A 64,615-nucleotide genomic window follows, 5' to 3' on the forward strand; every position below is an offset into this window, starting at 1 on the left:
TGTTCTCCCTGTACACCATACTGCTGTTTCCAATATTGGTAACTGGTAAATGTTCTCCGCTGTTTCCTCCCTGTACACCATACTGCTGTTTCCAATATTGGTAACTGGTAAATGTTCTCCGCTGTGTTCTCCCTGTACACCATACTGCTGTTTCCAATATTGGTAACTGGTAAATGTTCTCCGCTGTGTTCTCCCTGTACACCATACTGCTGTTTCCAATATTGGTAACTGGTAAATTGTCTCCGTTGTGTTCTCCCTGTACACATAGCTACTGTTTTCGTATTGGTGAGTGTAAATTTTCTCCCTGTGTTTTCAGTACTGCTGATCGTCTTTTTCACGTTTAGTTGATGTAGCTAGTGTGGACCGCCGAACTACAGACCAGGAGATCGCAACAACGCAGAAAATCAACAAGCTTGTTCAAATATATAAAAACTCACTCATCTTTGACGAAATGCGACACGAAGTGTTAAAACTAATGAAACATTCACATAAAAATGAAAGATCCATGGCAGTGAACCGCCCTAGCAAACCGAGCGTGTTTCGGGTGATACTGGCACTGTTAAGGTAAGCCATGTCACACATAACCTAATGTCAGAGACGGTTGTCATGGTGATCATGATCGACCAAATCAATGTCATCACTATTGCAACTCCTTTTTGTAACGCATTTTGATCTAAAATATAAGCTAAGATATGAGAATAGGTAGGTCAGTTCGTGTTTTATTGTCCCTAGGTCAAGGGCACTGTCATAAACTTTTTTAGGAAGTAGGTAACCAATTAAGTTTCCTTGGTCATTTGTAAGAGAATATCTTTTTTTAAAGGGTCAATAATGAGAATATGTCATATGAGTTTGTATGTGATAATTCCAAATGCAAGGCCAACATTACGGATAACCTTGATAGGATATTTTTTTCGTAGTTCCAGCAAATTCAATCTTGTATGCATATTTTGATATTTAAACATCAATTATATACAAAAACCATAAAGGTCGATAAAAGTAGTTTGATAATATCAGAGCTAGTATTTCAGGATGCCAAGGTCAAAATCATCGTTACTATTTCTAGTCAAACGGAATTGAGTTTAAACAAATAACGGAAATTGGACATCCGGTGAATCTCAACACTTCATGAATTTCGATAGATGCTGAATCAAGATAGTTGGTTCGATTCACTGCAAAAATGCTATATTGCTGCCTTTTCAGTCGCAGTTACCGCCACACGGGGAGGGACAGGAGTATCTACGCTAGTCGGATGTTCCTGCTGTTCTGCTTCGTGCCCTTCATCTGTCTCTTCCTGCTGCAGATGGGAACAGACCAACGCAGTATACAGGACCGAATTGGGCTAATATACCAGGGTACCAGCGTTCCCTCCTACATGGGGCTGATGAACGGGTTCTACTTGTGTACGTATCCTACTCTACAACACGCGTTAGCTGTTTTACGTGTAATCAGTCAACACGTTTGATCTGCTTTCTTCTTTGTCATCTCAATTTTTTGCCATTTACCCACAATACATCATTAACGGTCTTACCACTTACAGTTCTCTGACAAAGGTTATTTACTGAGTAGTAACAAAGCCACCTTCCCTGTATGTGTATTTTATGCCATCGTGATCTGTTCCTCCAGTGTCTGCTCTTAATATACTGATTGACTGGATGCATAGGTCATCATAGAATTATATGTTCATTTACACTACCAGTTCCTTCTGTAAGCATTACTGTACCAGAAGAAATTACGTTCTTAGGATTATGGACGGATTTGATCAACGTTATTTTGAGTATTTCCTCCTTTCTCAAATTACGTGAAACAACCATTAAAACCGAACATGTTGGTGGCGTAAGGCTGTTCCAGGAATCTCGTTTGCACAGACTATACAGACACTTAAATATCGGAAATATTTAGATCATTAGTAACTAAAATTTAATATGTGAATTGAACGGCATTTTTCAATGTTCATGCCGATATGATCGCAAATCGGTTACATACATATTCCATGAAGCCCTTATCGTTATGAACATTGCAGAATGCCGTTCAATCCTTACATGAAGTACCGTTTCGTGATAAAAACATGTTTCCAGTGTCTTAGATAGTTAGTGAGCTACATAATGTCCCTAGTTTCCTTTGGCCTTAGCAACTCATCGATTCCTTATTGTTATCTCCTCCAATCCTTATTGTTATCTCCACGATTCCTTATTGTTATCTCCACGAATCATTAGTGTTATCTCCACGAATCATTAGTGTTATCTCCTCCAATCCTTATTGTTATCTCCACGATTCCTTATTGTTATCTCCCCGACTCCTTATTGTTATCTCCACGATTCCTTATTGTTATCTCCTCCATTCCTTATTGTTAAATTCTCAATTCCTTATTGTTATCTCCTCCATTCCTTATTGTTATCTTCCCGACTCCTTATTGTCACAAAAAACGTTAAAAAGTGTACTATCTCAATACTGTGTTGTTTTTACAGCTCCCGCATACAAACGCTTTGTAACACCTTTTTCTTCTGTTGTGTCCACAGTTCGGCCATCGAAAGATTTTATACGTTATGTGTTTAAAGCTTTTCATTGTGAGATCTTATGCTATTTCAATATTGCGTTAAGAGTTCCGCCGTTAAGAGACCTTTTATGATATCTAAATATTGTGTCAACAGTTCCTCCGTTTAGAGACCTTGTATTATATCTATATAGTGTGTTGTGCCCACAGTAACCCCGTTGAGAGACCTTGTATTATATCTATATAGTGTGTTGTGTCCACAGTACCTCCGTTTAGAGACCTTGTATTATATCTATATAGTGTGTTGTGTCCACAGTACCCCCGTTGAGAGACCTTGTATTATATCTATATAGTGTGTTGTGTCTACAGTTCCCCCGTTGAGAGACCTTGTATTATATCTTTATATTGTGTCCACAGTTCCCTTGTTGAGAGACCTTGTATTATATCTATATAGTGTGTTGTGTCCACAGTTCCCCCGTTGAGAGACCTTGTATTATATCTATTTATTGTCCACAGTTCCCCGTTGAGAGACCTTGTATTATATCTTCATTGTCCACAGTTCCCCCGTTGAGAGACCTTGTATTATATCTATTTTGTCCACAGTTCCCCCGTCGAGAGACCTTGTATTATATCTATATTGTCCACAGTTCCCCCGTTGAGAGACCTTGTATCATATCTATATTGTCCACAGTTCCCCCGTTGAAAGACCCTGTATTATATCTATATATTGTCCACAGTTCCCCCGTTGAGAGACCTTGTATTATATCTATATATTGTCCACAATTCTCTCGTTGAGAGACCTTGTATTATATCTATATATTGCCCACAGTTCCCCCGTTGAGAGACCTTGTATTATATCTATATTGTCCATAGTTCCCCCGTTGAGAGACTTATACTACCGGGAGTCGATGGATGGCCTGTACTCGTCCGTTACTTTTGTGATTGCCTACGCACTTTACGCCGTGCCTTTCCACGTGTTCAGCACCGTCTTATTCAGCATCGTCGTCTATTGGTCAGTATAGATGGTCAGCATCATCGTCTATTGGTCAGTATAGATGGTCAGCATCATCGTGTATTGATACCCGTGACTCTATTTGGAATTAAAATGATGACTGTTTCAAATAATCAAAATAATTTGGTTATTTTCCAAAATTCAGGACAAAATAATTTGGTTATTTTCCAAAATTCAGGAGAGATTTGTTTACATGTTCCTATCACCCTAGCGATACAAAGAAATCTTGTTTTCTCCGACAGGGCAACATCCATGTACAACGACTGGGTAAAGTACGCCATTTTTAACGCCGTCCTCACTCTGCTCCAGTTCGTGTACGAAATGCTGACCATCGGCGCTATGGGCTTTTTCCTTGACCCACGGCTCGCCATCAACGTGACCACCCTCATCATGACGTTCGGTTATCTCGTATCTTCAGGCCTCATCAGGTATGTACGGTGTACAAGAATCTTCTCTGAGTACACTATACTCAACAACCTTCTCACTTAAATAGTGTACATGGGTATATGTTGTCTACATCAGCTCTTTCATGTGTGCCTAGCAGTACCCCAACATCCGTCATTATGTTTCTGTCGCTCGACTCTATGTGATACATATAGACTTCCTCCGCTAGACTTCTCCCGTACACTTAAGTGTGATAATTAACATCGCACGAGTGACGTTGATCATTATGTATTAATCGCAAGGTTGGTCCAGCTATTGGGGTTGCATTTATTCTAGTTTTAAAACATACCATCATTTGCAGCTTAAAGTCATTTTCTGTTACTTTAAAGGAATTTATTGACACCATTTGTTGTATTTACATGTTGTGTTTTGTTTTTGTTCATTCTTTATTTCAACTAATGACTTGTAAATTGCGAAGTGGCCATATGGTACTGTAAATGTTAGTTTTGTTTGCCTTTCTACATCAAATTCCCTTTTTTCGTATGTCTACCCATGATTGCAATGCCACCATGCTGTATAATAATTATATTCATGTTACTGTTAATCTTCGACCATTTTTGAGATAATTTCGTCTAAGCACTGTCAGATAAAACATCAAAATAGACACCCGATATATGTAAAAATAGACACCCGGTATATGTAAAAAAAAAATAAGAGATTTCATTACTCAAGAAGGCTATTCCAATTTTTTCCATTCATTTTAAAAATTCTTAACAGAAGAACCTTCTTTCCTGTACGCAACATATTTTTGTACTGAATAGTGATCAATTATAGTATTAAGTAGTGCATTTACTGTATTTGTAATGCATCTTGTTTTGTAAAATATAATGCTTAATCATTAGTATGATTTCATTAGCAGGTCTATTGGCCATATGTTCTCCCATTTGTCATCATTAATATCAAAAAAGTTTTCCCCCCTTTTTTTTTTTGTAAGAACTGTTTAAAAATCTTTGGTCCCCTTCTTTTGTCTGTAAACAAATCTCTAAATTTAAAAGTAAAATAGGGTAAAAATGTCAATGTTTTATTGCGATTAATATTGTTTTGTGTAATGTATCTTCTTATTGCTGATAACATACCATAATACTGTAAGAAGTCTGTGCCTATGTCATATTTATCCTTAAATTCGTTCTGTGTATGAAAAATTTGTGTCACGTGGTAACCTGTTTCCAGACGCCTGGACAACATGCTGGACGTGATACAATAGTTAAGTTACGCCGGAGTACACAAGTACGCCTCACAAATACTGGTCGTCAATGAATTCGAAGACCTGGTGTTCGAATGTACCAACTCGTGTGAGTAAACAGATGTTAATGACAAAGCACCTATTACTATTTAGGTTAATGTGTAAACATGAATTGTAACAATGTCAATGGGTTCACATGAGACTAAACTCATTCTTGTTACCATATCATCATAGCGCTACTCCTCCCGCACTTTTCTGATTGAGCAAATGTTAGGTTGTGTTTATCTATAAATATAAAAACAGAAAAAAAATATAATGAAAATCCGTTTGCTTCGCACTCGTAAAAAGAAACGTTACCCTTCCATAATTGTGACAGAAATATAAGGTATTCAATATGAACAGTTTACTTTTTATGTCTTGGTTTGGTGACTTTATGATAAATCGTTACTTTTATAACTCGCTTTGGTGACGTTATGATAAATCGTTACTTTTATAACTCGCTTTGCTGACGCTATGATAAATTGTTACTTTATGTCTTGGTTTGGTAACGTTATGATAAATCGTTACTTTTATATCTCGTTTTGCTGACGCTATGATAAATTGTTACTTTATGACTTGGTTTGGTGACGTTATAATAAATTGTTACTTTTATAACTCGGTTTGGTAACGTTATGATGAAGGAAATCTTTATATTTGTAGCTATTTATCCCTGTCAATTTCGAAACGGAACTGACTTCATAGACGCCTACTTTCCCGGAGGACAGGACACGGTGACTCGAGACGCAGGGATTCTCGTGGGGTTCTTCGGGTTTTTTCTCCTTTTACCGATACTTACGTATACTTACAGAGGTGGAAGGAACCTCCATTAGTTTTAACGAGTTGAGAAGGTAAGGTGTTTTGGAGCTCTAATGAAGAAACGACATCTAGTGCCAAGCCGTGTGTTAGAGACAAAATCTCATGTGCAAAAAACAACACTACCTGACCTGTGACAAAGGCGTGTGTGGAATATGAGAGTGAACTTTGACGAGCAGAATGCTTTGTTTATGAAAGGGAATTCCTGATTGATCTCCAAATTTTTAAATCAATAAATTAAGGTTACGCTCTGTCCCTCTCTCTCTCTATCTCAACGGTAGTTTAGATAATAGGGGTTTCCAATGTTTGGCCCCTAGCTTCACCGTTGAGTCCTACAATGACGGAACAGCTGTATGCTGTAGTGTAATTCATTTTTGGCCTACTGTATGTTATGCAAAATGTTAATGTGCAGTCACATGTGTGAGTGCAACGGTCATCTGTCTTGACACGTGACAAAGCCAAGAAACATAAATAGCCATGCGAATGATCGAATTGTACGTTAAATGTTTCCAGACCGTTCCGTTGTTAAGTATGTCGAAGTATTGGGCCAGTGCAATACGACAGGCTCAAAAGGAGTCTGTCCCCTTTGATATAAGACATAATATGTAGTCCTATATGAGAAACCTGAATAAGGGTTTAATATATGACCACGTATAATGCTATAAATTGTAACCCTAAACAGGGTTTGCTATAAGATGATTTATACGAAGTGTACTTTCTGTATCACAAATGCACAAATGCAGCATGCATCGAGACAATAGAAACAAAAGAGCAGGGTCGTACGTCCCAAACTAAACACTGTTAAATTCCGTAAATCATTATTCAATTTCGGCAGTGGTCCATATGACATATACATGTATAACGCGCACTTTCATGGAGTTTTACAAATCTTCTTCGCCGTAAATGTTATGAAACAAGTTTTAAAAAGTCCATCTCACTATCATCCCTGCATTTGGTTCTAACCTTAAAAATACCTGTTGAACCCATCATTGTCCAATGATGGCGACTTATTATGTTTACTTGACTTTTGTTCAGAAGGTTATTTAAGAGCATTATCAAATGATAGTGAAAATCGGCAATTATTTTTATCAGATGGGCCTCTAATTGTTGTGACAAGTTAAAATGTAAAGTGCGAGTGTGCCGGTAGATTCCACTGGAGTATTTGTGCCATTGATGCTGACATTGTTTTCACTAATTCATTCACTCACTGTACATACGTCCATGTCGATATTTATTGTTAACAAACGCCATGTCTATTATTTGTTTGTTGAAATAGTTGGCTGATGTTTGACGTTTTACGCATTAAAATGTAAGCCCCTCCACAAATGTGTTTGTTTTGGAAGTAGTATCATATCTTGTCATATCAAAGGTATATGTTTACGACTGAGAATAGGGAAATATATTGTGATAAATGTTTAAGTAGTTTCTATCCACTGAAATCACCATCAAAGTATAAACAGAATACCACAGTAGCACAACAGCTAGTAACATAAGAGGGTAGTAACACAACATGGTAGTAGCATAAGAGGGAAGTGAAACAGCAGGGTTATAACATAATAGGGTAGTAACACAACAGGTAAATAACATAAGAGGGTATTAAGACAAAAGGCAAATAATCTAAGAGGGAAGTAAAACAACAGGCTTATAACATAGGATGTTAGTAACACAACAGGCAAATAACATAAGAGGGTAGTAACATAAAAGGCAAATAACATAAGAGGGAAGTAAAACAGTAGGCTAATAAAATATGAGGGAAGTTTCACAACAGGCTAGTAACATAAGAGGGAAGTAACACAACAGGCAAATAACAAAAGAGGGTGGTAAAACAAAAGGCAAATAATCTAAGAGGGAAGTAAACCAACAGGCTAATATTATAAGAGGGGAGTATCACAACAGGTTAGTAACATAAGAGGGCAGTCACACAAAGGCAAATAATCTAAGAGGGAAGTAACACAACATGCTATTAACATAAGAAGGAAGTAACACAAAAGGCAAATAATCTAAGAGGGAAGTAACACAACAGGCTAATAACATAAGAAGGTAGTAACACAAAAGGCAAATAATCTAAGAGGGAAGTAAAACAATAGGCTAATATCATAAGAGGTTAGTAACACAACAGGCTAATAACATAAGAGGGTAGTAACACAACAGGCTTATAACATAGGAGGGTAGTAACAGAAAAGGCAAATAACATAAGAGGGAAGTAAAACAACAGGCTAATAACATAAGAGGGAAGTAAAACAACAGGCAAGCAAATAACAAAAGAGGGAGGTAACACAACAGGCAAATAATATAAGAGGGTAGTAAAACAAAAGGCAAATAATCTAAGAGGGAAGTAAACCAACAGGCTAATAACATAAGAGGTTAGTAACATAACAGGCTAATAACGTAAGAGGGAAGTAAAACAACAGGCTAATAGCATAGGAAGTTAGTAACACAATAAGCAAATTACATAAGAGGGTAGTAACATAAAAGGCAAATAACATAAGAGGGTAGTAAAACAACAAGCAAATAACATGAGAGGGAAGTAAAACAACAGGCAAATAACATAAGAAGGAAGTATCACAACAGGTTAGTAACATAAGAGGGTAATAACACAACAGGCATATAACATAAGAGGGTAGTAAAACAAAAGGCAAATAATCTAAGAGGGAAGTAAAACAACAGGCTAATAGCATAGGAAGTTAGTAACACAATAAGCAAATTACATAAGAGGGTAGTAACATAAAAGGCAAATAACATAAGAGGGTAGTAAAACAACAAGCAAATAACATGAGAGGGAAGTAAAACAACGGGCTAATAACAGAGGAGGGTAGCAACACAACAGGCTAATAACATAAGAGGGTAGTAACACAACAGGCTAGTAGTGTAAATACACAAACCATCTGTCAAACCTAACATTTTTTTGCTTTCGTTTTTTAATTCAGTAAAACGTTTCCCACGTTTTCATCATCACAAAAATACATATTGATTAAATGTACGTCTTACCTCTTGCTTATTTACAAATTATATGTCAAACAAGCATGTTCTTTTGTCGTTTCCGGTAGTTCAAGGGACATTATAAACTTTATATATAAGTATAGTAAAACATACGTTATAATTCAGTTGATACAAGGACTCAAGTCTGTTTAGTACGTGCGCACCAAGTCACGTGTCAGAAAAGTCACAAACCCACATGTGATTCCTCGTGCTCATTATACAAGGTAGATACACACAGGTAAGATAATGACTTATTCATTGAACAGCGATATTAGTCGATACGAGACACTCGCACGTTCCTCATCACCCTTCACACCTGTATGTGAGATACATGTCGTACACACGCTAGTATGATATATGTGTTTATCCTTCTCTCATAACCTACAATGTCATGGCTAGCATATTATTAAGGATTTTATGCAAGTTGTGCCCTGACCACAGGATTTTTGATAGTGTCAATGTACACCATTTTTGAAACCAAGTTGCAAATAGAACCACACCAGATTACTGCCCAGTCGTCATACATCGCATTCGTTAGTGATTCGGGAAACGTCGTACCTTTCTGCAGTAGACGACGAGGTGGGGCCCATACATTGTTACTATATGTTCCTTCAAATAATAGATTTGGCGATCCATGAATCATGATGGGTATGTCATCTTGCAAATCATCAAATGCATCTTTTTCCGATAGAGAAACATTCCGCCTCAAATATTTTAGAAAGGAATTTTTTTTATCATAAATTAAACGTGCAATTGAATTATATAGTATGTATCTTTGTTGATATGCGTTTTTGCTCAATCTTATTATTATTATACATAAAGGATATTTAATGGTCACCAGATGACAATAGGCTTAACATAAAACTACTTTATCAATCACCTACACCATTGCTCTATTTATCTACGTCACTGTTTACTGATACTGCACAACCGTTTAACTTTGACTAAGTACTGGTCTTGTCACGGTACGCTAAACTCCCACTCATATAACGTCACTGTTAACTGATACTGCACAACCGTTTAACTTTGACAGCCGTACTGGTCTTGTCACGGTACACTAAACTCTCACTCATATAACGNGAACTCTCACTCATAAAACGTCACTGTTTACTGATACTGCACAACTGTTTAACATTGTCTACCGTACTGGTCTTGTCACGGTACGCTGAACTCTCACTCATATAACGTCACTGTTTACCTGAAACTACACCTCTGTTATACTTACTATCCCTTTTTTGCTTGAATTCAAATTCTGTTATTCCAAACTGCACTCACATATTAATTTACTTATACTACTCTATTGTCATACGTACATTAAACTACTATTTACTAACCAAGGTTTATCTAAACTACAATGTCGGTTTAAATAGATAGGCAATTGGAAATAGATTGTAAGTTAATGGTAATATTCAGCCAATTAGGCCGGGGTTTTCCTTAAAATATAAAAAATATGGTTCAGCACAATTCTTACACTCCATATATATACCCCATCCTTATTATCGCCAACAGCCTCTTGACTGTGGTTTACCAACCCTGCCTGAATGATATCGGAAAAGTCTCAACTATACCATCCTGTTATTGTCGGTCCTGTATCTCTGGAGAATGACCATGTTACGTACAAAACTTAAACTCAATGACATGCAAGTATGAAAGTCAAACATCAGAGTAAAAATCAAAGTAAATTTTTTTATTAGTCCGCAATGCCTATTGGGTGGCTATAGCAACTTCTAATGAACAGTCGCTCCAACATTTAACAAGTCCATCGTATAAATATATATCAAAGACGTTTGCAAAAAGAAAGCTCTTTAACCTAATCCTTGTAGTCCATTGTTGTCTTCATATAACATTTTACGACCTCATAATTAACGCAACACTGGCGCCTAAATCCTGACATGGTGTTTTGTGGGGGAAAACCAAAACAGGCTAAAAAATAAAAAAATAAATACTTTCCTATATCTCCAGCAATGCTGAACTCTTAAGGAACCACAATGTGAAATATGAGCACCCTATTACAAATATTTCATTCAATATTAATCAATTTTAAAACTTGCACCAAAGCATGAACCTGTCAATTCTTGCAAAAAGCTAAAGTAAAAAACAGGTGACAATTGTGAAGATTAGATACTACTTGTTTTACTACCCTACAAGAAAGTTGAACCTGTAGGTAACGTCCAGGCTTAATACCAGCCTTCTGTTACAAACATTCCATGTAATCTTCATGAAATTCAACAATTGCATCTAAACCCTTACCTCTAAGTTTGGGCAAAAAAGGTTAAGTCTAAAACAGATGAGCACAATAGCCCCGTGATCGAGCTGTAACATTTCAAGGTAAGAGTTATCTTTCTTTATGTAGTACTAAGATCTCACTTGTCAAGAATCAAACAGATCACAGACTTTTGATTTAGACCTGTATCTTCAATACAAATAAATGTATGAAATACAAAATGTTTCATACATTCATTTATATATTTGTATTGAAGATCATATTCAAAATATTTTGATTAATTTTATGTGTGACCACTATTGATGCAACCTCAGTATACAGGTACAGTTACTATGACAACATGTACACGTCCGGCGTGTATACCAGCTAGTATGTATTCGCATCGTCATACTAATGATGACGTCAAACATTGGGCCATGGCATTCATAACTGATATGAATGCCTTATGAATATAGTAGGGTTATATGGTGGCAAAGTCGTATGGTGGTATGCATATTTATATAAAGTTATAGCTTGTCAAATATGTACTAAGCATGATTGTTATTTTAGTTTTATATTAACTATAGTAGGTATAACGTTAGCAAAACTGTTAAATAAACTAACTTAAAATCCTATGTTAATCATTTTGACGTTTTTTCAGTTGATGTTTCTTGTATTTCTATTTAGATATAGCGCCCTATCTAGCTAGAATAAAGCCACTCTCAAGCGCTGTACAGCACGTAGATATACAATTTATACAATCAATACAATCGTGATGAATTCACAGGAGCTGCTTTATCAGGCGCTAACTACTAGTCATATGTCACCTGGAATAAACACACGTGGGCATATTTTACTCAATGTAAACCTTTATTGATCCATGCAACTGTTTCATGTGAGGTTTCCTATATAGACACACGTGTTACAGTGAAATTAAAACAATGGTTCGAAACTATAGTTCTTTTATTATGAACGATCAATTCGCGCAGTTTAGTCTTATACAACATTACCAGAAATATATCCTGGTCATTTCTCACAATTTTTGTGTCGTCATTATTCGTCCAATCAGAAGTGAGCATTGCTTTAAAGAATAACCAGTCAGTGTTGGTTTGGGTTTTATCATATAAAACACAACACCTGAACAATACTAATAAAGAAAAAATGCGTTTTCCGAGAATACCCTGTATGCCACAAAGCAGGTAAGTGATGCTACTACATTTGTAAATACCCTGTTTTCCTGTCGCGATTGTAGAACTAAAACGGTACGGTTATACACGCTGATCACTATTACTGAACTTAAAGCGAACTACATCTGTGAACTATCCAAGTGTAAAAATCCAAACAATCAGATTAGATGTCTGTGAAAAACCGCTTGAACTGTCAGGCAAAATGTTAATGATTACAAAATCGCAGACAATATGTCCTGCTGGATATACAAACGAATTCCTTATTTGTCTTCTCTCTGTAATAGTTTTAAAATCTGAAAAACAATGCATGTGTTTGCAGCATTTACAGGAAATGCTCTTATGAATGTCACCAGAGTTCCCTTGAAGAACACTGGTAACCCCTCGGCCTTAAAGCTTTGTATCGCACAGTCCGTGATACTTCTGTATTGACCCACCATATCACCTTGGTAACGGCTCTTGATCACGTCAAACGGCATACCCACGCCCCAGTTAATGCACCCGGCACACCCTCCGCTGACACTATCGGCCACCAATCCCCGAGAGTCCGTCAGGCCCCGGTCCTGGAGAAAACGTTTCACTTGATGAAAGTTGACCATAAAAAGGCCTCCTAGGGGAACCTCGCGACAGATCATCAGCGATGCCCCCTTGTAAAACCCAACAAGACCCTGTTTTCGTTGTACGTGCAGCCCAACATCCAAAGGACCACGAAAGTACTTAGTTTTGCCACCTGAAAATAAAAAGCTGTGAAACTAAATTCATGCTTTAGGACATAAAGAAGTTCAGATATACAAAGCTATGAAACTAAATGCATGCTTTAGGACATAAAGAAGTTCAGATATACAAAGCTGTGAAACTAAATTCATGCTTTAGGACATAAAGAGTTCAAATATACAAAGCTGTGAAACTAAATTCATGCTTTAGGACATAAAAACGTTCAGATATACAAAGCTGTGAAACTAAATTCATGCTTTAGGACATAAAGAAGTTCAAATCATAATACAAAGAAATGTAAAGTTTTATCAATAACGTTCATTGAAGGTAAATTAATATCATCGAGCAATAATTTGAGCTGGATAATGGGTTTTTTTCACTTGTAATTAAATATCCCTATTTTGATACTAACAGGCTATATTATTCTGCCAATGCGATGATGCAGCTTGTGATTGGAGAACCACTTTGACGTAATCCACTGGAATGACAAACGTCATTTCCGCCAGACTGCCAATACACCCGGCGACATAGCGGTACCGGCTGTCGACGTCTGCTGTGTGGTGTCCTTGAGTTAACAGTTTCAACGCTGCATTGTTTACTCCCCAGAACACGGAGTTGGTGAAGATGACAGTACACAGTGGCCAGGAAAGTCCCCTCAGTAAGCCGTCAGACTGGAACACATCAATAGTAAGCTATACTATTGACATTCATTTGTCCTACCACGGCTCCTATTGCAATATGCTCGGTGGGACGGTTACTACATCTGTTCAGAGGAACATTATTGTGACGACATCAGTTAGATTTTAACATCACGGATATTACAGCATTAAGATTCCACGAACTAACGTTAGAGGGATAAATACATTGTACTCTATTAAAACGTAAACAGTAGAAGATTTCTGTTAATAAACCCTGTAAGGGTTCTAAAACACGCATTGTTTAAATAACAAACACAAAACCTCATTTCTTTCTTGTTTCTATATTTTCTTTCATGCTGTGAATGTCTTCAAAAAGATCAACTGCAGGGTTACATTTTCGTGATATCAATCGGATTCGATTGGACGTCATATCTAGATCTAGGCTTTATCAAAACAATATTTAGAAAGAGACTTACAAGTTTACTTCTGTAGATTCCGGAGAGGATGGCAGGGAGTCTGACATCTGACCTTGTCTGCTGAATGACCTGATAATAGAGAGTAAAATAGAGAGTACTTCAAGGAAACTGTCGAATGTTGCATTGGTAGTTCAAGTAAACTATCGAATGTTGCATTGGTAGTTCATAGAAACTATCGAATGTTGCATTGGTAATTCATCGAAACTATTGAATGTTGCATTGGTAGTTCAAGGAAATCATCGAAAGGGAGTACTTCAAGGTCGGGAAGCAAAGGAGTGTTCCCATTGAATTATCGAAAGTTACGAGAGTATTTCTCGGAAAATATCGAAAGGGAGTACTTCAAGGTCGGGAAGCGAAGGAGTGCTCACATTGAATTATCGAAAGTTAAGGGAGTATTTCTCGAACAGATCGAAAGGGAGTACTTCAAGGTCGGGAAGCAAAGGAGTGCTCCCATTGAATTATCGAAAGTCACGGGAGTACTTCTCGGAAAAGATCGAAAGGGAGTACTTCAAGGTCGGGAAGCAAAGGAGAGCTCCCATTGAATTATCGAAAGTTACAGGAGTACTTCTCGGAAAAGATCGAAAGGGAGTACTTCAAGGTCGGGAAGCGAAGGAGTGCTCCCATTGAATTATCGAAAGTTACGGGATTACTTCTCGGAAAAGCTCGAAAGGAAGTACTTCAAGGTCGGGAAGCAAAGGAGTGCTCCCATTGAATTATCGAAAGTTACAGGAGTACTTCTCGGTAAAGATCGAAAGGGAGTACTTCAAGGTCGGGAAGCAGTACTCCCGTTAGGATATCGAAAGTTTACGGGAGTACTCCATAGAATCTACCGAATGTTAAAGGAGTATCAATGGAAAGTTGAGAGAGTAAAAGCTCGTTTTACCTTAACCGTGTCGAACGGATAACCAACTAACACCACGGCTATACCTGTAACACAAAGTCAATAAAACTGTCTATTCCAAAATCTTTATTTATTTACACGAAAGAACAATGTAGATTATGGTGCTGTTAATTTTGATATGTGAAGTAGGAAATAAAACTTTACCATACTGTTAACACAAGTTTGAATAAAGAACTGAAAGTCGGCAAGACATCAGAACAAATGTGATGAATATTTGTAGTCTACTGAGAAGTATAATAGCAAAATAAAACGCTTCAACAAAACATCGACAAAATATACCACTGAGTCAGTACATGTGGACAAATATAACCACAACGTAAACATTCAACAACAAAATATACCACTGCGTCAGTACACGAGGACAAATATAACCACAATGTAAACATCTAACGACAAAATATGCCACTGAGTCAGTACATGTGGACAAATATAATCAAAACGTAAACATTCAACAACAAAATATGCCACTGAGTCAGTACATGTGGACAAATATAATCAAAACGTAAACATTCAACGACAAAATATACCACTGAGTCAGTACATGTGGACAAATATAACGACAACGTAAACATTCAACGACAAAATATACCAATGAGTCAGTACATGAGGAAAAATAAATAATCGCAACTTAAACATTCAACGACAAAATATATCACTGAGTCAGTACATGAGGACAAATATTACCACAACGTAAACATTTAACGACAAAATATACCAATGAGTCAGTACATGTGGACAAATATAACCACAACGTAAACATTCAACGACAAAATATACCAATGAGTCAGTACATGTGGACAAATATAACCACAACGTAAACATTCAACGACAAAATATACCAATGAGTCAGTACATGTGGACAAATATAACCACAACGTAAACATTCAACGACAAAATATACCAATGAGTCAGTACATGTGGACAAATATAACCACAACGTAAACATTCAACGACAAAATATACCAATGAGTCAGTACATGTGGACAAATATAACCACAACGTAAACATTCAACGACAAAATATACCACTGAGTCAGTACATGTGGACAAATATAACCACAACGTAAACATTCAACGACAAAATATACCAATGAGTCAGTACATGTGGACAAATATAACCACAACGTAAACATTCAACGACAAAATATACCAATGAGTCAGTACATGTGGACAAATATAACCACAACGTAAACATTCAACGACAAAATATACCAATGAGTCAGTACATGTGGACAAATATAACCACAACGTAAACATTCAACGACAAAATATACCAATGAGTCAGTACATGTGGACAAATATAACCACAACGTAAACATTCAACGACAAAATATACCAATGAGTCAGTACATGTGGACAAATATAACCACAACGTAAACATTCAACGACAAAATATACCAATGAGTCAGTACATGTGGACAAATATAACCACAACGTAAACATTCAACGACAAAATATACCAATGAGTCAGTACATGTGGACAAATATAACCACAACGTAAACATTCAACGACAAAATATACCACTGAGTCAGTACATGTGGACAAATATAACCACAACGTAAACATTCAACGACAAAATATACCAATGAGTCAGTACATGTGGACAAATATAACCACAACGTAAACATTCAACGACAAAATATACCAATGAGTCAGTACATGTGGACAAATATAACCACAACGTAAACATTCAACGACAAAATATACCAATGAGTCAGTACATGTGGACAAATATAACCACAACGTAAACATTCAACGACAAAATATACCAATGAGTCAGTACATGTGGACAAATATAACCACAACGTAAACATTCAACGACAAAATATACCAATGAGTCAGTACATGTGGACAAATATAACCACAACGTAAACATTCAACGACAAAATATACCAATGAGTCAGTACATGTGGACAAATATAACCACAACGTAAACATTCAACGACAAAATATACCAATGAGTCAGTACATGTGGACAAATATAACCACAACGTAAACATTCAACGACAAAATATACCAATGAGTCAGTACATGTGGACAAATATAACCACAACGTAAACATTCAACGACAAAATATACCAATGAGTCAGTACATGTGGACAAATATAACCACAACGTAAACATTCAACGACAAAATATACCACTGAGTCAGTACATGAGGAAAAATAAATAATCGCAACTTAAACATATCACTGAGTCAGTACATGAGGACAAATATTACCACAACGTAAACATTTAACGACAAAATATACCAATGAGTCAGTACATGTGGACAAATATAACCACAACGTAAACATTCAACGACAAAATATACCAATGAGTCAGTACATGTGGACAAATATAACCACAACGTAAACATTCAACGACAAAATATACCAATGAGTCAGTACATGTGGACAAATATAACCACAACGTAAACATTCAACGACAAAATATACCAATGAGTCAGTACATGTGGACAAATATAACCACAACGTAAACATTCAACGACAAAATATACCAATGAGTCAGTACATGTGGACAAATATAACCACAACGTAAACATTCAACGACAAAATATACCAATGAGTCAGTACATGTGGACAAATATAACCACAACGTAAACATTCAACGACAAAATATACCAATGAGTCAGTACATGTGGACAAATATAACCACAACGTAAACATTCAACGACAAAATATACCAATGAGTCAGTACATGTGGACAAATATAACCACAACGTAAACATTCAACGACAAAATATACCAATGAGTCAGTACATGTGGACAAATATAACCACAACGTAAACATTCAACGACAAAATATACCAATGAGTCAGTACATGTGGACAAATATAACCACAACGTAAACATTCAACGACAAAATATACCAATGAGTCAGTACATGTGGACAAATATAACCACAACGTAAACATTCAACGACAAAATATACCACTGAGTCAGTACATGTGGACAAATATAACCACAACGTAAACATTCAACGACAAAATATACCACTGAGTCAGTACATGAGGACAAATATAACCACAACGTAAACATTCAACGACAAAATATACCACCCTGTCAGTACATGAGGACAAATATAACCACAACGTAAACATTCAACGACAAAATATTCCACTGTGTCAGTACATGCGGACAAATATAACCACAACGTAAACATTCAACGACAAAATATACCAATGAGTCAGTACATGTGGAAAAATATAACCACAGCGTAAACATTCAACGACAAAATATACCACTGTGTCAGTACATACGGACAAATATAACCACAACGTAAACATTCAACGACAAAATATTCCACTGAATCAGTACATGAGGAAAAATAAATAATCGCAACTTAAACATTCAACGACAAAATATATCACAGAGTCAGTACATGAGGACAAATATAACCAAAACGTAAACATTCAACAACAAAATATACCACTGAGTCAGTACATGAGGACAAATATAACCACAACGTTAACATTCAACGACAAAATCTGAACTTAAAGTCAACTTGTAAAAAGCAACAGCAGAAATAATCACGACAAGAGGAAAGACATATGTTCACGAAAGGAACGACATCGTGATCCCCAGATGATCACGAAAGGAACGAGTTTTACATGGACCACGTTCGGTATCTGCATGACCTTCTATTCATTTCTGGAAGACAGGAAGGTCAACAATGACCTTTAACACGGTTAATAAGTCATAAATCATCAAAGACATTTAAATTTCACGAGTGAAGTATTTTAAAGATTGTGCATTGAAAATAATGAATGCTTTAAATGTGCCTTTTTGATTTATAAGTTAATTTGTCTAGATGTATACAGTCAGGAAGACTAGTAGACTTGAAGTAAAACTGCCATTAAACGCAGATCAATGTTCTCCTTTTGTCGCTAGAGTTGTTCAAAGATATTAAGTGTATCTTTAAGGCTGTTTAGAATGTACAATGTATGTGAAACCCTTTTATTATATGAATTCTAAAAATAAAAGAACTCAAAAGATCATAATTATGAGATAACGTGCAGATTGCCTGCCCCATTAGAGTACCTGCGGATTTTCTCTTACTTAAAGCTATTATACTCAATGAATACCAGGTTCACTTTCAACGTCTAGTACACATTACCTGTACTTATCTGCCTGTGTAACAATGTAAGACATCAAATCTTTCAATTAAGATGTCATTGTGAATTTTTGTACTTTCCATATCCCCTGTATCATTATTGAATTATTAAATAATATTATTTTATAATCTGATGTACCATGTCGACTCCTAGTACTTCATTCAGTACTCAACATAGAACCTACCACCTAGTACTTCATTCAGTACTCAGTATAGAACCTACCACCTAGTACTTCACTCAGTACTCAACATCGAACTTACCACCTAGTACTTCATTCAGTACTCAACATAGAACCTACCACCCAGTACTTCATTCAGTACTCAACATAGAACCTACCTACCACCTAGTACTTCATTCAGTACTCAACATAGAACCTACCACCCAGTACTTCATTCAGTACTCAACATAGAACCTACCTACCACCTAGTACTTCATTCAGTACTCAACATAGAACCTACCACCCAGTACTTCATTCAGTACTCAACATAGAACCTACCACCCAGTACTTCATTCAGTACTCAACATAGAACCTACCACCCAGTACTTCATTCAGTACTCAACATAGAACCTACCACCCAGTACTTCATTCAGTACTCAACATAGAACCTACCACCCAGTACTTCATTCAGTACTCAACATAGAACCTACCACCCAGTACTTCATTCAGTACTCAACATAGAACCTACCACCCAGTACTTCATTCAGTACTCAACATAGAACCTACCACCCAGTACTTCATTCAGTACTCAACATAGAACCTACCACCCAGTACTTCATTCAGTACTCAACATAGAACCTACCACCCAGTACTTCATTCAGTACTCAACATAGAACCTACCACCCAGTACTTCATTCAGTACTCAACATAGAACCTACCACCCAGTACTTCATTCAGTACTCAACATAGAACCTACCACCCAGTACTTCATTCAGTACTCAACATAAAACCTACCACCGAGTACTTCATTCAGTACTCAACATAGAACCTACCACCCAGTACTTCACTCAGTACTCAACATAGAACCTACTACCCAGTACTTCATTCAGTACTCAACATAGAACCTACCACCCAGTCCTTCACTCAGTACTCAACATAGAACCTACTACCCAGTACTTCACTCAGTACTCAACATAGAACCTACCACCCAGTCCTTCACTCAGTACTCAACATAGAACCTACTACCCAGTACTTCACTCAGTACTCAACATAGAACCTACTACCCAGTACTTCATTCAGTACTCAACATAGAGCCTACCACCCAGTTCTTCATTCAGTACTCAACATAGAACCTACCACCTATTACTTCATTCAGTACTCAACATAGAACCTACCACCCAGTACTTCATTCAGTACTCAACATAGAACCTACCTACCACCTATTACTTCATTCAGTACTCAACATAGAACCTACCACCTATCACTTCATTCAATACTCAACATAGAACCTACCACCTATTACTTCATTCAGTACTCAACATAGAACCTACCTACCACCTATTACTTCATTCAGTACTCAACATAGAACCTACCACCCAGTACTTCATTCAGTACTCAACATAGCACCGACCACCTAGTTCTCCATTCAGTATTCAACATAGAACCTACCACCTAGTACTTCATTCAGTACTCAACATAAAACCTACCACCTAGTACTTCATTCAGTACTCAACATAAAACCTACCACCTAGTACTTCATTCAGTACTCAACATAAAACCTACCACCCAGTACTTCATTCAGTACTCAAAATAGAACCTACTACCCAGTACTTCATTCAGTACTCAACATAGAACCTACCTACCACCTATTACTTCATTCAGTACTCAACATAGAACCTACCACCTATCACTTCATTCAGTACTCAACATAGAACCTACCTACCACCTATTACTTCATTCAGTACTCAACATAGAACCTACCACCTAGTGCTTCATTCAGTACTCAACATAGAACCTACCACCCAGTACTTCATTCAGTACTCAACATAGAACCTACCACCTACCGTATTTTGACGCATGTGTTGTAATGCTGCTTTTTGACTAAAGTTGTCGGTCAATTTCAATTAGATCGTGGCGAATAAAAAATATCCTTTCTACATATTAGATTTAATAATGAAGCACTTATCTTGCAACCTTTGTTCTATAACAGCTTAACTAACCATGGGATTAAAACAATTATGCAGCGACATTATTCAAATTGTAGTGCGACATATACAAGAAAGAAAACTCAGCTTTTCCTTGATAAATAGTAAAATCTTCCTCTTTTCTTATCCAATATAATTAAATTTAGAAGTTATTGTATCTAATTTTAAACCTGAAAAAACTGACGGCTTCCATCCTTATACAAAAGAAATGCAACAACGTCATTACAAAATACAATCAAACATTTTAAAAACGATGTAAGGAATACACTTAAATGTCTTTTAGTAAGACGATGCAGAAAATGTAACACAGAAAACATAAAGTCTGTTTCGATCTAATTATTGGTACTAAAGATCAAAAGAAAATCAATAGCCTAAATGCTTCAATACAAATGTTTACATACAGCGAACAAGGAAAGAGTGTCTATAAAACCCTTGTTTAACGTTACTAATGTATAGCTTTGACTACAACAGGTAACATATCTCTATCTAGTGTTTTACAGTAGACCAAGCACCTTGTAGCGTCAAATATCAACTAAAATATGACAAAATATATCTCAAATTAGAAAACCAAATTGGACAACGACAGGACGCAGAAATGAAAATGAACTGTGATGTGTATTTCATTGACAGTGTGTGTAGGCATACCCTTTTAGGGGGGGGGGNGGGGGCTGACGTGTATACTAATGACTCAAATAATCTCTGTGTATTGTGCAAATATTTCTATGTATCAATCATGTGACTCGACAACACGCTCTCACCATGATCCTTCCCTGTCGAGATTGTATACTAATATTGTCATCAAAGTAAACAGCTCATTAAATTAACAACCCGAGCCCTACCACTGATCAGGTCAAATTGGCGATAACACGCCTTACTGTTCTCTTGCATCATAAAAAGCATTACTTTGTCCTAAAACAGCTCTAATGGTATTCATGATCTTGATGTTTTCCTCATGGAGAACGTACCGGTTCTTATTTCTAATGACGTTGTTTAACGTTAATGTTGATTGTACGTGTGGCTTCTAACCACTTAAACATTTTCCATCATCTGCGGGTGCTTCTTTAATAAGTGTCTGTTTATCAAAGGTTAAATTAAGTCACTACTATTTACCTCCAACAGCTCCTGCTAGAAAGCCATGAAAGGAATTGTCTGCCATCTCTCAAGGACAACGTGCTTCGGAATGTTAAATGTTCCTCGGTCGATGGATTCTTTGGTGTAGAGACATTGAATTATGTGCGATTCTAATGATAATGCCACATGTTAATTGTTTGTTTAAGTTTAATTGCAAAATAGATATCAGGCCTAGAGAAGACTGCATTTAAATCAGACCATCCAATCAGGTATACTTGCCAGTTTTGTTCTTTACTTTCGTACGTATTTTATACCGTTAATCACTTAATACACGATTCACAATTCACTCTCTTTTTAAACACAGTCGCATTAGATCATATATTTCAGTGAGAGGCTTATTGAAATACTTGTTGCTGTAGATATTAAACCACTACTTACCTATCGGGTATCCGTCGGGTGGTAGTGCAAGTTCCCAAGAACTTGGTATATATACCTAGTTATAAAAAAGTATTGCGTCAGACCATTTTTGTTTCAATTTTCCTTTCTTTGTTTGATGTGATTAATGTTACTTCCCTGTGATGACTCTGACCTGTACCAGGTGCACGTATACTTACACCCGGTTACGTACAGGACATTCAGTAGATACCGACTCAGCATGGTGCTAGACCTGCGCACATTCTCTAAGTTCCCTAATTAAATAGCATTGCCCTCAGGGTATTCATACGAGCTTATGTTTTAGACAACAAACGGAATCTATACACTGAAATGGGATGAGAAATACAGATGACTTTGGATCAATGCTATAACCAATATGTAGTTGTTAAATTGGATGTAAAAAAGAAGTTAAAGGTTTGCATATATTTGATAAAAGTGTTATTATTGTCAACGGGGGTCTTGGAATTATCAGAGGAATTTAATCGACCAGCTCAGTGGTCTGGAGGTGATGTAAGCGTCCACATTAGGTGTACAAAATGCGTCACGTCATGTTCCCTGATCCAATAAAACCAGAACACGGCAAAAATTTAATATTTCTGAACAACACTTTTTTCAATAGATCATCAATTTTGAACATCAAATATCATTTATTGAATTAAAAAAACACATTGAAATTCCAAACGGTCTTTTCGAGGCAATTTTGTGCATTGTGATTAAGAATCACCGAGCTACATTGTAATGCATTAAGAACTCCCGGGGAGTATACTACAAACGCAAGAATGTCACCAATCCCCGGCAAAGTGGGAAAACTCGCATTATATCTAGAAACATGGTTTGCCAGGTTGGTTAATATGAAAAATGGAATGGAATTCACGTTACAACACCAGACTGGGCAAAACGTGTTCAAATTTAATTTCAATACATTTGTCATTTTGAGCAGATATCGTAACCTGGTTTTAGCTGGGTATAGATATGTCTGACTGATCAATCTTCCTACGAATCGACACCGTACAAATAACTAAAAAGGTTTTATTATATCTTGTGATATGGTATTTCTTTGTCGGTATGAGATCGATGTGTTTGATTACGCTCATTAGTGTAGTTTTGTTTTCTCTAAAGGAGTTCTCGATCTAAGGGCGTGACATTACTTGGATTTATATAGCGGGTGTCATCGATGAAGTAGATGACGCTTACCCTTCCGGAACATCTGGTCTTTTTCTCCTTGTAATATTTCAATCATCATATTGTGCCGTAGTGTTATCGATTTTGAGATCGAATTATGCTTTTGTTGACGCTTCGGTATTCTCCTGGTGTTTTTTAGTTGTGTTACATGAACTTCGGTACTAAAACATGTGTCATGGACTTTTATTAATAATAAAGTCGATATTATATTTTCAATTCGTTTCAAGAAAAACACACATTGGAAACGCAGTACGTTTTAATGTATAAATTATATAAACAATTGCTATGCCTAGAATGTGTCATCTACTGTCAAGGTACTGGAGTATTTGTGAGTATACTACAAACGTCACAGCGTTCACTGGAAACGCTCGGACACAAGTCACGGCACAGCCCCTGTAGAACACTCGGAGTCCTTCTGCCTTGTAGCTCTTGACTGCACAATCCAACGGCCCATTGTACTGGCCAAGCAGATCTGCTTGGTAACGGCTCTTAACGACATCAATCGGCATTATTGAGAACCAAGTTATACTTCCGGCACAGCCACCAGCAATGAAGTCCGCTATGAACCCCTTGGAGTCAGTCCAGCCCTTACTTTTCAGACCTTCACTGAAGGACTCATAGACAAGCAGAAAGAGTCCGTAAGACGGCACTTCTCGCCAAAACATGGCGCCGCCACCTTTGTATAATCCTGATAATCCCTTGGTTCTGTACACGTGCTTAGCGCATTGTATTGGTCCCTTGAAATAAGGATCCTTGCCTGGTGTGTGAACTGTAATGGGAAAAAAACTACTGTTAATTATCGACCATTTTTCTTGTTTGCAACAGTGTTAATACTAACAGCATGTACAGTAACAGTCCTGCAGGTGGGAGATCGGGAAAAGAATACACCTGCTGTTACCCACTGCATGTTTCGTAGGAGGCGACTAATATGGAAACCCCCTGCTGAATTGGGGATTTGCTTTGGTGTCCTCTATTTGGGGACACAAAAGCGACCAAAATAAATCTGCTGCACCCATTGCAATATTTGGGATCTTTATCTTTCTTTTTAGTTCTAAATACCTTTTATTTCCTAGCGCCTTGCTTGGCAACACCTCACTTTTGCCCTTAGTGTTGAGCGTTTGCTCAGGTGAGGAAGGCAATGGGTTCCGTCCCCAGGCCGGGACATACCAAAGTCTTAAAAATGGTAGTTGTTATTACCTACTTAACGTTCAACATTTAGGGGAATGGCAACAACTGGTTCATCCGTTGTCAGTATAATGTGACCGGGCGGATTGCTATGCTTGGTGCCTTCGTCATTGTATGTCAGTGAGATAGCACTTTAAAGTCGGCATCAGATCCGACCTATCACAAGGAGACAAGCACACACACACGCAAGCACGCATAAACTACACACATGGAGGCACAACCTTAAATGACCTTAGCTGTTAAATAGGACGTTATCCAAAATTAAACCAAACCAAACCAAATCAAGGTATTTTGAATATCATTCTTGATATTGCAATCAAAATGTATTGATTTCATATGCGAGTTTGATTTTAAAAAGATCGTTTTTGCTCATTGATGGGAAAACAACTTCAAAGAACAACGTACAAAGAGTGAAAACAAAGTATGTGCATAGTAAATAAGAACACTGGAAGGACCGCTCAATGTCTCTGTGGTTATACCTTTTGTTCCGTGTGTATCCGGAACAATCTGGGACTGCAAAACTACTTTGACATAATCAGTAGGTATGACAGGAATTAGTTGCGCAGCGCCCCCTACACATCCTGCCAGGTAAATATTGAGGTAGGATGACTTCTTAGTGTCCTTGTCTTTGTCGAGGAACTTCAGTGTGTTACCGTAGACGCCGAACAGGACGGAGTTAACAACGCCGTACGACATGAGTGGCCAGGACAGCCCTCGGAAGAATCCAGCAGTCTAGTCGGCAAAAGAAAACAGATCCTGTCGTAGTTCCTAACAGGGTCTAATTTATTCATATACGAAAACGTAAAAGAAAACTGTTTGTCAATTTCAACGTAAGAGTATCAAACAGCAACAACTCATGAGCACATCAACAAGACTTGCAAAAACAATCAAAAGTGGTGCCATGATCAATACCAACAAAAATATCCGAAATCTTACATAGTTGTCACCAATGACATTTTACGTGAGAGGAGATTGATGATATAGGCAGATTTTATGACACTGAGTTTTTCACATTAGCTAAGGTTTGAATGGCAATACTATTTTCATCAGTGTTTTTCCTAAGAATGTACATTCAGTTACTGGTTATAACTATACGGTTGCTTAGTTTCCTATCAGAAGTCTGAACACACATAATAATATCAACATTGAGTCAATGGTTCCAGCCAATGCTGTATCAGTGCTCACCAAGCCCTGCTTGAAAATGTTCGAAGCCATCGCCACAGTTCCCTTGAGCTGACTCCCATGTTGCGTCTGTAGTTTTACCTGATGTGAGAGAAATGAAGCTTCTTCTGAGATTACGTAAATGAGCCAGTACATGTACTACAATCAGATCATTATTTTGTGACATATATCACAGGTACTAAGTGATGGCTATTTCTAAACTACATTACAAGTAACAAATTAAAATAAACATACATAACAAGTACTAAATCATTTTGATCTACATACCATTACTAAGTTATTTATGTACTACATAACAAGTACTATGAGGTGAATATTCTGACCTACATAACAAGTACTATGAGGTGAATATTCTGACCTACATAACAAGTACTACGAGGGGGACATTTCTGACCTACATAACAAGTACTATGAGGGGGACATTTCTGACCTACATAACAAGTACTATGAGGTGGATATTTCTGACCTACGAGGTGAATATTTCTGACCTACATAACAAGTGCTATAAGGTGAATATTTCTGACCTACATAACAAATACTATGAGGTGGATATTCTGACCTACATAACAAGTACTATGAGGTGAATATTCTGACCTACATAACAAGTACTATGAGGTGAATATTCTGACCTACATAACAAGTACTATGAGGGGGACATTTCTGACCTACATAACAAGTACTATGAGGGGGACATTTCTGACCTACATAACAAGTACTATGAGGGGGACATTTCTGACCTACATAACAAGTACTATGAGGGGGACATTTCTGACCTACATAACAAGTACTATGAGGGGGACATTTCTGACCTACATAACAAGTACTATGAGGGGGACATTTCTGACCTACATAACAAGTACTATGAGGGGGACATTTCTGACCTACATAACAAGTACTATGAGGTGAATATTTCTGACCTACGAGGTGAATATTTCTGACCTACATAACAAGTGCTATAAGGTGAATATTTCTGACCTACATAACAAATACTATGAGGTGGATATTCTGACCTACATAACAAGTACTATGAGGTGAATATTCTGACCTACATAACAAGTACTATGAGGTGAATATTCTGACCTACATAACAAGTACTATGAGGGGGACATTTCTGACCTACATAACAAGTACTATGAGGGGGACATTTCTGACCTACATAACAAGTACTATGAGGTGAATATTTCTGACCTACGAGGTGAATATTTCTGACCTACATAACAAGTGCTATAAGGTGAATATTTCTGACCTACATAACAAATACTATGAGGTGGATATTTCGGACCTACATTACAAGAGATATGAGGTGGATATTTCTGACCTACATAACAAGTACTAAGAGGGGGATATTTCAGGCCTACATAGCCAGTACTATGAGGTGGATATTTCTGACCTACATAACAAATACTATGAGGTGGATATTTCTGACCTGCATAACAAGTGATATGAGGTGAATATTCTGACCTACATAACAAGTACTATGAGGTGATTATTTCTGACCTACATAACAAGTACTACGAAGTACAGTAATGTACATATACCAAGAATGTACATCAACACTTAGATAACGTATCACAGTGTCTATTTTTCCTGAAATGAGTATATTAAACTATCTCTTCGTTAGAATACACCAAAATCAAGGGACTGACTTAAAATAAAATGTTGAAACAAGAAATATAACACAGAGAGGGACTGTCACTACACGCGCCTCACTCCGAAGTACGCAATCACAATAACCTCTTTTAATATATTCTCAAATTTCTGAGGAAGCCGAAAAGATATTGGTCACCACGATAACGCTTACATACATTCGTTTTAGTTAAGTTTCTTCACACAATATTCAGTTAACCTCAAATAGCTATTTCAATAGCAAACGAAAAATCAACCGTCCTTTTAAGCAATTTATCTTTGGGTTTTTTTAGGGGTTTTTTTTATATACAGTATCATAATGTACTAGAAATACAATATCATGTTATACTTTAAGTAATATATCATAATGCACTAGAAATACAATGTCATGTTATAACTCAAGTTATATATCATAATGTACTAGAAATACAATACCATGTTATAAGTCAAGTTACATGTATATACAGGATCATGATGTACTAGAAATACAATATCATGTTATAATTTATGTAACATATCATTTTGTACTAGAAATACAATTTCATGTTATCATTTAAGTTACATGTATACATCGTAATGTACTATAAATACAATATCAAGTCACAATATAAGTAATATATCATAATGTACCAGAAATACAACATCATGTTATAATTTAAGTAATATATCATAATGCACTAGAAATACAACATCATGTTATAATTTAAGTTACATGTATACATCACAATGTACCAGAAATACAACATCATGTTACAATATATAAGTAAAACATCATAATGTACTAGAAATACAATATCATGTTATAACTCAAGTTACATGTATATACAGTTTCATGATGTACTAGAAATACAATATCATGTTATAATATAAATAATATATCATTTTGTACTAGAAATACAATACCATGTTATAAGTCAAGTTACATGTATATACAGTATCATGATGTACTAGAAATACAATATCATGTTATAATATAAATAATATATCATTTTGTACTAGAAATACAATACCATGTTATAAGTCAAGTTACATGTATATACAGTATCATGATGTACTAGAAATACAATATCATGTTATAATTTAAGTGATATATCATTTTGTACTAGAAATACAATATCATGTTATAATTTAAGTAATATATCATAATGTACTAGAAATACAATATCATTTTTTGTTTGTTTTCATTACGTAGTAAACTCGTTATATTGTATAAAAACAGCGTTTTCATTTTGTAGTAAACAAGCAATATTGTATAATAACGTGTTTTTTTTTTAATCTTATTTTTATTAGGAACCATTAATCGCCATAATTTAAGCATATTATATATAGTGTATTGATTCACATTTAAAACGAAAAGGAAGTTAATAAAAGTAAATAATCAAAATAAAAGATTCAATCCGGAAACTAAAAGGTCCCGTGTTTACGTTAAGCAATTTATCTTATTATCTTTAGGGAAAGACAAAATCCGCAAACATATTTCACCTCACACTAAATATTAGGACCATGCAGACACTACAAAACCTAGAGTGCATGTAGTTTTCTAAAAGCTTTACAGCAGATGAACTCGTGCTCAAGTACAGTTTAAATACTGCGATCACAATGTGCACAGTAGGTACAGGTATACATTTCTATTAGGTTTCAGCTAGACAATCGATATAGTTTCCATGTCATACACTACAAACATGGTAGTATACCTCACAATGGCCGTTAACTGAATGGTCTATCGTACCTTTGCCGCAATGTCAAATGATGTATTTATTACCTTTGCCGTTATGTCATATGTTGTATTTATTTAGCTTACCTTTGTCGTATCAAAGGGATGTCCGACCAACAGACCTGCAGAACCTGCGAATTACAATTAAAGTGTTTATAATAACATAAATGATTCAATTTGCTGATGTGATATTTCCATGTATATTTCCTAATTCCGAAGCATTAACGAACATTCATTATATTCTTTATGGCCGCTCTTTACACATGATATAAAGGATTTTGCATTTTTTTTGTAATAAAGTTAACACTTATATGATGAATGATTATAATATATATTGATATACTGATATTGAACGATGCTTTACACCTCCGATAGCTCCCGCTATATAGTCGTTTATCAGGTGACTAGGCATGTCTCATATCCCAATAGTGTGCTGATTCTCAATATGTCTCCACTGCAAGTTTAAAACTGGGTCTGGACGGCTTTACTGGAAGTACTGGACAGACCACTGTATCTGCCTACCGGAAGTGCATGATATTGGTTTCCTCCATCTGTAGTGGCCGTATGACTTTCCTGTACAAGTATTGACGTTTGTTAATGATTTAATGATTCCAGTCATATATCAGGTGTGATTAATTATATGTTGCCTTTTAATTTCACCTAACAATGAGTCGATGACAATCAAAGAAGGATCATATACTGTGTTGTTACTACAAGGAACATGGGTGTTGTTAGAGGAATGGATTAGTAAAACCGCTCTGAGACAATTAAGAAATATTGCTCGGTATTGCCTATAAAAACAATTAGAAACATATCAAAATGTATAACGCTACATTTCACAACCTAACAGCAATTATTTGTATGCTGCTTTATAGAAACTGAATCATTGTTATGGCCATTTAGGAACATTAAGATATCTTAACAACCAGTTATATATATGTAGATAGTTTATGACTAATACTTGTACAGACAGCTTCACATTTCAGACCGACCGACCTAAAAACAGGACGTATTATACATGATAACTTCAGCAAGGGCAAAACACATCGTAAGACAACTACACGAGGACATTTATAAAGCTATTACAATCATTGCCATCAGCTTCAATGTCTCGTTCATTTGTCGCCTGTCCATTTATTATTTAAATATTATATTTTTATAATGGATGTAAATACACACATGTGATGCAAATGATTACATTTTATGAAAGTGTTTATTTTTCATTTTCGTCTTAGTAATCGCTAAAGAAATATTCTACAATATCAATTAACAACACTGTTACAGCTGGGACAGCTGGCATTTACATTATAACTGATGTCGGGTGAAATGATACCATTTATATATCGCCTTTGACGTAAAGGATACTTAAACCCGAGAGTATACAACCTGTCGCTAACAGCCTGATTGACACCGTGGCTTCGTAGATACAGGGCTTTGCTGCAAGTAAGTCTGAGACATAATTACTAGGCGTTCATGCTTTATTTTACCCATACCCACCAATGGGGAGAAATATGAGATGTACCGAAAGTCAGTCCGTCAAGTGATTAATCTATCTATTACTTCGTGATAAAGTTGTCTTAGGGAAGACAATAGGATTATAGACGGAACAGTATAATAGAAATTATCCAAAAAAAGCATTTTCCTTGAGGTCCAAGGACCATAGCTTGCATTGACATAAGGAGTGGGCGGCCTTTCTTCAATGTTCGTGCCGGCATAAACGCAAATCGGTTACATGCATACTCCACGACGCCCGCTAGGGCTTCTTGGTAAATTTGGTTGGAACCGATTTGCGTTCACATCGGCCTGACCACTGACAGATACTGTTCAATCCTTATAATTACATTTTAAATTGTATGGTTATTATTGATCTTAATTAAGATATTCCTTTATATTTTCGATATTAAAGTGTCTGCATCGTCAGTGCATACAAGACTCCTAGACGATTTTCTCTGATTGAGGTCGGAGGTCAATATGTAGATTGCAGTGGCCTATATTTGAGTCATGTCACATCACCCTCATAGATTGCCCATATATCGGTCTGATCAATGTTTATGCCGAAGAACGTAAATCGATGTATCCGTAGATTTTCTATACATTCAAAACCCGAAAAGAAGAAAATATATAATTGATAATAGATTGATTATAAAATTTACCTAAGTAATTTAATGCAATGTTCGTCGCCCTTTAATAAATAACCCCTTAGGTATAGTGAAGTAATGTGCACTCTGATTTACTATATATGTTCAGTGTAGATATGACCATCCACATACATGTATCTAACACGATTTTCTACGTTTTTGTGACCCATTTGTGCGAAAGCCTCGCTGACGATGAACTCTCGAGACAAGTCAACTTGACAAGAGAAGACTGACAGACCTTTCGTATGACCCCGCATCTCTTTGCAATTGGACATTTGTTTGTATACTGTGAGTGTTCATACACGGCGTCGTTGACTATAGTACAGTAGTAGTGTGTACACATAGTACATTGATGTACTTGTTTGTATGTGTTGATATGAGGCATTGGTTTCTATGCATTACTCGTACTTGCTTTAACATAACTACATACCTTTTGTCACCGTAGTTCCGCTGTCATCAGTATCATACCGTTAGCTGTTGTCCACACGGCTGACATGGCCTAGGTTAACATGGAACATAAACGAGGTCAAGCTTGTGTTTACTTAGCCGGGTATGATAGGTTAGCTCACTTCTTACCAAGGCCAGTAGGTAATCGCCTTCACTAGTATGGATACGACTGTACGTAGAGTCTTTGTTCAGTGATTGCTATATTTAGATTACCATTGGTTGGGTTGACTCGCTGTTATGGTGTACTTTGTGTAACTTCTGGTTATGATTCCCATAACGTATTACGGACTTACACTCCGTAGTATTGTTAGATGTAGTTGTGGTAAATTCCAGTAAAGGGGTGTGTGGATCCCAGTGCTTGCAATCGGGTAGACTAGCCCTAGTTCGATATGTTATGCTTGCGTTCAAGTTGTACTATAGTCGTACACAATTTAAGTGGTGTCCGTGTGTTATGCAGACGTTAAATTGGTGTTATACATGCGTTATATTGGTGTTATATTGTTGTTATACAGGCGTTATATTGGTGTTATACATGCGTTATATTGGTGTTATACATGCGTTATATTGGTGTTATATTGGTGTTATATTGGTGTTATACAGTCTGCTCATTGGTGTTATATTGTTGTTATACAGGCGTTATATTGGTGTTATACATGCGTTATATTGGTGTTATATTGGTGTTATATTGGTGTTATACAGGCGTTATATTGGTTTTATACATGCGTGATATTGGTGTTATATTGGTGTTATACAGGCGTTATATTGGTGTTATACAACCGTTATATTGATGTTATACAGGCGTTATATTCGTGTTATACATGCGTTATATTGGTGTTATACATGGCGTTATAGAAGTGTTATTACGGTGTGATAGCGATAATGATGCACTGTGGTGTTATTGATTATAACGGCGTTAGAAAGGTTTTATATAAATGATATATCACCGTTATAGTGACATTAGATTGGTGTTAACTGATGTCATACATTGTGTTAAAGTGCACTTAAAGTGGAGATCACTGCGCATATTTTGGTTGCATAAGAGACAAGGATTGGTTTGCGATAGCACGGACTGCGTGTCGTTTTTACTAAAGACGATGAAAGCTTATCCGAGTATTGCAGATGCAAATGTATCTGTGTTAGTTACATTTAGATAAACCCATGCACCATTTTTCAGTAATTCGTATCCTACAAACATACGCTTGTAATAATCCAGTGTGATATATCGGATTTTATCATTGGTATTACCTCTTTGACCCACATATATATCTTCATAGTTTGCTATCAATTGGCTTATACTGTCGGCAAGCACACTCTCCTCAGTTCTAAAGACTGTTAAGCTACAAGTTGTTGGAAGACACAAGTGCAGTTAACAGATTGGCATCATGTCTAGTTTGTTCATTTAGAAGACAGTGAAAGAAACAAAAAGGTCTTTGATTTCAATGACACCAAATTTTTACATAGTCTTTGGTCACTTGGAATTATCTCAAATTTGCGTTCACATAATCGAAATTTAAATTTTGTGTACAAATGCTTTACATTACCAATGGCAATATTTAGATATTTTTGGTACATACTCTGTCTTAAGTTCTTTGGACAAAAACAGTTTGTTACTGAAGAACCTTTTTTCATATTTCTGTGTAATGTTCTGCTTTAATTGAACACTAAGTTGTCAGAGTCATGTATAATGGTTTGGAGGTTATTATCACACATCATATGTCGCTGTACCATTGTAAAACTTGTCAGAGTCGTGTATAATGGTTTGGAGGTTATTCTCACACATCACATGTCGCTGTACCATTGTAAAACTTGTCCGAGTCGTGTATAATGGTTTGGAGGTTATTCTCACACATCACATGTCGCTGTACCATTGTAAAACTTGTCCGAGTCGTGTATAATGGTTTGGAGGTTATTCTCACACATCACATGTCGCTGTACCATTGTAAAACTTGTCCGAGTCGTGTATAATGGTTTGGAGGTTATTCTCACACATCACATGTCGCTGTACCATTGTAAAACTTGTCAGAGTCGTGTATAATGGTTTGGAGGTTATTCTCACACATCACATGTCGCTGTACCATTGTAAAACTTGTCAGAGTCGTGTATAATGGTTTGGAGGTTATTCTCACACATCACATGTCGCTGTACCATTGTAAAACTTGTCAGAGTCGTGTATAATGGTTTGGAGGTTATTCTCACACATCACATGTCGCTGTACCATTGTCCTAGCCACTATAACGCAGGGAATGGACACCACGAGCAGGACAATGGGTGAACGGATGACGCAGTGTAGAACGCCGAGTACTCGTGAAAGATATCTAGAAGTACGGTATTCCCGATGAGACGAGACATAAAGGTATACATCTAAAGTCGTCAAGCACGTTCGGGTTAGCTTTTGGCATTTACGCTGTAAGGTATTCATGCCGTCAATAAATCTTCTGCGTCAAAATCAGTCGCAGACGCTCTACAGTTGATTTGGTCGTCTGCTCTACAGTTGATTTAGTCGTCTGCTCTACAGTTGATTTGGTCGTCTGCTCTACAGGTGATTTGGTCGTATGCTCTACAGTTGATTTGGTCGTCTGTTCTACAGTTGATTTGGTCGTCTGCTCTACAGTTGATTTAGTCGTCTGCTCTACAGTTGATTTGGTCGTCTGCTCTACAGTTAATTTGGTCGTCTGCTCTACAGTTTATTTGGTCGTCTGCTCTACAATTGATTTGGTCGTCTGCGTGCCCCACCTCGATGATTTTCAATTTCTCGCTTTGAAGTGTGTTTAGTGAAAATCAATGTAATAAAGGTAAGTTGGATGAAACAACCGTGCTCAAATTGATCAGGAAGCTCTATTTCTAGAGTAACATAGTTCGTCAAGGTGAAGGCACATAACAGCTATGTTCGCAATAATGTTTGGAAAATATCTCCCCACAATGCTACGTACAACGGCTTGTTCAGACAATGAAAAATGTTTGCCGATGTCTTGGAGCCGAAAGGAAGTTTTCTGTAGTAAAACTAACTTTCACCATCTACAAAGTTCCCTATAAAATATGTAACCATCTTGCTATGTAGACTAATTGCTTCACGATACGTGGTCTTCCAATTTATTGTATAACCATCGTACTTAACGGAACAGGAGTGCCAACCGAGGTGAACCTTCACTTAATCTTTGGGATGGAAATTATCTGGCAAACCCACTTGTGTACTAAAGACATGAATGACTCCTTTCCAACCACAGTGTCATATTTTTAATACAACAACAAGTGAAGTTATATATGACGGTATTGTCATCTCAATATAATTCCTGTTATTAATTTCCTTCCGAGTTTGTCAGTGTATTTGTCATAAATATCCCTTTTGCGATTAGCCGATTGGAACTCTTATTGGCGATGAGTTAATCTAAGATAATGCCTTTGTCTTGTTCTACGCCAACGCTTTCTGCCGATATCCATTGCCGATCCGTCCTGGGATGTATTTCTCATTTAAACATTGATTTAAGACTTTACCTCTTTTGTGGACGTTATGCTATTTTATTTATGTGTTTCTAATTATTGAAAACAAGATCTCAAGAGAAAGAAACATTCTGTAGTATTCACCGCATCCGCCTGGTTACTCCATCTTCATTTGACGCTCGATTTGATAGCGAGGTAGTGTCCTCATCGTTTGTATTAACTCTTTCCATTGTTTAGTAGACTAGGGAAGTTCCTATTGACAGATTTTAGTAGATACGTCACCCGTATGTCGTCGATATCCGTTGCAGTGAAATGTTGAACACCTGATACCAGGTGAAACACCTCGAGCCTGCACCTATCTGTTCATCTATGATTATATCTGTGATATCATTTATATGGGTTAAGTATACATGTCGGTCACTTAAATTGTGTTCAGGACTGTTACATAATCAAGTGTCCTCTTATAGTTACTGGTCCTGCTGGTATAACAAACGTTCTTCATCATGAGAATGGGTAAAAGGCCAGATACAAATGAAATGTATATATACAGTATATTTGTTTGAATTAACCTCTTGACTTGAAGAAGCATTTGCATGCAAAAAACACACATGAAATATTTTAGAAGAATGCTACATTTTAAATATGTTAAGAATGTTATCAAAGCGAGAAGTCTGATGAGCAGTTGGATTCCATTGTGTGTATTTATCAATTATTGACATGTATTGGGCTGAGTATGTGATTACATAGTCCTGATAGAGATATTGACCGAGAAGTGGAGCGTGTGAAAATTGTCAGGAGAATAGGTATTACATTTGTCAGATCACTGTCGCATTACAACTAATGTGACGTCATACGATACCATTATATCTGTTGTTTCTAAAAATAGTAATTTTAAGTTAATATCTGACTTTTCTAAACTATGGAGTTATGTTTGCGGGGTGTCAAATGTCACGTTTACCTGGACCGATATTAAAAATTCGAGTTCTTTTCCGGCCACATTTTACTGTAAAAATGATGTTTTTTCTTTTGCTAGAGTAAAATACAGATTAGCTATCCACGATATCGATAATACCTATTAGATTTTGTAGGTCACGCTATTATATGCAACTGTCCATATCTATACAGTGACAACGTAATATTGCAAATCGTTCCTTTATCATGAATGTGAAACCACCAACCCGTATCGACATATAGTGTGATGTGCTGATACAGCTAAGACACTGATCACCTAATCAGATATCCGCGGCTTGCATTATTAACCTCAAAGAAACAAAATATCTGTACATACCTGTATCTTTTCGTGGTGTAGGATTGTTTGGTCTTGGAAAGTGGACATTAATGAGGATAACGAGATAAGAAAGGGACCTGTGAGCCATCTGTGTAAAGAAGAAGCGGAATATTGTATAGATCTTCACACCTTGGTGACGTGAAGAGTTTGAAGGAGACCGGAAGGGCTAAGAATGCGACAGGGAGACGGGTGATGTCCAAGAGATCCGTGGACCACTATGTGGCGGGGGCCATGGGAGGTAGGTGGGACCGGACCACTATGTGACGGGGGCAATGGGAGGTAGGTGGGACCGGATCACTATGTGGCGGGGGCAATGGGAGGTAGGTGGGACCGGACAACTATGTGGCGGGGGCAATGGGAGGTAGGTTGGACCGGACCACAATGTGGCGGGGGCAATGGGAGGTAGGTGGGACCGGACCTTGTGTAGGGTATCAGTTTGCGAGTTTGTACCATAAGTCGGTTACTTTTGTAAGTAGATGTGAACAAGTGTGTCAGGGTTTTGCCAGATGCTAACTAATTTTAATGTTAATGCTACTGTACTTGACACTCAAGATGCACCAATTGATCAATTTGATAAGAAAATACTGAAATATGACTAATATGGATAAAATTGCATCGGGGATATAATCACTCACAGACGGGGCGTACGCCTCTCCACAGCTATTAAACGTGAAATTAGGCTACGCAAGATATTGGTGCATAAATGAACTTTAGATAACATGTCATTTCGTAGCCATCATTTGTGCCGCAAAAGAGATTGATATGTTGTAAGTCAGGTGATCTATTTTTATGAAGGTATCGGCATAATTGACTTATCATTGACTATGTTAACCTAGCTATGTGTCATTTTAATAACTAATGAACAAGTTCATTATATTCAAATTACTTATAAAATGAACGAGTTTCGATTTTGTTAACGAAGTCGGTGATGTTTCTTCGGGTACTCCGGGTTTCCCCCACTACCAAAACATTGCACATTAAAACATTTAAACATTAAATGATCATTGGTGTTTATAAGGCGTAAAACTAAACTAAACCAAAATAATCTCGTACATCGCTTTTGACCTATATAAGTTATTTTTCCAAAGAAGAAATATTATGGCAGATGTCACAAATGTTTCAGGATACCTTTCTGGAGATTCGGGTTTTTCGCCTCCATCTTACTGTTAGGATGTCTTTATTTTGTTATGATGTATCGTAATATATAAAAGTAGTACTTTTGTATTGACTTCGATGTCGGATTACGGCCTTATGAAGTGACAAGGTGGTGATATTTGCTTCACTTTTACTGATCCTCCAGAATATAAAATCACAGACCCTGCTGATCCCCTTATGTTCCATATGTCGATATATATGCGCTTGGTGACGACTTCAATTATACAAGCGTTAATTACCTTTCTTAGTAACATCCCGTCCTCCCCTGTAAGTACGTCACTGTTGATACATCACACCGAGATCATAGTATAGCTATCTAGAATTTCTAATCAGATATTGTTAACAAATAAATTGAACCAACAAGCTATATTAAAGAAATTCTAAACTGGCAAAATCGACCTAATTTCTAGTTATAAAATGAATGCGGCACTTTTTAGACTCCTCAGTTTCTGCTGTCTTTCCTGATCGATTGTTACATTTTCCCTATTGAATCACACAGATGCCGCTATTAAGCTTTAATTATATCTTAATCTTATCTTTGTCGTATTAAGACTAGGACCTCAGAAGAAGAAAAAACGCCGGTTGCGCTTTATCATACATTCATGCCGTCATCGTTGTTTTTCTTTTAGATGGGTGAGAGTATATATGTTATATACATAAAATTGTGCGGTGATATTGTTACAATAGACAGAAGTCTGAAAGGTCCTACTGTTTTGTAGTGCTTTATGAAATGTACATGTACCACCGTGTTGCTTTCATTGGCAGGAACCGCCGGTTACTTTGTGGGATACCCCCTGGACACCATAAAGGTTTGGTATAAATGTTTATGATCTTTCCTAGTTAAAGGTCGAAATCATATCTGTGATAATGATCGAGAACAATTGAAACATTGTTTTTGTATCAGTCATGTAGATGTTGGATAGATTTTTGTTTTTGTTTGTGATATATTTAACTATTGATATCATAATAAGTGGTCATTTTGCGACATCATTCACCTTTATTCCTTTATCTGACTATTTCATTGAACTTTCTCTTGACATAGGTTACTAATGATTAAGACGGTCAGCAAACTTTTATATTTAAAAGTATGTTTAACCTCAAATAACAAAACAAATAAAAACCAATGATCTTTCAAGGCATGTGTATCGACAAAAAAATCATGAGCTATCTGATTTGCAAGGAGTGATGATCGCGAATGACCTCGCGACTATTTATCGAGACAATCGTAATAAACGATCACATATCAGTCGTTGTTTCCTTCCAGTTTCACCAAATTGAATCCTTCCAAATATGCTACTAAAAGAAAAATCGCAAAAATGAAGTGTTTAAAATAACATCTTAGAAAAGAAAACTAGCATTGCTACTTTGTATATCGCCCGCATAAAAACGTGAAATTATATATATTGTAATCAAGTTTGATTACTGTCGATATAGGTACAGCTACAAACACAGGGCGTGGGAAAGCGTGGGTTGTTGGCGGCCCTCTCTAATACTTGGAGCCAAGGGGTGGTAAGTAGGAAGGTTTTATTTCAATTACATAAAGACAGGGTTGAAATGTCGTGTTTTAGCGACTGATAATGGGTTCATCTACAAAACACAATATTTGCCATAAAAATATGTTGCATGTATATGCATCTACATTTTCGTTTATATAAGTTTTTTGTTTGTTTTTCCAACAAAATCATCTTCACATGAAGGTTATGGTAATAATGTTTTAACTTAGTTTATTCTGAAGGCAGGTATCTGCCTTTGTGTTTAGATCATAGTCCACATTTGTTAATCATTATATACATAACAGTATCTTTGATTTGACGTCACTCCAATGTTGCGGTGAATCTCATTTCATCACTTCCCCAAAGCTTATCAATGCGGATTTCAAAAGGTTGTTAGATTTGGTGCTTGAATCACGTTCTCAGGTAGGGAATTCCAGTTGCTAACAATTCGTTGAGTAAATGAGTATTTCCTCACTTCACGTCTACTCCTTGATTTACATAGGCTCGGTGAATGTCCTCGAGTCCTTTTTAGCTTGTTTTATTGACAAACGTCCATGTGATGCTGTTGTATCATAGCGAACCCTCAAGATCTTGATCACCTCTATCATGTCTCCCTTATCACATCTGTGGACCAATTATGTAAGATGACACAATACTTCCTCGTAAGAAACATCCTCCATTCTTGGCAGTAATTTAGTAGCTCTCCGTTGGACACTTTTTAGGAGGTCAATATCCCGTTGTTTGTATGGTTTCCATACACACACTCCATACTCTCGATGGGATCGAACTAAAGCTTGATACAGTAGGCAGAATGATGTATTATCCAAGTTTGTATATGTTCTTCTGACAGCTCAAAGTATTCGGTTTGCTTTGTTTACGGCGGCTTGTTTTTGTTTTTGATTCTAAAACTTAATCTATTTTCGACAATTATCCCAAGGTCTTTCCTCTTCTATCGTTTTTCCTCATTTAGTGTTACTGTTGGTCGCAGACCATCAATATCTTTGGATAACTGCAGATTATATTCGCTTTGCTTCGCAGAAAGAAATCGTGTTCACGTAAGGAGGAATTTGTTGTCCTGTGTAGATTAGCTGCACCTTTTTGCTCTTTGTTGCTAGTCTGAAGGACATTTCTGTTCTGTGTTGCAAGGCTGATATTGTTGTTCTGCTTTGCCAGATTGGAGGATTTTACCGGGGACTGTCATGGCCACTCTTATCCACTGGTTTTACCACGTCAGTATTTTATGGTGTTTATGGCAATACGCTGACATTTCTGGAACCGGACAAGGCAAAACAGAAGTCAGCTCATGGAAAAATAGTTCTAGCCGGAAGTGTGGCCGGGACGGTCCAGGCACTTCCGGTCATTCCAATTGATTATATTAAAGTGGTTCTACAGGCACAAATTCCCACGCTTGGAGACAAGTCTACAGCTAAGATCAAAGGTAAGTATCGGCTGAGAAATGCCATCTGAAATACAAAAGACAACATCCGATTGCAATCGAGAGAAACACACACATACACTTGCCTGGGTATATGAAATCAAAAGAAGGAGAATGCTTAGAGGCAATTCTGTAACAAAAGTCAAAACAGGTTTTTATATCATTATAGATAAATGTATGATTGAGGTTAAAGTTAGATATTACATTGTGTATTAGAGATATTTCTGTAACTACTGTCAAATGTAAGACATATATTTGAGATAGATCTGTTACAAGAGTTAAAGGTAGAACATCAATCAGAGAAAATTATGTAACTAAAATCACATAGTTCCGTAACGAATGTCAAAGGTAGGACATATATAAATAAAATCTATTTAACTAAGGTCAAGGCGATATCGCCTACATTAGCACACTGTTGTTACCTATACAGACGCTCTTTTGATTAATGGAGATTGACTTAATTGATAGCCCATTAGTCAAAGAGGGGTGACTTTATTATGTTTTGGTACGTGATAATTTGCGTGATAGTACGTTGATATTCATGAAAATACTTGATAATTGGTCAATAATTTGATGTTCTAACGGTCATTATCAATGACATAAAATGAAGACAAGTTTCCAGGCGTCCTTTCTGATACAGGTGCGAGTACAGCCGACATCCTCTACTTCCGTGGCCCAACAGACTGCGCACGCACCATTTTAAGGACCAAGGGAATAACAGGACTGTTTAAAGGAACCACAGCAACGCTCCCTAGAGAAGTTATTTTCTTTGGGTTTTACGGCTTAATATATGAATGCCTCAGTGACTTCATCAAACAGAAGAAATTTACAGATTCACGTGGATTTTTTGCGGATTTTATCGGTGGTGGATTTGCCGGAAGTATATCTTGGATTTTTGTGATACCGTTTGACGTCATAAAAAGTCGTTACCAGGCTGACTTTCAGGGCAGGTACAAGAGTCCCGTTGACTGTGCTATACAAAGCTACCGAACAGAAGGTTTAGGCGTCTTCTATAGAGGTTGTATTGTCACGTGCGTACGAGCATTTCCGGTATGCGCAGTTTCCTTTATGGTGTACGCCCAGGTGACTCAGTGGCTGAGAAGCATCGAATGATTATTGATAAATAAAGTGATGTAACTTATCACCCCAGATATACAATCTTTCAGTTGGTTTATTGGACAAACTAAAGTTCATTTATTTAATTTTTAATATACCTTCGTTATTGTTCTGTTGTCATAAACTCATTAAATAGCGCGCATTTGCTAGTAGTGTTTTTATGTTTTAAACTTTTAATTTTTTAACAATGATGTAGATTATATTGCGTTGGCGTCACTTATCTTAAAATTGGAAATGACTTTAAAACGATAAGATAAAATCAGACGACCCTTGCTATTGCATTGCTGCATGTTTTCCTCACTTAATTTTTATCGCCATATCGATGTTGCACTGTTAGAAAAGATAGAGTAATTGATAACCAAAATTATTCATTTTGAAGCTGCATTCACTGTATCTTACAATGGTGTGTTGAGGAAGCTTATTTTTCCGAAGTCTTACACGAATTATTCAAGTCACCGCTTGAGTCTTTGATGAGCTCATTATGGTCAAGATAATTCCGAGATTTATGTTTGAAATATCCCACAAGGACAACTTTAGAGTCGCCAATAGTTCATTTTCTATTTCAGTTAAAGGCTGGGGTGATATTGGGTCTCGGTGGGAATATTATCTATTGACAGAGTTATCCTTTGAACATATTCAGATTCATTTTGAACCAAAATCTAATGACTCATGTTCTGGTTTGTAAACGATTTATATTATACAAGACTTCCTTAAAAAGTATTAGTATTTTAGCGTAAGAAGAATAGACATTGGGAATAACAGTACTGCTTTCAGCAGACGCAGTAATGTCACCTGTTTGAAGACCTTGGAATTTGGGCAGAATAAGCTCCTATTATGAATCACACACCGTAAGAACGAACTATACAAGTCAAACGTGTTTTAAAACATCATACATGGCGACATCCTTTAGCAGTGTACTACTACAGGAACTTCAGTCTTAAACACAATCTGGCAAATATTCGCATTATATCAGCTCCAGAACATTGCTAGTGCAGTGGAAAGGGCTCGTAAAGATATGTGCACAGAAGAATCATGACAATGACATCAAGGACACTTTATTTAACTTTCATTTTCCCAGTATAGTAGTATGCTTCACCATTGTTACTCGTTAGCCTATCCCAATCAATGAGGTTTTCTAGATATATATCGATAACCTTCTTTGCTATTGTAACCGAAAGCTTCAAATTACGTTGCAGAAATTCTACGATCGCTGGGACCTAATTTTCAATCTGAGATGTCGACATGTTTATTTTTTATTTTTGTGGTGACCAACATACTTTTCTTAATTAGAGGAGACATGATGGATGTGTTGCAGGAAACTCGTTATCCTAGTTTTGTCTCCAATTTCTATGAGGTTCTATATCTGTTCTGAATTTTAGTCATTGTGTTGATACATTGGAGTTATATTCAAGAAGCTTTTGTGGATACCGTATTTCATTAAATGATGTTAAGTGTTATCTCTTAAAACATAAAGATATCACATAGACATGGAGTATCATCTTACTAAGAAAGTTAAGAAATATGACATCGTTTATGATATTTTCAATACAATATTTTTTTCATAACACGATTCAAGTTTGACATTAATTTTAGGGTTTTTAGAAAAGCTTACGATATGCCATATTAAATGTCTATTCACTCTTTGGGTATAGCCTGTTTAATTTTCAAAATTAATATTTCCCCTCGCCCCGATCCATATGGTGTCATTATTTTTGCTCATGTGACCGAAAAACATTGTACTGCACCTATAACGCCATGCTGATATTCAAGTTGATAGCTTATGAAACCAATGCTATTTGAGACATTTCAAAATAGAGAATAAATTGTTTTTTCCTGTTTTAATTTCCAGATGGTCATTAGTTTATGTAAGACACAGAAGTGCAGCCAACACTACTGTACATAACAATTTGGCAATCAATGTTTAGGGCCATATAGATATAGCACAGTTGAGAATATGCCAGCCGTTTAACATCAAGCTAGCTTTGGATACAGAACACTTGATTGGTGTTAATGAACTCCACTTGCCTCGAGTTGAGCATCATATGGTCTGAGTGGAAGTATAACAGTTTATGTGCTTAAATGGGAATACTGACCCCTACAACTTAACACCTACACATGGTATAGCACAAACAAACACATACCTTCTTACACAGGAAGGTAGAAAGGTGGATTTCTTGGCCAGAAGTGCTTCAGTCATACTGCTCTAACGTTGATGATTATGTTATACACTGTATGTATAATTGTATACAATAATAATATTGAGACAGGAATTCAATTTTTTTCAAAAGGAACAAATTTTAATGACCTTATTTACAGCATTTATATAATGGATAATTTAGGAAGTACATCGTCAGACCTCAAAGTTTCAATATCACAGTATGTTAATATCAACATAATATGACCAATCTGTCGATTAATATCAAATGTAAAATTCAAAATAAATATGAAAAAATAAAGGAGACTAGTATCTGTATATTACATGTATATATATATATAACAACACAATTTCTCTCTTAAAATGAACACGGGTAAATTATACAAACACTACAGCATGCATTTAAACAATTGATTAAGTTTCATAAAGCTGTGTAAACGTCTAATTACATAATGCACAACTGGCAAGGATATAAAGGAACAAATCAACAGTTATGATGTTTGTATCAAATATCAATATCAAAGGCGACATTGGAATATATATTACAATAATTAAGTCACACTCTCTACCAAATTACCAAAATAGCAATTGGATGTTTAATAAGTTACTGAAATGAGTTTAAAGTTTGTTTGTGAATCTAAGACAACTAGTCTTCAGAGTAATGACCTGAGCCTTGAAAATAACGCATAAGTTGTGCGTAGACCATGAACTCGACAGCATTCGAGGAGAAGCTACGGAGACAGATGGCCATACTGCCTCTGTAGAACACCCGAAGTCCCTCCTCTCTGTAACTCTGTAGTGCACAGTTAACATAGCCACTGAACTCTCCTCGGTAGTCAGCCTGGTATCGACTTTTCACTACATCCACCGGCATAACCGATAGCCATGCGGCCACACCTGCCAGCCCTCCTCCCAACAGGTCAGCTACAATGCCCCGGGAGTCACACCAGCCCCTCTCCTTCATCTGTCCACTTATTAACATGTAGGTGAGACCATACACACCAAAACACGGAATATCTCGACACAAAGTTAGCCCTGCGCCCTTGTACAGCCCATGTGGGCCCTCTGTCCGACAGATATAGCGGGCACATTCCATTGGACCACGGAACATGGCACTCTCAACTGATGCTGTAACAACTGTAACAGACAACATTACAAATAATCCTTATTGTATATAATTTTAAGCTCAATCTGTTGGGTTTTTTTATATACAATTCAGCATTTGACAAATAAGAGCACCAATTACCTCCCTTGGTATGTTAAATCTCAGTTCTAAACAAATAGTGTCTCATTAGTCTCATTATGCCTTTTTAAAATAGACACTTATTTAAATGACATAAAAATGACACAAAATTTTAGTGCAAGTGCTCATTTTGAATTTTAATGTAAATTATCTGAATCCACATACAAAATATCCTTTGCAAAGATTGGAAGGAAAATATATCACTGTTTATATTTTTTACTGTCATATGCTCTATCAAAAATACTTTTTAACTCATTTACCCCTGAAATTTCATAATGATCTATTCCAACCTTTTAATTGGAAGAGTTCAAATGTGTCTTCAGGGGTGAATGAGTTAAGTATCATCTCTGTAATCATAAACAAAAAGCTTATTTTTCCTCTATGACCTTGTCTACATCTAAATACTAGTCCTGTCTATTAATTGGGCTACAACAAAATACTGAACTGTCTTAGTGGTCAAGCTTCTCACCTTTGCTTGAATGGACGTCATGTCTGATCTGGGATTGTAGGATTACTTTGATATAGTCTATGGGCATGACCACCAGGCACTGTGCTGCTCCTCCCAAACAACTGGCTAACAATATCTTGCTGTATGCCTTCTTCCGTTTCTCTCTGTTGGGCTCTAGGGACTTCAGCATATTTCCATACACACCGAAAAATATGGAGTTTGTCACTCCGACTGTGATCAGAGGCCATGACATGCCCCTGTAAAACCCACTGATCTGTATAAAATAAAAGTACATTGTAGTATGTCTTTAACAAGTGTAACAATAATGACATGTGAAATCAGATAGATGAGTGTCATATCACATCTAAGAATGAAAACTGACTCTGTATTTAAACTATCAAGTTTTCACTTTTGTGAAGACCATGCTTTACCAAAGGATGAATCCCATCAATGATTAAGTTTTAAGGAAGGAGTACGGTAACAGGGATTTTCTAGACAAACCATATCCTCAGTATGGAATTTCTGTTGTAGGGTTAGGGTAACAGTTTTGGACAGTTCTCACCCCAGTAAGTAAGGGGAGGAGGGGGGGCGCTTCTGTGCAGTCCTCGCCTCAATCTGAACTATGGGTAGGATAGTAGGATAACAAAATTGTTTCTGGTTAGTCCCCAAATTTGCCCAGCCTTACCACTACATGTACTACTTCCATTTATTTCAACAAATTTTATCCACAAAAGGACTGGACAACAAGCAAGTTTCTTTCCTTATCTATACATATTATATTTAATGATGCAAGGGGAATAACTCCCATAGAAGATCACAAGATACAAGAAGCTTTATTTAGGTTCGTATATGACATAACATTGAACATTAGCTGTGTGGAGCTATTTTTACGACAAACATAAGTATAAAAACAGAGTAATAACAAGGTAAAGTCATGCTAGAAGAAAAGGTAGGATTTTGCAGCAAAACTATATACATTGAACTACTAAAATAATCAGAAAACAGTTTGATGATAGCACATGCATGTAAAAAGCAGGAACAGTACTAATTATAACATAAGCATAAACATAAAACATATCAGATTTTGCAAGCACATATTTCATATATATCACAGATGGTTAATACGGTACTTTATATTGGAAAATGATGGAATAAAATACTCCGATAAATTAAAGTAAAGTAAGAAGCAAAATAAAATTCTCAAATAATAAAGGGGGATCAGTAGATTGATTTTAAAACCATTACACAGCAATAACTCCATCAAACTATCAGGGTTTCTGACTGCTCATCAACAATGAAAGGCTGTATCTTCATGAATTACTGCTGCATTCAAAGATCCTTTTCATCTCACGTGGTATTCATGCATTATAAATTTGTGTAAAATGTACTTTAAGACCTACCCATTGTTGTTTATAGATGTGTGTAAAAGCGTCAGTGAAGCCTTTGTACCGGTTCCCATGCAGCTGTGTTTGAAGCTGTGTCTGAAATAGAAGGTAAATAAATGTTGAATTGTATGTCCATCGTGGTTTACAAGCTTTCAAAATCAGGTTCTGGTGCAACTAGAACTGTAAGCCAAAGGCTAACTAATACCCCCGCTGCTATATAAACCAGAACTGTAAGTTAAAGGCTAACTAATACCCCCGCTGCTATATAAACCAGACCTGTAAGTTAAAGGCTAACTAATACCCCCGCTGCTATATAAACCAGAACTGTAAGCTAAAGACTTACTAAGGCAAAGCATTGCAAAGCAGTACATATAGTCTCCCACCAGTAACAAGTATTTCGCACATTTAAGGGGTATACCTCCATCACAAAGGGTCGAAATCCCTAATGAAAAACGCCAATGCACAACTACATACGATACCGATCATTCATGCAAAGTTTCACTGAAATCCACCAGTTAGTTAAGGAGAAGTTTCGCGTACAAGTATTTTGCGCAAAGGGGCATAACTTAATCAAAAAGGGTTGAAATCCCAAATTAAAATGCCGGTGCACAACTACATAAGATACTGATTATTCATGCAAAGTTTCAATGAAATCCACCTGTTAATGAAGGAGGAGTTTTCAGGACAAGTTACTACAGACGATAGACAGACAGACAAACATGGTGATTCCAGTATACCCCCCCCCCCCTAATTTCGTTGGGGGGGTATAAAAACTGTTAAGAAGCTACAAGACATTATTTTCCTTATATCAATTTTAATAATCTTATTTAAGCATTCAACTCACTCACACTAAATATCTATATATTTAAGTGGATTTTGTTTCTTCTTTTTAGCTGCTGGGACATATGAAAAAGGAATTTACAACATAAGTCCAAGTTAAAAGTGTGGAATGCATATACATGCAACATACATTTTGCTACACCTTCTACTCATAATTTGCTTATTTATGAAATGATAAAATGAACTACAAAGTCAGTATATATACATTTATAATGTACATATACAGCTTTTATCTCAGTTTTTTTAATCATATAATATGGCTTATGATAGTAATGTTTTCAGAACTTTTTCTGATGGAATACCACATGTCAGTCTCTGTCAACATTATCACTGCCTTATCATGATCACCTCTTATTCCTGTCTTCATCAGTCAATAATCTATTTTTTTTAAATGTAGCGACTTGAATTACCCAAAAGTCTAGATAAATTGTAATTGGACAGCTAGGACAGAACTTCCTTTTATGATACATCTACATGATCAAAAATTTAAACAGCCCACACCTCATCCCCAAAAACGCACAAAGTATATTCTGAATTATGGATTTTCCATTCTCTCACGTTAATTAATTAAACTGTGGATTCACTCAAAATCTGTCAAATCTATAAAAAAAAAATGTTCTTCGTTCTTTGTTGGTTTTTTTCTTCAAAATTACACTTACCTTTGTTGTGTCAAATGGGTACCCAACAGCATACCCAATGGATCCTATATAAAACATAAATTTGCATATTATCAAGTCTGATTGATCCAGTTCAGTTCCCCAACATAAATACTACACACTCATATATGTGACCCCATATCTGCCGATATACGTGTACAGGTCTTTGTAACCAGTAACAATTCAATCTCTGATTGACTCGAGTTACTCAACTGTTTGCACACATACATGTATTGATTTTTAATTGTTAATAAGTTATCAATATCTAGATGGTTTGTGTAACCACTGCCAAAACCTGTAAATTAAAGCTAAAGGATCACACTACATGTAGCTGCAATATATAAAGCATTTCTGAACAAAACCTAGCTAGCTATGGCATGCAGATCTTCTATAAAAAAAAATGAAATAGATGACAGTATATCAATCGTTTCTGTCCGTTCCTGTAAATCGTCGCCCGTTTCTGTCCGTTCCTGTAAATCGTCGCCCGTTCCTGCCCGATCCATATCAAAACAATACTCTTAATTCCTTGAAATTCTTTTATCAAATATATCTTATACCCGATAAAAAAATATATGATACTATAAATGTAGGTTCATAAGTAATATCGACATAAATGTATATATATAATTTAGTCCGATTCTGCCACGATCATGTAATTGCAATCCTTTTACCAAATATACAATGTATCCTGTACCCGATAATGATACTTAAATGTATCAGTAATCTAATATATATATTCATTAATGTATATAATAATAAATAGATTGCAGCCCGTTCCTGCCCGTTTCTGTCCGTTTCTGCTTGTTCCTGCCCGTTCCTGTAAATCGTCTAACCGTATCAACAAACAGTTTTTAGAATTAAACTGCAAATGAAAGGAGGACATGAGATTGGAATTCTGAAAGTCTTTCACAATACAGTCACAGTCCTCACTCTACAGTTACCAACTAATTAAAAGCTTCCTTGTAAACAGTACTCAAAGTAAAGGGGAGGTAATTACTGTCTGTTTGAATCTACTAAAATTGACCACCTTCATCAAGCTGAAGATTAGTGAGAGGGCGCTAATGATATAAAGAAGCAGATAAAAAAGGACAAAAATAATCAAAGCACATTAACAAAGAGAGGGAATTGATGATGTTGAAGGCTGTAGTTACACTGAGGGAATTTATGTAAAAACTGATTACAAAGTGTTCCAATCAAACATTCTTATTGCAAATAAAGGGTTTTGACATGTCTGCAGTTGGGGAATCATTATAAATGATAATGATACAAAAAAGATGATACTGAGTAATAGCTACGAAACAACTGTGTAATAACATGTGTTTATGAAACCTATATGCCCACCGTCAGTATCGTATACTATACTTGTAAACAAATTATATAACTGCCCGAAAATGTTACGAAACCAAAACAAACACACACCGTGAGTGTGCACTGCCCGATTCCGACGTTAGAGACATCAATCACATGTCGCTCGGTACTCTAAAATCATAATTGCATTCATAATGTAGCCACATGAAATTACCTCCAAAAGCTCCTGCAATATAATCGTGGATGGGACTTTCAACTGCCATCCATCGCTCAACCTAGCACCTCGTGGATGCACTCGTTAATCTGGAGTGACACGGTGAGTATTAAATCTTTAGCTATGCGTTTACTGCAAACGTTTGTGCGACCACGAAAATGCGGGAGTCTCAGACTTGCCCAAGTCCCTAATAAGACTAAATATGTCTTGACCGAAAAGTTCTTCAGTGAATAGGACATCTTTATTAAAAATGTCTGTGTTAATTGATGAAGGCATGCTTATATAGACTGCTTTTTATCCTACCTGGTGAAATTTTCCATTTCATTTTGTTTAATTAAATATTCACGTGCATCTTGGGATAAAATAAAAGAAGATATCACCAAAACATCGAATAAATTAGATCACGACTACAAAAATGATGCAAATGTCAATGACCTCTGGAGAACATTTAACGAGGACCTGCGCAATGCTATGGACACCCACATACCATCAAAAGTTGCACGAACACGAAACAAACTACCATGGATGAAATCTAAAGAGCGGAAAATGATTAGGAAAAAAGAAAAACTTTACCAGCAGTCCAAAAGAACTAATAATTGGAAGAATTATAGACACCATCAAAGGGAATGCAAAAGAAACCTCAGGAGAGCAGAATGGGATTACATTAACACCAACATTCTAAAAGGTCTCGAAAATAACAACAACAAACCGTTTTGGAAATATATCAAATCAAAAAAGCAAGACTCAATAGGAGTAGCCCCCCTAAAAAGCAAAGGTACTCTCATCAGTGACAGTCAGTCAAAGGCGGATATATTATTCCAACAACTTAAATTGGTATTCACCATCGACAAAGTCACCAACATACCAGAAACAACAAAACGTGTACAGGAAACAATTCCGAAACTATACATAGATACAAACGTGTTGCAAAACTACTCAGGAACTTAAACATATCAAAAGCTTCAGGACCAGATGGAATACCAAACAGAATCCTCAAAGAAAGCGCGACAGAAAAATCATTAGGACCCACAAAAATATTTCAAAAATCACTCGACTCGGGAGAACTTCCAGCAGACTGGAGAAATGCCAACATCTCATGCATATTTAAAAAGGGAGACAAACACTCTGCGGGAAACTATCGCCCAGTGTCACTAACATCAGTACCCTGCAAACTTCTGGAACACATCATCTGTCGACACATGCTAAAACATCTTGAAAAACATAAAGTACTCACTAATCTAAATCACGGTTTCAGATCTGGTTATTCCTGTGAGACACAATTACTCTTGACTATAAATGACGTCTTAAAAGCGCACGACAATGGGAACCAGTTGGATGTAGCAATACTAGACTTCTCCAAAGCATTTGACACCGTGCCACACAAGAAACTCTTGCATAAAGTCGCACAGTACGGCGTGCGAGGACAAGTGAACAACTGGCTGACGTCATTCCTAACACAGAGTAAAATGAAGGTTGTACTGTACTTGAAGGCACAGCGTCACAGAAGGAACACTTCGCCTCCGGAGTACCCCAAGGTACGGTACTAGGACCACTCCTTTTCCTCTGCCACATAAATGACCTACCAGACTCAGTCAAATCACAAGTACGCCTTTTCGCCGACGACTGCCTTTTGTATCGACAAATCAAAACATTCAATGACCATAACATCCTCCAAAATGACCTACAAAACATTGAATAAGAAAAAGTCATCAAAATTCTACAGTCTGAATAACCACATTTTGGAAGAGGTACAAAACAATCCATACCTAGGACTCCAGATATCAAACGACCTCAAATGGAGTACTCATATAAGCAACATCGCGAGAAAAGCGAGCTGAACTTTAGGCTTTTTGAGAAGAAATTTAAAACACTGACCAAAAGAGTGTAAGAAAACAGCATATATATCACTTGCTAGATCAATTCTGGACTATGGCAGTATTATTTGGGACCCTCATCTAAAATCAGACATTGAAAAACTAGAGAGAATACAAAGAAGAGCAGCTCGCCTAATTACTGGAAATTATAAAAGTCGGGATGAAGGATGTGTCACGGAAATGCTACAACACCTAAAACTGCCAACCCTACAAAACAGAAGGAAATCACAGCGACTAGTATTCATGTACAAAGTAGTTGGGTTAATACCAGCCCTACCCCCAGATCAGATAATCCAGCACTCTGGAAGGGCGCGAAAAACAAACACAAAGCGTTATGAGTACTATGAAACATCAGCAACATTAAACAGGAACATTGTCAACAACTCAAGGTCATTTATCATCCCAGGATACAAACAGGAAGCATACAAGATCTCCTTCTTCATCAAAACACCGCTTGAGTGGAACCAACTGGATGATGTAGTAGTGTGCGCAGAAAGCGTAGAGGGATTTAGATCTGCCCTTTCAAAAATCCCCCAAGATAAGTAACATATTCTCTCTCCCGTCGTGTCACGCCATTATTGGTAACTACGACGTATCCAATGTAAATGTAAATTATGGCATATTTGTATCGGCTAATGGCCATTCCTTCAAAATAGCTCATGATCAGCCTGATACTAGAAAATTGTCTCTTCTTGCTCTCGAAACAATGTTTTAATCCGGAATTAGAATGCTAATCAGTGGTATTATTTATTAAATAAGAGCTTTCTACTCTCAGTTCTATTGGGATTGAATCGATTGATCCCATATATCCTCCAGTAAGAAAAAAAATCGAACTGGAGAAAGATCCCAAGAAGCTGGACCAGCTTATAAATTACTTTGACATGGAAACAAAAAGTGTGAATTCGATGCACAAGACTTCCGGAACCGATTGTATCACCATTTGACCGGATGTGGATTTGTTTACCAAGTGTTATTCTATACCCATATTTTTAGTAGGATTTTATTAGGAATTAAGATGGAGGCAGAATTTGTATGCCTCTGCAGAGACGTATATACGTCTCTGGCCTCTGTATCCAGGTAAAGTTCCGAGAGTTTAATTTTACTCGGACAAAAAATTGCATAACAAATAATAGACATATGTGATATATACATGAAGCGATCATTTTTGTAGATGGGTACATTCCATTATGTACGTATGTACCTCAGTAATATGTATATACCGCCGTCTTTGATCAATCCAATACCATGTCGTATTATGTGTATACAAATCTTTTAATCAACATTTAAAAATGTCTTTGTACACCATAACAAAAATGCATATGTATAATTAGACGGTAACAGTACTGTTACAAGTCGTAACATTTATGAGCTCAGACTTTGTGACGCAGCACATGTATATGCATTAAGTCAGTATCCCTAGCGTCAGCTACAATGACGTATAATTTAATTTTAGGTACATGTAACAATGAAATAATTTGCTCTACATGTATCACGGTCATAATCTTTCATCATTTAAAGTTACGGATTTTATCCGTTTCAGATTTTATTTTTTAATAAAATGAATTTCGTCAGAGCCTGAATGCCCAGGAGCAAAAGTCAATATCGCCTGATCTGTTTACTTTAGTCTTTAATTATTTAATATTATGCTATTTCTCATTTCATTAGCATTTAAAACATATAACATCAGAAAGCCTGCAACATTCAATAATAAAATGGTACTCGTTTTCCAAAACATTTAAAAATCGACACACGGTTTTGGGACTATGTCTTCTGAGAAGTTAAGGAGAGAAGGGAGTAACAGAAAGTGAAAAACAAAATAAAAGCAAACCAAAAAAAATAGCAATTCCGTGTGTTCGTTTTTGTGCTAATTTCGGTCAAAGATACCAATTTTACAAAATATGTGATTTCTGATGATTTTCTTTACTTTGTTTGGTCGTATACAGAACAATTTAAAAAATACCTGCTTTTGCGGGATCAAAATTAAAAGAGCTTTACAATTTATAATTTAATACCAATATTGTATAATTGTCCACTTTTTCATTCAAAAGAAATCTAGATCAAAACGAGATTTGAATGTGTTTCAAACATTATAAGAGTACAATCTTATGGCGTTGTGATGAAATTCTCAGCCTTGTCAATGCTATTCTAAATTGACGATTCTTTACAAGTATTCGAAATTACATGTGTATGCAAAACCGAGCTTGGGTTGACGCATATTCAACAATTATGAAACTTTTTTTACAACTTAATTTAATCACTATTGTTGGTCCGAATGGGAGCGCATGGGGATATTTACTGTGGGAGGAAACCGGAGAAACCGGAGTAATAGAACGAACTTGTCTAGACTGTGATCTGTGATCGTATTTCCTTGCTGGACTACCAGCCGACATATCTCTTCTTGACTAGATCTATATAAATTCTATATATCCAAAATATGTGATGATCAATAACCATGGAATATTTGACTTAAAATCCTAGGAAATGGGATCAGTTTTCTTGTGGTTTAGAACAGCGTCTGTCGCCAATGACACCGGATGTGAGCATTCCAACGAAATAACCAGCGAACGAGATTTTATCATTACCGCAATTCTCCTAGTCAGCTAGCAAGAAGTGCCTGGTAATGACCCGGAAGTAAAACGTTTGAAATCGCAATCCTATCGGTAAACCAGAATACAGATTGTCCTTGACTATAACGGTGCGAGCTAACGGTGCTCAGGACAAAAGTTACAATTAACAACAATTCTGAATAAGAATAATCAACCGCATTGTTACATGGCATATTGTTAAACATTAAGTTGAAGTTAACAATGAAAAACGGCTACTTCGTTTGAATTAGATTTAAATTTTCATTCCATTCGTCTGACCAGTCTTCAATAACTGTTAAATCATGGTAAACTAAGTTTACAATGTATCTTGACATTCTTATACTTACAAAATTGTACTGATAGAAGTGTGTAACCTTACTAACATATTATCATGATGATATCCCCTTATGTAACTCTTCAGACTGGAGGTAATCAAATCAGAGTTTGTAAGGTGATAATACATGAACATGATGTCAGAAAAAAAACATGGATAGATTAGAGCTGCCCGCGTCTCTGTCGTTGACAGGTAACGTAGCGGAAAATTGGAAACGTTTCGAACAGCGTTTTGAACTGTACCTTGAGGCTTCCGGCAAGACGGGAAAAGATGAAAAACAGAAGGCATGTCTGCTTATTCACGTGATTGGTGAGGATGCACTTGAAATATACAATAACTTTGTGTTTGAAAACGATGATGACAATTATAAGCTGGATATTATCAAAGAGAAATTTGAAGCGTACTGTTCGCCAAAGAAAAATGTGACCTATGAACGTCATAAATTCTTCACATGTTTGCAGAAAACAGACGAAAATATAGTGCAGTGTGAGTGGGGAAATAAGCTCATAATTTAAATGATGAGTCAAAGCTTATGTTTCTCTTCGTCCATTTTATCTCCTTTTTCATCCAAAAATCATCTACAATACAAAAGAGTTTCACAAAGCTTTTGGTATGAGTTATCGCCCTTCCCACAGTTTTCAGACCAGTCTAACCATAGCCATAACCTCCCCACCACTGCAAAAAAATGCACAGGGTGCAAACTGGTCTGGCAACTCCTAATTACGCAACCCACTTCGCTAACAAAGTTGTCATTATGAAACTGGTGCATGTACCCTATTGTATGACACAGTGATCAGCTGATGACGTCATAAACAGAAGTTACATGCGGCAATCACTTAACATGGAATATAAGCTTCTAGTCAGAGACTAAACTTGTTCTAAATGTTGGCAAATCTAAAGAATAATCGGATTACAATGTGTAGCACTGGAGTATATGTCATGACAAATATAAAGAAAAAAAAACTAAGGTAGGGGTACAACTATCCAGTGAACTCGCTCTCTGTTCCACATTCATTGTGTTAAGGTATGCTATAAATGGTATGAAATGCTATCTGCATTATTTAACAACATCCAAATGCGATTTTAATATGAAATTGTCACAAAAGAATACATGATTAGTGAATTTGATGAACAGCAAACAGTCGGCATGTAAAAAAGAAAAATGATATAAAGTACTGTAGAATCGGAATGAGGATCGGCATCACTGGAAAACCGTTTGATCCAAGGAATGAATGGCAATACACTACTGTAGTGTAAATGAGTGCTAGTGTTCGTACGGTAGGTACAGTCTTAGTTAGTAGACTTATTTAATAACACTTCATCCAAGAATTGCCAAACACCATATCGCAAAAATAAAACATGCAAACATAAAGCTACCAATCAGTCGTAATAAGAACTATTAAAATGCAACATAAACTATTTATCATTATCAAATACAATGTAGTGTCATGACACGGAAGGTGATGGATTAGCAGTAATTTTGTTTCGGGTTTTTGCATCCAAGTCATGTAGAGACATCCACCTGGCATTTTGTGCAGGTTCACCTTTTAAATGAACTAATTACTTGTCACATTTATCAGTAAATTTCCTTGCAACAACACGACGTACAAGACATGAGTTGGATTCATTCGGTAATATGTCTCCTGGATCAACGGTTTTTGTCGTGTACGACGAGGACGTGTCTCTTGCTGTGGTGATACTTTCACCAAATTTGACATTGTTGTCTTCAGTTGTTTGCTAGTTGGCTGGTCCGAACACGAAGAGTTCTTTGAAGACAAAACATATGTGGCAGTGGGTGGCACTGGCAACAAACGCTTTCTTCCTTTTGATTGGCTCTGATGAGGACGAGATGTTGGTGTAGATGTAAAAATTCTGTGCTGTGGAACGGAGGAAGAAAACGTACTTATCGAATCAGCGCTAATATCCGTTCAGATGTAAATTGGGAATTGTTAGGTACTTGTTTAACAGGTGACTGGTTATTATCGGTTTCCGAGGGCACGTCAGACGAAACCACAGCTGAAGTGTCTATGTCTGTCGACACCATGAAGGGCACGTTGGACTCATTTTTGGTTTCTGCAAGATATTCCTCCCTGTTATTATCCGAAGGATCCCTGTTCTTGGATGGAACCACTGTTGGTATAAAGTACCCTGATGGATCAGGAACTCGGACGTATGTTATTTTGAGTCTGTCAATATGAACAGGACGAACAAGTGGCTTTTCTGAAGAAACATCTTGCAAGTGAACAAGATGAGGGGAGCTAAACTCCTGTATTGCGTATGGGCCTGCATAGCGAGGCTGGAACTTTTGTCCTTGACCAGTAGGGTATTTCAGTAAATAGACGTAATCACCAACATCGACCTTCAACGAGTGCTCTTTGAATTTGCTTTCGAACAAATGCCTCCTGTTTCGTAATTGCATACCTCTTTACCTCTTCCCGTATGGTCTCAAGACGGTTAGTGAACATCTCTACATAAATGTGGCAGTCTTTGGGAATGTAGGTTAAATTAGGTGGTTGGACATGATCTGAAAGAAGAAATCTTGGTCGGCAACCGTAAACTTTTTCGAATGGACTATAACCAAGCGTCGATTTAACAGTGTTGTTCATCGAGAAAACAACGGAAGGAAGAATTTCATCCCACTGCTTTCCGTCCTGTAGGAATGGAGTTAACCGTTCCGCTAGAGTGCGATGACTGCGCTCAACTGATCCGAGACAGTGATGTGAAAGACTTGGTGTAATCTCTTGCTGAATGCCAAGGAGGCGATGTATTTCTTTGGGACACCTGGAAATGAATTCCGCACCCTGGTCTGATATAACGGTTTTGCACACTCCAAAAGTAGTAAACAGGTAATGCAGCTTCCGACACAGTAATTGCGTCTTTTGCTGGAATGGGCATTCCATAAAGTATTTGCTGAATAAGTCTATGGCAGTAAACTTATAGGCATTCCCTTTTCCTGAAATTGGCACTGGTCCATAAAAATCTACTTCCCACACATCAAATGGTTTGGCTGGAGTAGGGAAGGCTACAATACCAGTCTCCAAAAATGTCTCTAAAGTTTAATACATTTAAGAGGGGAAAGGGGCTGTGGAAGTTTGATAACTCTCTATAATCTGATAAAGACTTTCTTGATGTTATCAATAAAACAGTTACTAAAGTTAAATTACAGTATTCTCTACCTATATATAACGTTAATAGTTTATCGGAAATTCCAAATGACTTGATTCAGTTTACAATTGATGATCAACCTTTTTTAGTTACTCTTCTAATGGAAATAAGATGGGAAACTATTTCATATACCTCGTATAAGAAAAAAAAACTCTAGAGAAAAAGAACTTAAAGATTTAAATCAAGATTTGGAAGATAGGGATAATGTAGATGTTGAGGAACTAAATGAGAAAAAAACTGAGTTAGAAAATATCAGGCTACATAAGATTAAGGGAAGTATTATAATATCAAGAGCTTAATGGTTAAAAGAAGGGGAAAAGCCTACCAAATATTTTTTTAACTTGGAGAATAGAAAATTCACTTCTGAGATTATTCAGAAATTGGAAAAAGAAAATGGAGAGATTGTTACAAATTAGAGAGAAATCCTTGACGAAGTTAGATTATTTTATGAAAAACTATATGCAGCAGACAGTAACATAGATTTAGAAGATTGTTTAAAAAAAAAAATGAAATTCCTAAATTGAATAGAATAGAATCTAATAAATTAGACGGTCTTATTACACTAGACGAAGCCTCTTTGACAATGAAAAATATGAAACATAATAAAAGCCCAGGGTCTGATGGTTTCACTACTGAAATTTCAACTGTTTTGGAGACAACTTGGTGATTTTGTAGTTAGATCTATAAATTTTGGTTATGAAATAGGTCAACTTTCCATTGTTCAAAGACAGGGTATCATTACTTGCATTCCAAAAGATAATAAACCTAGACATTTCATCTAAAACTGGCGTCCTATTTCTCTTTTGAATATAGTTTATAAAATAGCTTCAGGAACAATAGAAGGTAGGGTAAAAACAGTATTGCAAAAACTTATCAACACAGATCAGACTGGACTTTTGGCAGGTAGATATATAGGTGAAAATACTAGGCTTATTTATGATATAATGCATTATACTGAAGAAAAAGATATACCTGGGATGTTACTTATGATAGATTTTGAGAAAGCATTCGACTCAATCGCATGGAAATTCATTGATAAGGTGTTAAGAGTTTTTCAATTTTGGAAATAGCATTAGAAATTGGATTAAAGATTTTCATTGTAATATTAGTTCTGCTATAAACCAAGGAGGTAATCATTCTCAATTTTTCAATGTCAAAAGAGGCTGTCGTCAAGGTGATCCCATCGCACCGTATATTTTTATTCTTTGCGCTGAAATCCTAGCAATTCGGTTGAGAAATAACAGGAAAGTCAAAGGTATAAATGTTAACAATTTTCCAATTATATTTTCACAATATGCAGATGACAGTTCACTTATACTAGATGGATCAGAGGAGTCGCTTACTGAATCTATAAAGGAATTGAACACTTTTGCTAGAATATCTGGTCTAAAAATTAATCTGAACAAAACACAAGTAGTATGGATAGGGAGTAAGCGATACAGTAATGATATTTTATTACCGGAAGTAAATCTCCAGTTGGGTGCAGAACAGTTTAAGCTTCTTGGAGTAGAATTTCATGTAGACCTACATAGGATACCAAAACTAAACTTTGATAAAAAAAAAAACTTGTTCAGCTTAAATCTATTATTAATTCATGGAAAAGAAGATCTATTACACCTATTGGTAAAATACATGTCATAAAGTCATTAATGGTATCCCAATTTAATCACTTGTTTATTTCTTTACCAAATCCCAGTGACAAATTTCTTCATAAACTCAATTGTATCCTTTATGAATTTCTTTGGAATGGTAAGGTTGATAAGATAAAGAGAGATGTTGTTATTAAAAATTATAGAGATGGAGGTCTTAAGATGGTACACTTATTGTCATTTATAAGTTAAGTTTAAAATTAAGTTGGATAAGGAGGCTTCTCCAAAAACAAGGCAAATGGCAGGTTTGCTTGTGAAGATCTATCCAGGTTTGATTGTGAAGGTCTATCCAGGTTTGATTGTAAAGGTCTATCCAGGTTTGATTGTGAAGGTCTATCCAGGTTTGATTGTGTAGGCCTATCCAGGTTTGATTGTGAATATCTATCCAGGTTTGATTGTGAAGGTCTATCCAGGTTTGATTGTGAAGGTCTAACCAGGTTTGGTTGTGAAGGCCTATCCAGGTTTGATTGTGAAGGTCTAACCAGGTTTGCTTGTGTAGGCCTATCCAGGTTTGATTGTGAAGGTCTATCCAGGTTTGCTTGTGAAGATCTATCCAGGTTTGATTGTGAAGGTATATCCAGGTTTGATTGTGAAGGTCTATCCAGGTTTGATTGTGTAGGCCTATCCAGGTTTGATTGTGAAGGCCTATCTAGGTTTGATTGTGAAGGTCTATCCAGGTTTGCTTGTGTAGGCCTATCCAGGTTTGATTTTGAAGGTCTATCCAGGTTTGATTGTAAAGGTATATCCAGGTTTGATTGTTAAGGTCTATCCAGGTTTGATTGTAAAGGTATATCCAGGTTTGATTGTTAAGGTCTATCCAGGTTTGATTGTGAAGATCTATCCAGGTTTGATTGTGAAGGTCTATCCAGGTTTGATTGTGAAGGTCTATTCATTGAATACTGCCAGTGTAATAGACACCACGATCACGCTATATAGGGATTCTCGTAAACGTGTTTTTCAGTGTTCTTTTGTGTTGAATGCATTGTTGTGTACGCATCAGTAGGGTTTAAAGTTATAACAACCAGTAACCTTATACAGTATTTAAATGCCAAAAATACAGCCATTGATCTTCCCGGTCCGCCTTTTCTTGTGCTTGCCCGAGCGACCCTGAGTGTTTGGTGTTGCCACAGTTTTACTGATGCCGACAATTTGGTATTTCTTCAAGCATTCTCATCCTAGCATTAGTATAAAGTTTCATATATATATATAAAAATGTAAAAAAAATATGCTGACACCATGCGTGTAAGGACCAGTATCAGATAACGTAAACTACAGGCATACCTTTAGGGAATCCTGGGCAATATAGTGCGTGTCAGGTGTTTTAATCAAGGCTTGTTTATCAGCACATTGTACTTCAATGCAGTGTGTCGGTTCAACACTGTATGAATTGAAACAGTGTATGTACTGACCGAATTCCTAATGTTACCATTCGACGAGAAAAAAACATTGAATTGGAACAATCAGTAATTCAAGGTCATTCAAGGCACATCTCCTAAACGAGTAAGAAAATATGTTTTTAAATTGTTAAAAAGTATAGTTGTAACTGAAAACATAAAAGATCAGAATCAAGGCCAGCCGAGTGCGGGTGCCACTTGATTGTGCCCTCTACATGGTCTATCGAACAATGCCACTAATGTGCCTTTTTCTGTACTCATATAATTTTACACGTAATCGAGGTATCTTTTCAGCGCTTTTCGTACGTTGAGATTCAAGACGAATAGTAAACAAACAGTATTGCATGTCTCGTCTTTCTAACATCATTGTTGGGCCACACAAACTACAACTCTGATGTAAATGTCAATTCACACAATCGAGCACACATGTATGTGTGTATTCCAAATACAATTTTAGCTCGCACAGCATTTGATGTTTATAATCAGGTGTATTTATGACGACAGTTTAGATGGCCTATGCTTTATACCGGTTTTTGTACAGCACATGGTACGGGGATTAACGCACAACTTATTATTGAAGAGGATGCTTTAACAGTCACAGCAATTTAATCTTCCCATTGTCCGTCTGTGGGAAGAATTCTATCCATGGTTAGATAACGCACTCTCCATTAAGTCACCTGTCAGTAATTGTTTTTCAGATCGGCGATATTATGCAGTCGGTTTTATTGGCTTGCATGGTCGTCATTTGAACATATTTCTACGCAACCAAGGAACTTATGTTAAGAGTTGCAGTAAACTGCTTTCTATCAAACATTTCTGAAAATGCGATAAGCTTCTTAAAGAAAACGTACGTATTTTCCCAACGGTCACCGAGGCTGCTAGACTGTCATATGAGTGGTCTTGTTGGGACGCATTAATTGTCCAACTTCCTTTTCATGAGGTACATTGGAAACTTTACATGAACAGATACAATACTGGTAATTTGTTATTCGAGCGGTATTCTACTGATAATCAGGTCCAATATTCATGACGGATGTGATGTGATCTTTTTTCGTGAAGAAGCAGCAAGACGGGAAGTCGTATCTTACACTTTATGTTCAACCAGCGATTTCATAAAGTAACGCAATTTCACGTGGACCAGTGTCTTACAGGCGGCTGTGGTCTGAAACTCACGGATCTAACCGATAATCTTGACTTGAAGTAATGATTTAGAGACCAATGTCATTTGTTTTTTCGTGATAAAGGAACAGTCGAAGATGGTTTGGGTTGGGTTTAGTATTGTTTAACGTCCTATCAACAGCTATGGTCACTTGAGGACGGCCTCCCCTGTGTGCAAGGTGCATGCGTGTGGTGTATGCGTGTGTGTTTTGGGAGACTGTGATATGTTCGTGTTTGTCTCCTTGTAATAGCGCGGAACTGATGCCGACTTTATAGTGCTACCTCACTGAAACATATTGTCGAAGACACCCAGCAGGACACCCCACCTTGTCACATTATACTGACAACGGGCGAACCAGTCGTCCCACTCCTAAATTGCTGAGCGTTATACAGACTCTCGGCTAGGGTACTGAATCGAAAGCCTTCCTCACAGGGGCGAACGCTCAACTTAAGGCCAAAAGTGAGGCATTCTCAAAGGAGACATTAGGAAGAAGAAAGTTGTTTAGAAAGAAGAGAAAGATAAGATCCCAAAATCAGTCGCCTCTTACGATCATGCAATGGGGGCAGCAGGTACAATTCTTTCGCCCTACCTGCAGGAACGAACATTCGAAGAAGCCCCACGCGTTCCATGTTTTGCTTTTATAACATTAACACCAATTCTATGCAGGGATGGAGGTATGCCCTGTCTCTAGTGTCGGAAGGGAAACAAGTTCTTGGTTGAATTTCATTATATAAAGAAATTATCCAGATACAGATGTCTAATAAACACTCCTCCAGTCGAGCTGAGAAATTATCATGAAATGTACACGTGGGTAGTATCGGAATAACAATCTCCGGAAAGGTTTGATCTTCGACAGATGTCTCCAAAATAATTTCGAATACAAAGAACTTTCTTCCTTCAAAAATACAAATCTTTGCGGAACACAGAAGTAATGACAAGGAATGCAAGAGAGTGTAAATCAGTTGTATTGCTTTACTTTTTTATGAAAAAAATGAAACATCAAAGAAATAAAATAAATCATTTAAAATAACGATTTGTGAAATCTTATTTCGACAAAGCGACTGACACCGATTACAACGACTAAATATTAGTCATATTTTAGGACGGCATCAGTGCAATGATGTCTCAAATAGTTAAAAACAACTCACTAATGGCATGCTGTCGACAAAGTAATCATGAAGGCATTGCTTATATTTGGCACTGGTTCAGTCTCACTCTGACGTTCTTCTATAAATATGACAGTATCTGGTTAAGCGAACAATAATGCTCATACGAATTATCACAGACACTACCAATGACCGTGGGGCCGATTTGTACCATTCTCAATCATGACGACTACGACGTATGCAAAATGAAATTATGACCTACGTCTTCTTTTAGTCATTTTGATATTTTGCAGCCAGTATAACAGCCTTTGGTTATTTTACTGGGTCAAAATGGAATCCATAAATCTAAATAACAAAGTACAGCATTAGGCAACCCAACCGGTTTTTGAATGCTTCTGTCTGTTCGACTCTGACTTATCATGTTTCTTCTTTTGTTTGTTCACTTTGACGAGACAGGAACAATAATGTGAACGTTAAATTGCTGCGATATACTAGAAACACGGAAATAGTAAATTAATAATTTTATATTTGAATTAAAATAGAGACGTTCAAATACTAGTATGCAGATACCGGCAATAGTTTTTAAGTCCGATTCTGGCCGTTTTATTGGTCGTTCATCAAGCTTCCCTGATCCATGGTCAGTCCATGAAATCAGATCTTATCCCAGACCACGTTTTCGTTTTATTTACAGAATTACACCACTTACAATTTGTGTGCGAATACTCGTTTTACCAGTGTTGCATTTGCGGACTCGACATTAATAGGCGCGCGATGCTGTTGTCTACCAATTAACGTTCACAACCGTAAAGAACGCGCAGTTTTACCCTACAGTGAGAAGCACAATGACAACTATGACGTC

At 36.7% G+C, this 64,615-nt stretch overlaps 5 protein-coding genes across 5 annotated transcripts in view; 2 read left to right on the forward strand and 3 right to left on the reverse strand.

Moving 5' to 3' along the window:
* The window catches only part of LOC110454645 (ATP-binding cassette sub-family G member 5-like), an 11,557-nt gene extending 4,260 nt beyond the window's left edge, over nt 1-7,297 (forward strand). Inside the window, exons 4-9 of the mRNA XM_021504272.1 lie at nt 345-564; nt 1,201-1,400; nt 3,365-3,503; nt 3,746-3,931; nt 5,118-5,239; nt 5,830-7,297. Of these exons, the coding sequence (XP_021359947.1) occupies nt 345-564; nt 1,201-1,400; nt 3,365-3,503; nt 3,746-3,931; nt 5,118-5,151 (779 nt within the window). The 3' untranslated portion in view covers nt 5,152-5,239; nt 5,830-7,297. The remainder of the gene's footprint in view (nt 1-344; nt 565-1,200; nt 1,401-3,364; nt 3,504-3,745; nt 3,932-5,117; nt 5,240-5,829) is intronic.
* A 4,679-nt stretch (nt 7,298-11,976) lies between these two features.
* LOC110454637 (solute carrier family 25 member 45-like) lies at nt 11,977-22,492 on the reverse strand. The gene is made up of 6 exons (XM_021504258.1): nt 22,447-22,492; nt 15,060-15,103; nt 14,177-14,245; nt 13,475-13,733; nt 12,786-13,078; nt 11,977-11,991 (listed from the first exon to the last, which is right to left on the reverse strand). The coding sequence occupies exons 1-6, from the start codon at nt 22,490-22,492 to the stop codon at nt 11,977-11,979; spliced, it is 726 nt and encodes a 241-aa protein (XP_021359933.1).
* Nucleotides 22,493-24,264: 1,772 nt separating this feature from the next.
* LOC110454641 (solute carrier family 25 member 45-like) lies at nt 24,265-32,510 on the reverse strand. The gene is made up of 6 exons (XM_021504268.1): nt 32,300-32,510; nt 30,098-30,304; nt 29,819-29,862; nt 26,395-26,472; nt 25,689-25,941; nt 24,265-24,793 (listed from the first exon to the last, which is right to left on the reverse strand). Exons 2-6 carry the CDS (start codon nt 30,141-30,143, stop codon nt 24,324-24,326), a joined length of 891 nt encoding a protein of 296 aa, XP_021359943.1. The 5' UTR covers nt 30,144-30,304; nt 32,300-32,510; the 3' UTR covers nt 24,265-24,323.
* A 4,483-nt stretch (nt 32,511-36,993) lies between these two features.
* Nucleotides 36,994-42,278, forward strand: LOC110454669 (solute carrier family 25 member 45-like). The gene is made up of 5 exons (XM_021504312.1): nt 36,994-37,280; nt 38,963-39,006; nt 39,632-39,706; nt 40,864-41,128; nt 41,766-42,278. Exons 1-5 carry the CDS (start codon nt 37,235-37,237, stop codon nt 42,236-42,238), a joined length of 903 nt encoding a protein of 300 aa, XP_021359987.1. The 5' UTR covers nt 36,994-37,234; the 3' UTR covers nt 42,239-42,278.
* Nucleotides 42,279-44,526: 2,248 nt separating this feature from the next.
* LOC110454640 (solute carrier family 25 member 45-like) lies at nt 44,527-50,589 on the reverse strand. The gene is made up of 5 exons (XM_021504267.1): nt 50,491-50,589; nt 48,972-49,015; nt 47,488-47,568; nt 46,109-46,361; nt 44,527-45,533 (listed from the first exon to the last, which is right to left on the reverse strand). Exons 1-5 carry the CDS (start codon nt 50,537-50,539, stop codon nt 45,043-45,045), a joined length of 918 nt encoding a protein of 305 aa, XP_021359942.1. The 5' UTR covers nt 50,540-50,589; the 3' UTR covers nt 44,527-45,042.
* Nucleotides 50,590-64,615: the final 14,026 nt, after the last annotated feature.

The sequence above is a fragment of the Mizuhopecten yessoensis genome, unplaced genomic scaffold (genome assembly GCF_002113885.1).
Source record: "Mizuhopecten yessoensis strain PY_sf001 unplaced genomic scaffold, ASM211388v2 scaffold7987, whole genome shotgun sequence".
NCBI lineage: Eukaryota > Metazoa > Mollusca > Bivalvia > Pectinida > Pectinidae > Mizuhopecten > Mizuhopecten yessoensis.

Excerpts from the sequence above, each read along its gene's own strand:
- LOC110454637 (XM_021504258.1), bottom strand. The coding sequence starts at position 22,492 with ATGGCAGACAATTCCTTTCATGGCTTTCTAGCAGGAGCTGTTGGAG. Across the intron at positions 14,246-15,059 it reads ATCCGTTCGACACGGTTAAG|GTCATTCAGCAGACAAGGTC; the intron begins GTAAAACGAGCT and ends CTCTATTATCAG. Across the intron at positions 13,734-14,176 it reads GAATCTACAGAAGTAAACTT|TCTGACGGCTTACTGAGGGG; the intron begins GTAAGTCTCTTT and ends GATGTGTTCCAG.
- LOC110454669 (XM_021504312.1), top strand. The coding sequence starts at position 37,235 with ATGTCCAAGAGATCCGTGGACCACTATGTGGCGGGGGCCATGGGAG. Across the intron at positions 39,007-39,631 it reads ACCCCCTGGACACCATAAAG|GTACAGCTACAAACACAGGG; the intron begins GTTTGGTATAAA and ends CTGTCGATATAG. Across the intron at positions 41,129-41,765 it reads GTCTACAGCTAAGATCAAAG|GTGCGAGTACAGCCGACATC; the intron begins GTAAGTATCGGC and ends TTTCTGATACAG.
- LOC110454640 (XM_021504267.1), bottom strand. The coding sequence starts at position 50,539 with ATGGCAGTTGAAAGTCCCATCCACGATTATATTGCAGGAGCTTTTGGA. Across the intron at positions 49,016-50,490 it reads TATTGCAGGAGCTTTTGGAG|GATCCATTGGGTATGCTGTT; the intron begins GTAATTTCATGT and ends TGTTTTATATAG. Across the intron at positions 47,569-48,971 it reads ACCCATTTGACACAACAAAG|ACACAGCTTCAAACACAGCT; the intron begins GTAAGTGTAATT and ends CTTCTATTTCAG.
- LOC110454641 (XM_021504268.1), bottom strand. The coding sequence starts at position 30,143 with ATGCCTAGTCACCTGATAAACGACTATATAGCGGGAGCTATCGGAG. Across the intron at positions 26,473-29,818 it reads ATCCCTTTGATACGACAAAG|GTAAAACTACAGACGCAACA; the intron begins GTAAGCTAAATA and ends CTCTCACATCAG. Across the intron at positions 24,794-25,688 it reads GGATACACACGGAACAAAAG|TTCACACACCAGGCAAGGAT; the intron begins GTATAACCACAG and ends TTCCCATTACAG.